The sequence below is a fragment of the Tamandua tetradactyla genome, chromosome 6 (assembly GCF_023851605.1).
Source record: "Tamandua tetradactyla isolate mTamTet1 chromosome 6, mTamTet1.pri, whole genome shotgun sequence".
Taxonomy (NCBI): Eukaryota; Metazoa; Chordata; class Mammalia; order Pilosa; family Myrmecophagidae; genus Tamandua; species Tamandua tetradactyla.
In genome coordinates, this window is record NC_135332.1 from 69356580 (window position 1) to 69428668 (window position 72089).

At 41.9% G+C, this 72089-nt stretch overlaps 2 protein-coding genes across 5 annotated transcripts in view; both read right to left on the reverse strand.

The window, feature by feature from the left end:
• Positions 1 to 4321, reverse strand: part of FBXW10B (F-box and WD repeat domain containing 10B) — a 36806-nt gene extending 32485 nt beyond the window's left edge. For both annotated transcript variants that reach the window (XM_077166067.1, XM_077166068.1), the window contains exons 1-2: positions 3596 to 4321; positions 1642 to 1818 (exon numbers count right to left, since the gene is read on the reverse strand). In XM_077166067.1, the coding sequence (XP_077022182.1) occupies positions 1642 to 1818; positions 3596 to 4100 (682 nt within the window). In that variant the 5' untranslated portion in view covers positions 4101 to 4321. The remainder of the gene's footprint in view (positions 1 to 1641; positions 1819 to 3595) is intronic.
• Positions 4322 to 13659: 9338 nt separating this feature from the next.
• On the reverse strand, positions 13660 to 45347 carry TRIM16 (tripartite motif containing 16). Of its 3 annotated transcripts, none has more exons than XM_077166069.1 (6): positions 44561 to 45346; positions 38820 to 38915; positions 30343 to 30576; positions 20232 to 20397; positions 19662 to 19757; positions 13660 to 16058 (listed from the first exon to the last, which is right to left on the reverse strand). In XM_077166069.1, exons 1-6 carry the CDS (start codon positions 45056 to 45058, stop codon positions 15487 to 15489), a joined length of 1662 nt encoding a protein of 553 aa, XP_077022184.1. In that variant the 5' UTR covers positions 45059 to 45346; the 3' UTR covers positions 13660 to 15486. The 3 variants fall into 3 exon arrangements, with proteins under 3 accessions (XP_077022184.1, XP_077022186.1, XP_077022185.1); XM_077166071.1 differs by lacking the exon at positions 44561 to 45346 and adding an exon at positions 40036 to 44535; XM_077166070.1 differs by lacking the exon at positions 30343 to 30576 and having other exon boundaries at positions 44561 to 45347.
• Between the last annotated feature and the right edge of the window lie 26742 nt (positions 45348 to 72089).

Consider the following 72089-nt stretch of genomic DNA (forward strand, 5'->3'; position numbering starts at 1 on the left):
TAGGACTAAGGTAAATCAGAATTCAGGGTAAAGGATGATATGGTCCATATTTTAAAACTTCTATGTGAGACCAAAGGGAGAAAGATTTATTTGGTGCAAAGTTTGTATTTCGGGTAGCACATTATCTAGTTTAACTTGTATGATCAGTTTATTTGAATACCATAATTACTTGGAATCTTGAATAGGGTGTGAGATCTTGTTGGTTTATACAGGTTAGGGTGATACCCTGATATATTCCAGAGTACTTTGGGCAGAGAATGAAAAAGTATTTGCAAAGTCCCCTTAGGGGACTGGGGAGAGAGGAGGAAATACTCAATTCCCCCATCTGGGGAATTCCTGATATTCTTGCAAGCACTAGGGACAACCATATCAATAGACCAAGCCCTCGATCTTGGGGTTTGCCCCTATAAAATGTATTCCTGCAAAGGATAGGCTAAGCCTATCTAAAATTAGGCCCAAGAATCACCCCCAAAGGATCTCTTTTGTTGCGCAGATATAGCCTCTCTCTCTAAGCCAACTCAGCAGGTGAACTCACTGCCCACCCCCACTCTACATAGGACATGACTCCTAGGGGTATAAATCTCCCTGGCAATGTGGGACAGAACACCTGGTATGAGCCAGGACCTGGTATCATGGGACTGACTGAGAAACCCATCTTGACCAAAAGGAGGAAGAGAGAAATGAGACAAAATAAACTTTCAGTGGCTGAGAGATTTCAAACAGAATGGCAAGGTTATCCTGAAGGTTATTCTTATGCAAAAGGTTTATCGTATAAAAGATTAGTTTACAGTGCATTGGAGTGGCTAGAGGGAAGTACTTGAAACTGTTGAACTGTGTTCCAGTAGACTTGATTCTTAAAGAAGATAATTATATAACTTTTACAGTGTGATCATGTGATTGTGAAACCTTGTGTCTTGATACTACTTTTATCCAGACAGATGAGTAAAAAAAAAGGAAAAATGAATAGATAAATATTAGTGGAGGGAGAAGGTAAAAAAATTGAGTAGACTGAAATACTAGTGGTCAATGAGAGGGAGGGTAAGTATGGAATGTATGACTTTTTTTTTCTTTTCATTTCTTTTTCTGGAGTGATGCAAATGTTTTAAAAATGATCACGGCAAAGAATACACAACTAAGTGATGATATTGTGAGCCATTGATTGTATACTGTGGGTGGACTGAATCTGTGGGAAGATTTCTCAATAAAAACATTAAAAAAAAAAAAAACTACTTAGGAAGGCCATGAGGACAGGGACTGAATTTTCCACCACTTTCATTTCTTTCTTGACACTGAATCCAATGCTGCAAAAATGGCCAACAGTGGATTGAATTCTAGAGGTACCTATGGTGACAGAAGTTGGAGATAGAAGGCAGATTGTGGCCTGTGGCAGAGGGAGACTCCAATGGAAACTCTTGAATTTCCTTTCTGATCTTTATCTCCATGTATCTTGTACAGGCAACATGGTGAAGAGGTAAAAACATGGGTTTTTGGGCCAACATCCCCAACATGTTGTAAGGGTTCTATGTATGTTAGTTCCCCAAACTTTCCATCTTCAGATGCTAGTTCTCTGCCAGCTTATCTAACACCACGGGGACTTCCCAGTCTCGGATAGCTTGGCTTTCTTGCCAACAGCTTACTTACCAGTAGCAGATACTCTTCCTCTCACATTTTCAGGAAAGCTTTCTTTTCCTGGGGCTTTAGATAAAGGGAAGGATGTTTGCCTGGTTCTAGCTGCCCAATAAACATGTGAGGTCGCAGACTTGGGGTTGTATTCTTTCTTGGGGAAGAAAAAGACATCTGTGAAGTCCTGGGTGAGCCCTGAAAAGCAAAAGACCAAAGGAAGTTTCCTCATTAAGCAGGCAGGCAAGGGAAACAGATATGGACAGAAATAATTTTATTTTCGCTTGCTTCATTTTACTTGCTTCTACATATACACACACACTGAACTGGACCAAATCAGTTACATCTGCTTTTATTTGGGGGCCTTTCATTATCTCTGTAAAAACCTCAGAAAGTCCTCTGGTAGATTTCAGAAGCATGTTCACAATTTAAAACTTATTAGAGCTTTAAATACAAGGAGAAAGAGAAAGTTATGGGTGGGTGTTGGCAGAGGGGCTCCTTTTTGGTAGCTTTTGATTTTCTTCAATGTTATAACTGTCCTTGATTTGAATCAGAAATTTTGACTTTTTTAAGAGAGACTCTCCCCTCAGAAAAGGGGAGGGTTGCCACAACCTGTAACTGGACTTATGTAACTCTAAAATTAGAAGTAGCCGATTCCTACAGTGGGTGATGAGAGCCTTTGAGTGCTGCATTTAATCTGCCTTCCCTGTTGGGAAAGGGGCACTGCAGTGGATGGTGCTCTCAGGAGTAGGGGCTGGAAAGGGGGGTGGGCAGGTCGTGGTTCTCAGCCACCTCCTGGGTGACCCAGTCTCTGTCTCCCAGATTCCCTGGATTTCCATTTCCTTACCTATAAAATTAAGGAGCTGGTCTGGTTGATCACTCTCTAATCTAATTTATAGTTCTGACACTGTAGGGTACTCTACCTTTTTTCACCACTTCCTCATTCCAAAATATCCTTTCACATCCTCAATGCACCAAATGAATCAAGTGACATATATGGAGATCTAATTGCCCTCTACATTGTTTAGCTTTAAAATTCTTTCCAAGCCCATTAGTCTACAAACATGACCCCTAACAGGGCAATGGGAACTTCCCACCATCAAGTGCTAAACTCGGAAACTCTTCCACCTGATTGCCTCCCTCCCAGAATCCCTCCACCCCACCCCAGACTCCTACTAAACTTGTATTCCCACACTGCACCTTCCACTCCTGGCCACCTCCTTAATCTCTAAATCTCTCGCCTCCCTTCTGGTTTCTTTGGCCACTGTGATCCAGTGACCCAAATACTTCCCAGATACTCTCACTGACAGCTTAGACCAGAGGTTCTCAAAGGATGGATTCCAGATCATCTCTGCACCCACCCACAACTTGCTAGAAATGCAAATTCTCAGCTCCCACCTCACACTTACCAAGCCAGAAGCTCTGAGTGTGGAATCCAGCAATCCATGTTTTAATAAGCCCTCCAGGTGATTCAGACACAAGCTAAAGTCTGAGAACTGCAGCCCTAGACTCACTAGATCTGTTAGCTATTTCCAGCCTTGGGTAAAATCCACTTTGAACTTTGAATTTGTGGGTAAGCAAGAGATATGACAGAATGAATGAATAAAGCCCTACCTTTTGACCTCCTCACCTGATTTCTGTGCAGTGTAGCTGAAGGGCCAAACTAGCTTCCCCTTTCATCCCTCCCAATCCCTACTGCAGGAACCACAAAGAAGGGGTCCAGGCTAAGGGAGGCAGAGATTCATTTTATGTGCGTGACAGTTAAAACCAACTTCCTTCTGCACTTGTGATTTTACAGTCTTTCTAGAAGGAAGTCACATTCAGCAATTCCTCCTTAGACGAACAGGATCAGGTGTCAGCACAAGAACCTTATCCTGCACCGTGGAAAATCCCCCTCTACCTAACTTGTCCACACCTCCCGTTCCTTTACTGGTTCCTGAAGTCTTGCTTCCTGGTCTTTGGGGGCCCTGTTTACCTGAGACACTGTTCTGCTCTCTCAGAAACAGGACTCTGATGACGTTGGCAGCAGTGAGCAGTAACTTGGGCTCGCACATCTGCAGCAGCAGGAGGGTGTAATTTGCCTTCGTCCGGTGGGTGCTGTTCCCAAACCAACACAAGATGTCCTTCATCTTCGGTTCTACTGTTTTGTCCAACATCTGGTTCAAAGAGGACTTCATGATTTTTCCTTCCTTCTGGCTGAGGTTGATTCGGGACCTGTTGTAGACTAAATCCTTCCCCTGTGTGGTCTGCAGGATATTCTGGAAATAGTGTAACAAATATAGGCTATTTAACTGCTTCAGAATGCTCACCAGAAACCTCCTCTGCGAAATCTCACTGATCCTCTGGAACCATTCTTTGGTCGTGAAGATTTTCCAAGCTAGGATACACGTCTCACACTTCTGGCACGCAGGGATAGAATCGTTTCTCTTCTCACAACAAAAATATGGGGCACCCTTGAGCCTCAATTCCAGGTTTTCCATGATCCCGAGATGACAAGCTCATTTTATCCTTGTCCGTTAAGCAATCCATCAAATACCAGAGGGACAGGAGAGCCTGATAAATACCCCGATGGAGACCTTTCTGTTATAAACATCTCCCAGAGAAAAAATGAAATGCTGAAATAGATGGAAAGCTCATCTCTCCCAGAAACTGCCGGTAGAAGTCTGGCTTTTTGTACTGACCTCCTTGGAAACATGGCTTTACCGTAAATCTCCTAAACTTGGTACTACTTACGGGAGGCTGTTACTGTATATTCTGTAAGAGCTGGCCATCCCATTTCTAGAACAAGAAAAGCATTAGTCATACTTATGCAATATATGGAACCCTTTTTTTTTTGGCATGGGTGAACACTGGGAATCGAACCCGGGTCTCCAGAATGGCAGACAGGAACTCTGCCTGCCGAGCCACCGTGGTCTGCCCTATATGGAACCCTTTAGAAGGGAAAAAATATATAGTGGACCCTGGTGTCAAACTTTGATAGTTTTTATTGTTATGGCCTTTAAATATTTACAAATATTAAATTAGATGTAAACTTCTCATGTTTATAGTTGTTAGGTTAAAAAGTGCTTTCCAGATGATCCTGTATGTGTGTGTGTGTGTATATGTATAGAGAATGTGTATATATGTACACGCATGTGTGTATATGTAGGGAGAGTGTACATGTATAAATGTGTGTATGTCTATATGCAATGTTCATATTCATTTTCTTAGATCATTATCAAAGTAAAACCATAGGTATTTAATTAAACTCCAGCTATTTAACTGCTGTAGAATGCACAGAAACCTCTGCAGGGAACCACTTCTTGATGGAAAAAATGTCACTGGGTCTGAGAGTATATTTGGGGCCTTCTAGCCTCAATTGCATGGCCACCCACGAGTCCAGGATGCACCACATCTTAGCGGGTGAGAGTGTGGGGTCTGGAGCCTGATTCGTGGGTTCGAGCTCCAGCCCAGTTACTTACCAGCTTATCTGGATATGGGCAGGCTACTTAATCCTGGTTGGTTTCATTTCCTCATTTAGGAGATGGTTCTGACTTCATAGGATGTCTGTGAAGATCACATGAAGACAGCAGGTAAAGCCTGTAGAAGATGGTCCGGCATGTGACACCTTCAGTAAATGACTGCCAGTCTGTTTTCATCACCATCATCATTGTCTTCGGAACCATTGTTCTGGGCAGTGACATGAGTCCTGTCTGTGACCGTGTTTGTCTGTGTCTGGGTACTTGCACAGATAGACAGGTGAAGAAACAGTGTGCGTGGTTTGTGGGTGGGTGGGTGGGTGTGTTTTTTAAAATTAAAATTATAGGAAAATGTAAGTCTGACTTAACATATGAGACCTTTACCTAAGGCCTGAGCTTTTGATACACTTAGGAGTAAAATCGTGGTCCTCCAGAGCTAAACCCCCCATGGCCCCCATGGCTAGGGTAGTTCCTAGCAGAAGGCACACTGTGCAGTCAATTATGAACCAGAAAGAGACTTTAGTCCTCCTTGGTTCTCCCAGAAAGGGGATTTTGGAGGATTTCAAACATATTAAGTAGTAGGACCCTGTTTCCAGTCACATCTTCTATAAAGTTCAACATGTAATGCAAACAAAAGTGAGATTTTATTAGTACAAATTTGTAAGTTCAAAAGTTTACTCAATAGCAAGTTATTATTATTGAGAGCAATGGAGTTATTCCAATAAAGATACAACTCTTAAACCTGGTGTTCTAGTTTGTTAGCTGCCAGAATGCAATATACCAGAAATGGAATGGCTTTTCAAAAGGGGAATTTAATAAGTTGCTCGTTTACAGTTCTAAGGCTGAGAAAATGTCCCAATTAAAACAAGTCTATAGAAATGTCTAATCAAAGGCATCCAGGGAAAGATACCTTGGTTCAAGAAGGCCAATGAAGTTCAGGGTTTCTCTCTCAAGTGAGAAGGCACATGGCGAACACAGTCAGGGCTTCTCTCTCAGCTGGACAGGCACATGGCGAATACGGTGTCATCTGCTAGCTTGGTCTCCTGGCTTCCTGTTTCATGAAGCTCCCCGGGAGGCGTTTTCCTTCTTCATCTCCAAAGGTCACTGGCTGGTGGACTCTCTGCTTCATGGTGCTGCAGCATTCTCTGCTCTCTCTCTGAGTCTCTCTGAATCTCCAAAATGTTTCCTCTTTTATAGGACTTCAGAAACTAATCAAGACCCACTCAAATGGGTGGAGACATGTCATCCCCTAATCCAGTTTAACAACCATTCTTAACTAAATCACATCAACCAGGGAGATGATCTCATTACAGTTTCAAATATACAGTACTGAATAGAGATTATTCTACCTTTAAGAAATGAGATTTATATTAAAACATGGCTTTTCTTAGGGGGCATATTTCCTTTCAAACCAGCACGCCTGGTAAAGATGACAGATATTGTCTCATACCAGCTTCAAAATCCACAAAATTTAAATTAGCAGCTGTCCAGGGAACCTAGAGTCCACAGAAAATGATTTAAAAATCACTGTCAAGTGTTGCCGTGTTTCAGGGTGCAGCATCTGCAAGCAATTCTCAAAAGGTTGTACACAAAACACACACACAAATATGCACCCACAGACACAGAGTATATATATGAATATGTATTAGTGTATATATAATATGAGTGCAAGAGAGTGCAAATGTAACAAAAATGTTAATACTTAGAGAGCGTAGGTGAAGAATACACAAATGTATGAATATGCACTGTTCTATTTTCTCAACTTTCTGTAGGTATGAAAAATTTTTAAATAACCCAAAAAGATAGACTGCTAAATTGGAAAAAAATACTGGAATGGACTTCTACCTAATAATAGCAAGCCAGATTGTCCCTGAGACCAAAATGCCCATGAGAATGCTGAGTAGCCTGGAAGAAAGTTTTGATGAAACATACTGAAACTGTACTCCTACTTCAGAGGAGACGAGGTTCAAACATTCATTGATTCCCATACTTAGGAGTTATACCATCTTCAACAAGCCACTTGCCCTCCCTGAGCCTCAGTTTCTCCATCTACCGTTTTGGGTGGCTGTAAGGATTGAATATAATGGACAAGATTAGCCGTAGCTGCTATCCTTATTGCCATTACTTCTGTCATCACCTCCCTCAATAAAACCCAAGTGTGTGCAAGACTGTGTGCGTGTTGAGTGCCCTCATTTTGAGACCAGGTGATGGAAACAGATGACACAGGTGCTTGGAAGGGGCAGTTGGGCTTGGGGTGGGGATGAGAATCATGGTTGGGAATAGATTGATTCTAGCAATGCAACCTCTTCAATCCGAAGAGCTGTCTGGAGAAGAGCAAGGCAGAATTAACATCTAAATTCAGCAAGACAGTGAAAGGAACCCGATGATGAGTAGGGAGGCCAGTGGAGCGTTTGAATAGAGAGAGGTGCGTTACCCCCAGCAGGGCAACAGACTAATGTTGTTTTAAAGATTTGGCTAAATGAGGATGTTAATCTGTGAGGCTGACGTCCATCAAGGAAGCAGCTTAATCCAGCTAGCCCAGTCTTTATTCCAGGCTGGCCCAGGGGAGAAGAAGACACTAGAGGCAAGAGACAGGAGCTCTGATCCCATCCTACTTCTGTGAGGTTTGGGACAAACTAATCAAACCCCTTGGAGAGCCCATTTCTTTATCTATAGAAGGCCCCTGAGCACCCCAACCCTGCATTAATTAATTATATTAATGAATCCCTGCCTTGCTCACCACCGTTTCACTTGCACAGATGTGTGTGTTTACACATGGCACCTCACCTGGGCTTTTCAAATAGTCTGGATTGCCACGCCACCTGTGGTTCACTTTCTACCACCACCTGTGTGCACACACACAAGTACACACATGCACACGTGATTCTCATCGAATGGTAGGGAATGGTTATGTCGTCACCACATTTATCTCCCCTTCTTTTCCGCAGCTGTTGGGAGAAGCTGAGGAAGGGCTGCCTCGTGGGAGGACTTGGGTGGGGGTCTCCCAAGCACCCCAAAGGAGGAGTAGTGGCTGTCTGGCCTCCTGTGCCCATGCCCTCCCCCCCACCTCTGGAACTGTGACTTGTGGAGAGTGGGGCTTTGTGTAGGGCTTAGGCTGGGAACTTGGAGCCAATTGGGATTTGCGAATGGGGCCTAGAAGGTGGGCAGGACAGGTGCTCAGAGGGTGAAGTGACCACATGGGGTAGACCAATGGGGGAAGGGGAGAGGCACTGGGGACATCCAAAGAGGGAGGCAGGCAAATAGGTCCAGTGCGACCAAGAAGAACGTCAAATATCCCTCAAATATCCAAGCTACGGCAGCCTGGTTTACCCGGAGCATTCCTGCCAGGCCCCTGGGTTTTCTTTTGGCCCCTCCCTATGTTTTTATTCATGATCCTAACTATAGCCCTTCCCCAAACCACCCCAAATCTCTTCTTCCCTTTCCCACCTCCCCCATGGTATGGAGAAACCCAAAGTGTGCCGACTGGGTAGAGGTCCTACATGACCCCACCCATCTCTGCTGTCTTGCTGGGTCCTGCACCAGAGCTACTGGGGCCTCTCCTGGTTCCTGCTCCAGCTCACTGCCCCACCCCCACCCCCAGCACAGCCACCCACCCTGCACCAGTGGGAAGTCTGGAAGGGACACTGGTATCAGAGGAGGAGGAGGTGGGAGGAAGTTGGCATCCACTGTGGCGCTGTGATAGTCCCTCCAGATAATTAATTCACTTGCTACTCTTGGCCTGTTTCATTCCATCTGGCTCATAGGCTGGGGTGAGGGTCAGGTGGAGATGTGAAGAGCTATCCAAGTATTAGTATGGTCATCAGGGGAAGTGGGAAAGCTGTTATGTTTCATCCATCCCCTTTCCATCCTGTAGTATTATACTTGTTGGTGAAGTAAATTAGAAAAGCTTTTGAATCAGTGAGTTTCCAGGTGGCCAGCTGGCCCTTTGGCTTACAAAGAAGCAGGTGGCTAAACTAACCAATTAAACATTACCCAGAGGAGGAAAATCAAGCCAACAAAGAAAAATTCTAAACTGGTCTGAAAATAAGAGGTACATAAAACGGGGATGGCAATATCTAGCTCCCAGGGCTGCAGAGATTTGGTGAGATAAGGAATGGAACTCTGAAGGCTCAAGTCCTTTCTCCTTCTCATTAGTCACCAAGGATCTAAGCTTGTTTCAGGGCAGCTGAGAACCTCTGCCAGACTTCAGAAGAATGTGGACCCAGGGATGCTCTGACAAATCTGAGCAGCTGCATCTCCCATCACAAGATCTTACTTGTACTTAGGAGATACCAGAATAGTTAAGGCTTCCGTGTGACAGTTGTGTGGTTTATATTTAGATGGTCTCTTAAAGTTATGCTATGGTAGCTTTTCATAGGCTTGAGCCATTCATTTATTAATAATGAACAATTTGATCTGCTGGTTAAAGGTGCCAGTGTGATCAGCCTGAATCACACTGAATATGGAAAGGAGCCTGGTTTTAGAGCTGAGCGTGTCCTAAGGGACTATTCCCCCCATTTTATAGACGTAAGAGCACAATCCCCCCATTTTAAAGATGGGAAACAAAGCCCAGCATGATTGAGGCAGCCAAATACCACCATTGGAACTAGGATAAGAACTCTTGAGTTGAAGGCTGCAATAACGAAAAATAGTGACAAATGAGACATTCCAGGGGGAGAAGGAATTGACCCTCAGGGGGAGAAGGAATTGACCCTCAGGGGCAGAAGGGGATATTTGCTTCCCCGAGTCTGGGACCAAGAAAACCTAAAGCCATAGGTCAAGAACAGCGACGTGACTAATACTCAGGCCCCAAACTTTTGGGGTTATCATTCAGTAGTTATCAAATAACTACTATTTCACACAAGCCAATTGCACAGAACCAGGCATACCACACTTCCCCCAAACAAATCTGGATAAAACAGAGCAGGTGACTTTGCAGTCCCAGCAGACCTCCGTGAGTGGCCTCTGAGCCCATCTCCATCTGCCCACCCCCCCGCCCCCGCCAGCCCCCTCTTCCCCGGACCCTCTAGCACATAGCAAAGATGTGTGCAGGCAGCAATTAGCTGACACACAAATCCAATCAGGCTGCCTTAACCTCACCACGTAAAGCCTGCAACTCTCTGTGAAGAAATACATTTTAATTCCAAAATTAAACTCTAAACTTAATTAGGGATTAAAGGGAAGATGGAAAAGCAGAGGAAGAGAGGAGAGGTTGAGGGCTGAGGCTACAATAGAAGAAAGGACACTGGAAATTTTTATGCACATTATCATTTGAAAAGCCTACAAACACTGAGTTCCTACAGCTCCTAAGCTGCTGAGATGCATAAGGGGTTAGTTGCACTTTAGCTACCACAGTAGGGTAGGCTTTTTAAAAATTATTATTTTTTTCTATGTAAGACATTAAAACATACATATATTGATAAAATTATATAGGGAAGGTCCTGAGATAGGGCCAAAAATATAGTGCCTTATTTCCTTCCCTCTTCACATCTTTTGAAACTTGAAATCCACCAAGGCAGCCGATCCAGGTAGACAATCAAACCCCAAGTTCATTGTGATTGACCCAAAACAACATAAAGCCTGCCTGCCCTAAACCTGCCCCTAAAGGTGGACAAACCCTCATCCAATCAACAGAGGTCAAGTTAACTTCCTTTTTATGTCTATAAAAGCCATTTGCCATCCCTAGAAGCCTAAAGCTGTTTCTATTTTTGCAAGTGATCTGGCTTCCTTGCTGCAGCAAAACTTCAGTGTCCCAAATAAAATGCTTTAATCTGCAAACTCTACTTCTACTTGTCTATCAGTAATATACATATACACATGTAAATACACACACATGTACACATAAATATATAATTCCTCTTTTCAGAGAGTCACCAGGGCCACTACTTAAATTATTAATTTGGGGGAAAGAATCCTTATCAGATGAGTCATTCTCCATCTTTGTTTGCGGCACCTGGGCTCCTTCCTTTGGGGAGAAGGTGAGATTTGCTCAACAAGACTACAGAGCAACCAGAAATACAGATGAAAACTGGGAGCATCCCAGCAAAGCCTGGCTGGCCAGGTGCTCTATCTGAGCCATCCACAGATCACGCCCAACCTGTGCACCAGGTATGAAGGGAGCATGGCTGAACCTCCCTGCAAAGGCTCTTGCCCCTTCTGCCCCCAAGACTTACCAAAAGTTTAACCATTTGTTTGGATGGAAGAAGGTAGTAATAATGGGAAGCAGAGTCAGTGTTGAAATCCAAGGGAGCTAGGGTCTTTGGGGCCATTGAGACAGGAGTGGTGGCCTCTGGGATACAGGCATTTGGCTGGAGAGATGGGGAGCGACCAGTGAGTGGGTCAGCCAGTGACACAATGTGGAAGTCAGTCACTAAAGCTGACTTGAAAAAAAGTTAAGTTAGAAATAGTGCACCAGGACACGGAAGGGAGGAACCCACATCATATGTCAGTCATCTTGTCTTGAATAGCAGACATTGGAGTACTGCCTGTTGGGGACTGAATCCTGTCCCCAACAAAAAAACATGTTCAAGTCTTACTCTGAATTCTTGTAGGTGTAAAAGCATTTGTAACTAGGAGCTTTGAGAATGTTATCATTCGTTAAAGTGTGGAATCATTTGTAAAGAGGCTCTTCAGCGATCATTTAGATGAGGCCAAATCAGATCAGGGTGGGCCTTAGTTCATATAACTGAGCAAAGGAAATTGGAAATTGGGCAGGGTAGTAGATGCCATAAGTCAAGGGACACCAGAGGAGCAGACACAAAGAAAGAGAGATGGCCATGATATGGAGGATGGCTGCAGACTCAAGAGAGGAAACAAGCCCAGCCAATACCATGATGTCGGACGTCCAGCCTCCAAACCATGAGTTAATGAATTCCTGTTGTTTAAGTCAATGAGTGGGTAGTATTTAGCACAGTAGCCTTGGGAAACGAAGACACCATTTAAATCTATTTTTCCTATTTAGTTCTTTCACTCAAATTTAAATAAACTCTGCTATCAAAGGACACAGTGACTTAGTTACCTTCTGGACCACCTAGCACAGAGGCTGAATTGATGTTGAATTGATTCAATTTGAGGGCAGTCATTGCAAAAACATGCAGAGCCAGGATGGAAAGAGAAAAGCTCTGGGGTTGAGCCAGTGCTGATATCTTGTCATTTCCTCATGACCCCTGGAATTTACTCAGAATTTATAAGACCCTTGGAAGAGAATGCTGTATAGACTTGGGGTTTTTCCAAGAGTAGAGACAAGAATTGATTATATAATGACTGAAAATATATTCTGACTCTGCAATTGCACATGGTCTAGTAGTGGAATCAAAAAATCTGGCACCAAAGTTCAGATGTTTATTCAAAAGGAGTCTTCACAATGGAAGAAGAGATAAAGAGGGTAAATACAGGAGAATGGCACAACTTACAAGGCCTGGGGGAAATGCCAGGGAATATAAAATGGGCCTTTGTTCATGTTTTTGTTTTCCTTATTTAAAAAAAATTAAGTTTGTTTTAGGCTATTTTCAGACCAAGAAAAAGGAAAAAAAAAGGCCCACTCATTGGGCCTTTGCTTGAGGTAATAACCGAGGGAGAGCAAATGTACCCAACTCTTTTTATTTTGCCTCTATCTTTTATATCAAGAAGAAAAGCCTTGAAACTGAAGACTTATGGACAAAGAAAGCTAACAGGGAAATGAAGTTCAAAATAAGTAAGGAGACACCTAAAGGGCCCCTTTTCTATGAGTTCAAGTATTCTGACATCTCAGGACACTGATACAATCTGCCAGTGTGAATATAAACCAGACAGTACTCTTTAAGAAATTAGGGGACAGGCAAAATTGTCTTGATTTTCAAAAATAAAAAATTGTCTTGTTTTCATTCTGGAAACAGCAGGCTTAGCGAACTTGATGATAACCCATATCAGAAATCTAAAATACTGTAACAAATAGTTTGTGAGAAAAAAACATGGCCATTACCAACAACCCACAAGGGTCCAAGAAAACAAGGCAGGCCAAGCTGGCCTCATTTTCTCTGTTGAGACCATTATTGGACAGGTAATCAAGGAAATGCAGACATGACCTATCTTGATTTCTGCCAAACATTAAAAAAGTCTTTCATCATCTCCTATGGATAGAGACAAAAGGTAGGCTACATGATTGCCAGTTTTACCAGTGGGAAACTTATTGATGAGCTAAACCCAAAAAGTATTGATTGAGTACTTCAGGACTCTCTACACCTACCTTATCCAATATTTTTATCAACAAGACTAAGGCTGAAGAAGAAAAATTTACCAATTCTGCAGGTGACACAAGGCTAAGAAGGGGAGCTAAGAGATTAGATGCAGAATTATGAATCAAAATGATCTCAGCAAGGGCCATGCACTAGTGGCTCAGTGGCAGAATTCTCGCCTGCTGTGCAGGAGACCCGGGTTCGATTCCCGGAGCCTGCCCATGCCAAAAAAAAAAGTCTCAGCAAGCAGCAGGGATGTGATGAAATTAAGGTTAAAAAAATGTTTAAATCTACACTGTGACCATCCTCAGCTACACATGTTTTAGTTTGTAAACTTCCAGAATGCAATATACCAGAACTGGAACAGCTTTTATAAAAGGGAATTTATTAAGTTGTAAATTTACAGTTCTAAGGCCACGAAAATGTCCAAATTAAGGCAAGCCTATAAAAAATGCCAAAATTAAGGCATCCAGGGAAAGATATGTTGGTTCAAGGCCAATGATGTTCGGGGTTTCTCTCTCGGCTGGAAAGACACATGGCGACATCTGCTAGCTTTCTCTCCAGGCTTCTTCAATTGTCTCCCCAAGGCTCTGTCCATTCTGTTGGCTCCATTGGTTCTGGTGGCTCTGAAGCTTTTCCCAAAATTGTTCCCTTTTAAAAGGCTCCAGTAAGCAACCCCACCTTGAATGGGTGGAGACACATCTCCATGGAAACCATCTAATCAAAAGTTACCACCCACAACTGTGTGGGTCACATCTCCATGGAAACAATCAGAAAGGTACCACCCAGCAATATCGAATGAGGATAAAAAGGACATATAATAATTTCAAATTGGCACAACATAGAAGATGAGATCTCTGGAAATAAGTCAACTGATGCTAAAGTCATATACTCTTGAACTAGGGATTTCTCACTGGTAGCAAAGGAAAAGATGTAGCTTGACACAAGTCACTGGAAAAGGCCCAGAATTTCTGTTTGAGTGAGCCCTGCCAGGAGTTTCAGATTATTTGTCCTCAAAATCCATTTAAAGACTGTTTGTAATTAGACTAAATACTTGATGAACATTAGCTATTAATTTTAGGAAGTCCATCTATTGAAAGGAAGATGAAATGGTCAGTGGAATGAGAGATCTGGAAAACATGAGAAAAAGTGGAAACTTGGCCATGAAAATACAAACACTTCCAGGGAGGACATGGTTATAGTGATTAAAAGCTCAAAACTGAATACAAGCTCTGCCATTCACTCCTCATGCTATTTTAGTTCCCTTAATCAATTGGGCCATGTCCTCCTTGATAGTATCACTTGAAGGACTGCCCATTGAATGAAAAATCAGGCAAGTCTACCTAGTCCATGCGTCATCAAAAGAGAAAACCAAGACCCCTTCCCAAAAGTCACAGGAAAAAAGATTTGGGCTCATTCAGAATTTTCTCATAATCCTTACTGCTGAAAACCAGAATGAGCTGCTTTGTGAGGTAGCGAACTTGCTGCCCCTACATAGCTGAATGGTCTAGTCTGACTCTACTCTGAGAGATGGGTTTAGGATGCTCTAGTTTCATGATATATATATATTCATCAGGTAGTTGTTTCCTTTATATGCAATATCCATAATCTAATGAGGAAGGCAATATGGTGTAGTGGTTAGAGATAGAACTTGAATCCAAGCTCTGCCACTCACTTATGAGGTGACCTTGTGACCTTGAGCAACTGGAACACAGTTTTACCATGTGCAAAATGGGAGGATAGAAGCAATGACGCCATCATGAGGATTCTATGAGTCAATACACAAGAAGAATGCAGAACAGCATCTGGCATATAAGAAATGCCCAGTAACGTTAGCAATTTATTATAACCACGATGCAAGCTTTTTAGTCACTCTGAATTTTCTTGGTTGCCAATTCTGAGTACAGTGTGGCATTTTCCTGGACAGACAGGAAGAGGACAAGGACGCCTGAGGCCCTTTGTGGAGGAGGTGATGGAGGATTACTACTCACATATAGAAAACAGTGCTGCATGGAGCACAGGGGAGCAGACCAAGACAAGCCTTCTCAGCCATGGACCCTCATGATTTCAAAAACCAGCTATCACTGCTGGCCAGCTGAAGCCTCCAGTTATTTCTACCCACAAGTCACCCTTCAAATGCAAGCTGCTATCCCATTTCTGTGGTTGGCCAAGGTCTGGGCTATAGATTGGGGCATCTAAGGAGCAGGCTCAGAGTTCTTCTCTGGTTCCTCCCCCAGGTCCACAATGCGGATGGCATTCTCCTTCTTGGAAAGCCAGAAGGCCGGGTAGACAGGCTCCAAAAATTTGCAATCAAACTTGTGAATCAGAGTCATGATGTCAGGCTCTACACCAAAGAAGGAGAGGGTCCCTCCCGGGAAGTCGATATAGATCCCGAGCCTCCGGAAAGGGCTGGCTTTGAGCGGGGTCTCCGTGTCACTGTGCCAGGCCGTGAACTCCTTCCCATTCCAATAGAGGCTCCAGGAGAAGTTGTTTCCAGAAATGCAGCTGTTGCGCTCCTCCCCTTTCCGGTCGATGCCCTTGTAGGTCAGTCCAACATAGATGCCCGGGCCGGAGAGCTCTACCTCAAAGTAATACCTGTGCAGGTACAGGCTCTGTTGGGATAGCACCTGCCGCCAGTGCACAAACCTGCTGGGGAGGTCAGGGTAAGGGTGCTCCCAGGGCGTGGTGTTGGTGACCTTGCGGTTGTCCTCCTGGAGCCGGAGATACCTGTGTGCCGTGTCTGGGTCCAACGTGATGTCACATGCATCTGAGGAGGTACAAAAGGCAGGGGGCGAGGTTCAAAAACTGACAGCTGATTCAGACAGAAAACTTCTAACCCAGTTGGCTTCTAAAACATGAGGAAACATCAACCTCCATGATCTCTATTTTCTCTTCCCCTAGTAAAAAAGTAGGTGGGTGAAAACCAGAAAACAGAGACAAAAGTCACTCCACTTGCTCCTTTTCTGAAGCTCAAACTTCTTGGCATTCACTGGATTATTTGTTGACATGAATCAAGGGATAATCACCCATTCCCTCACTCACTCATTCAACAAATATATACAGAACTCCAGGCACTGTTCAACCCAGAGTCAGCAAGGGTTTGAGGAAAGCACTCATAAACCTACATTTGATTAATTCATTCATTTTTTAGAAAATGTGTGACCACCATTTAGCATGGTGAATTCTTGAACATTGCCCCAAATATATATATATTCCAAATGCCCTCATCCCAGTGAATAGCACCTCCACGTACCCAGTTGTTCAAGTGAAAATCAGAAAGTTATTTTTGACATCTCTTTTGCCCTCATTCTCTTCTCTCATCTCTTTCCACGCGTAAAAGCAGTGGCAAGTCCTGAAAATTCTACCTACTTCTCTCCAGTCCTACCTAAACCAACACCAAATCTCCCCTGGTCTAGAACAATGGGCTTCTGAGTGCTGGTGGTGCTCTCTCTCCCTTCTGTCCCTTCAATACATTCTCCCCACAGAGCCACAGTGCTTGTTTAAAGGGATAGGCTAAGGTGAATCACATTGCCCTAGCTTAAGACCATTTGATGGCACCTGCTTGCTCTTAAGATAAAACCGGGACCCTGCACCCTGGCCTGCAAGGTCCTTCATGATGGGCCCTTGCCTGTACTCCAGCTTCATCATCTGCTCTCTCCCCCTTGATAATCACATCCAGCCACCCTGGCCTCAGACCACCCCATGCTGAGCCCACTTGGGGCTTTAGCACCCACAGACCATCCCCCTACAATGGGGTCTTTGCTTTGCTCTATGTCTGGGTGTTTCCTTTCAGACTGCAGCTGAGAGTTCATGTCCTCCAAATGGTCCTCTATGACTGCCTGATCTAAATCCCATCCCTCCCCACTATTTTCTCTCAGAGCATCTGGCTTTTTGAACTTCATTGTATTCCTGACAATTTGTAACAATACATTTCTTCGTGAATTTTAAGACTTGTCTCTCCACCTAATCTATAAACTCTACATTTTTAGGGGACACTATCTATCCAGAGGTCCTAGCACAGAGAAGATGCTCAATAAATACTTGCCAAGTGAACTAGCATATTAAATGCTATAAAATCTCCTGTGATTTTAAAAATATGCTATCTTAGTTTAACCCAGAGTGTTTCAAATTTCTTTGTGTCTATGTAAGAGAAATAATTATTTCTTCTGGGAGTCTTAGTGGGATTTACTCCTTGAGACAAAAGCCAGTCCCACAAATCTATTTGAGATAAGCTCCTCTCCACCTTGGACTTCTGCTGAGACAGCTGAACGACAGCACCCTAAGCTTCCACAAAGCCCTATTTTGGACTGGACAGCTCTCGGAGCCACTGCCTTTTAAAGCAAATTCAGACATCTTTTCTCTAGGTCTAGTTTAGCCCTATTTTTTTTAGGCAGGACACTTTTGGGGTCTCTAGTGAAAATCCCATGTATTTAATCAGGTAAAAGAAATTCTTAGTGGTCAGTGGGACCACATCCTGGAAGAAAAGAAGGAGATACAATATAATAGGTTAAAAAGGAAAAGTGAGTGTGAACTCATTGCCTTAAAAAGGCGTATATTCCGTGGCCCTATGTTACTAAAAATGGCCCAAGAACAACAGTGGCAGCACTTTTTCCCACTACCAGTTTTGACAGCCCCTAGCATTCAGATTTTTTTTCCTTTTTTTTTTTTCGACATGGGCAGGCACCAGGAATCGAACCCAGATCTCCGGCATGGCAGGCGAGAACTCTGCCACTGAGCCACCACAGCCCACCCTAGCATTCAGATTTTGAGCAATAATATTTTTCTCCTCTAATTGGATCCTGGTCTCTTTGGATGATTCTAAGTCTTGGCGCAAGAAAAGAATCAGGATGGTTCTGGATCACTCTTTCATGCCAGAAAGCAACGATGCTTTTGAGAACATCAAGGGTAGTGCTTGAAGGAGATCGAAACCAGCTGGAATGTGGCACCCACTGGCCAAGGTGGTAATTTGGCCAACAGAGCTTTGACAATTGGAATGATCTGAATCTATAAACAGTTATGAGTTCATAAGCATACTCAGAAGAGGTAAGCCCTTTTTTCATGTGTGAAAAAAAGACATTTGTAAAACAGAAAGGAGGCTAATAATAGGATAAGTGTCCTATTTATTTTAATGCTAAGATTAAAGAATTTTTTAAATGTCTGTTGTTTTAAGTCATTGAGTTTGTGGTAATTAGTCACAGCAACTTAATAATTTCAATAGCATGCATAAACTATCTTCCTTTGCCCCTCCATCCCCTTACCTTTATGTAGTTCTTGTCAAAAATTGACTATTTATATATTAGGAGATCAAAACCATTGATTTCTCATTATATTCTATGCATTTGCCTTTTAGAAGCTGTAGTAAAGTAAAGAGTGGAATTACAAATAAAAAATACAATAGTACTAGCATTTAAAAAAAAAGATTAAAGAGAATTTGGTTTCCTGTATTCATCATGCCTGTTTGTAAAATATAGATGTGCTTCTGCTTGGAAGCAGGAAAAAATTGCATAGAGGAAGCCAAGAAGTCCTGGGGAGAGAAACAGGAGACAGTCATCAGAACCTGAAGCCCATGTGAATGAGCAGGAAAAGGGGGTCCAGGAATTACACAGCCAATGGCCACCTCCAGAAACCAAGCAGAAACAAAAATCAACAGCATGTTCAAAAAAGATAGATTAGCCAAATATCCTAAAAAATTAGCTGTCTGCACAGATGCAGTCCCTCCTCTCCTAGGAAATAACACCTTGTGGATGTGTCCATTTTAATGCACTAATTAAGAATATGGTGTTTTAAATAATGCTAACAGACCACCTCGATACGACATACTGACAAGGCAGGGGGTTGTGCAATTCTGACCAAACCAGACTCAAAAAAATATCACTCATCAACTATCCAGTATTCTTCAAAAATGTCAAGGTCATAAAAGACAGTGAAAGTCTGAGGGAGTGTTCCAAATTTGAGGAGACTGAGGAGATGCAAAAACATCTGTGATCCTAGGTTGACTCCAGGTCAAAAAAGGGAATTGGTAGAACAGTCGATGAAATTTGAATACATTCTGTGGATGAGTTAGAAGCATTGTTTCAGTGTTAATGTGCTGGCTTTGGTCACTGCACTGTGGCTGTGTAAGGTGTTAACGTATGGAAGAGCTGGGCGAAAGGTATATGGGAAACCTCTGTCCTATTTTTGCAACTTTCCATAAGTCTGAAATTATTTCAAAATTAGAAGTTAAATTTTAAATAAAATGTTTCATTTGGCGAAAAACACAAGATTATGAGAACCTGAAACCTATATCAAAGATGACAGTTATTGCTTCAGTCAAGCATCAATATACTGGTATAAATGACCAGACAAGGCAAAGCTCTTAACCATAACTTACACTGGAGGAATTCTTTTCTGCTGCTGGGCTCAGGTTTTGAGGTCCAATATTTACGTTGAACGACGGCAGACACTTGAGTTCTGATGTCATACTCCTCTAGAAAATCAGAGAGTTGTGAATACACACCTATCCAGGTAATCAGGAAAATATAATGAGAAGCAGAACTTCCCAGGCACCCTTCCTGGGAGAAGAATACGCTGGAGCCAAGCAATGTCTCAGAGACTCATATTCCATGGATCACATTTCTCTCACTGATGAAGCAAAATACGCCTCAAAAGATCCAAGACTGACTTGGATTTCACTTAAAGATAAAGGCATCAGAGATCTGAGAAGCTAGTCTTAGAAATGCCAACCAATTGCATGGATGGTATCCAACTCACCTTCTCAATTATAAAATAAAACCATCAAGATAAATGTTCACTGGTAACATGGTCCAGCTGAAGGATGGCTTTGACAAATGAGACATTCCTCCTGATTCCACCCTCCCTCCCTGTGCTCTCTCTCCCCTATCCCCATCACCCACTTCAAAAGACACATGTTGCACAGCCAATGGTTCAGAAAACTTCTCACCTTCCTTGGAAAACTCTTGGAGCTTTTCCTTATAGTTCTGCAGCAACTGTATTATGTGCACAGTGGAGTCTGTGATGACCTTCCGGATACCTGAGAGTTTGTCCTTGAGTCCAATGTAAATGCTAGGGAAGGTACCATCCTCCATGTTCTTAAATTTGCAGTATTCCTGCAGAACAAGAAACTGGATTGGTTTCTCCATTTCTTAAATTGGGTTGTATGGTGGCTTGGAGCTATGGACCCCAGAAAAACATGTTCTTAATATTAATTCATTCCTGTGGGTGTGAACCCATTGTAAATAGGACCTTTTGATGAGGTTACTTCAGTTAAGGTGCAACCCAATGTAATCAGGATAGGTCTTAATCTTATTACTGAAGGCCTTAAAGGAAAGGCCACAAAGAAAGGGAAAGACAGGAAACAGCCAAAAATGGGAAGTTTATGGAACCCAGAAGAGAAAGAAAAGTCAGGAGAGACCATCATACACATTGCCAAGTGACAAAAAAGTCAATCACCCAGGATTGCTGGCAGCCAACCTCAGAATGCCAGTCTTCTGTGAGAAAGTATTATCTTGATGACATCTTCGTTTTGGATTGTCCTGACCTCAAAATCTTGAGCCAATGAATTACTGTTGTTTAAACCAACCCATTCCATGATGTTTTAGTTTGTAAGCTGCCAGCATGCGATATACCAGAAACAAAGCAGCTTCTAAAAAAGGAATTTAATAAGTTAAAATTTATAGTTCTAAGGAAGTGAAAGTTTCTAAATTAAGGCACCAACAAGAGGTTACTTTCACTCAAGAAAGGCCAATGTGCTAAAATACCTGTGTCAGCTGCGAAGTCACGTGGCTGGCATATACTGTTCATTTGCCGCTGGGCTCCATTGCTTTTTTTTTTTTTTAATTAAAAAAAATTAACTAACACAACATTTAGAAATCATTCCATTCTACATGTGCAATCAGTAATTCTTAATATCATCACATAGATGTATGATCATCATTTCTTAGTACATTTGCATCGATTTAGAAAAAGAAATAGCAAGACAACAGAAAAAGAAATAAAATGATAATATAGAGAAAAAAATAAAGAATACAAAAAATACATATAAAAAACAAACAAACAAAAAAACTATAGCTCAGACGCAGCTTCATTCAGTGTTTTAACACAATTACATTAAAATTAGGTAGTATTGTGCTGTCCTTTTTTGAGTTGTTGTATCTAGTCCTGTTGCACAGTCTGTATCCCTTCAGCTCCAATTACCCATTATCTTACCCTGTTCTAACTCCTGATGGTCTCTGTTACCAATGACATATTCCAAGTTTATTCTCTAATGTCAGTTCACATCAGTGGGACCATACAGTATTTGTCCTTTAGTTTTTGGCTAGTCTCACTCAGCATAATGTTCTCTGGGTCCATCCATGTTATTACATGCTTCATAAGTTTATTCTGTCTTAAAGCTGCATAATATTCCATCGTATGTATATACCACAGTTTGTTTAGCCACTTGTCTGTTGATGGACATTTTGACTGTTTCCATCTCTTTGCAATTGTAAATAACACTGCTATAAACATTGGTGTGCAAATGTCCGTTTGTGTCTTTGCCCTTAAGTCCTTTGAGTAGATACCTAGCAATGGTATTGCTAGGTCGTATGGCAATTCTATATTCAGTTTTTTGAGGAACCGCCAAACTGCCTTCCACAGTGGTTGCACCATTTGACATTCCCACCAACAGTGGATAAGTGTGCCTCTTTCTCCACATCCTCTCCAGCACTTGTCATTTTCTGTTTTGTTGATAATGGCCATTCTGGTGGGTGTGAGATGATATCTCATTGTGGTTTTGATTTGCATTTCTTTAACGGCCAGGGACATTGAGCATCTCTTCATGTGCCTTTTGGCCATTTGTATTTCCTCTTCTGAGAGGTGTCTGTTCAAGTCTTTTTCCCATTTTGTAATTGGGTTGGCTGTCTTTTTGTTGTTGAGTTGAGCAATCTCTTTATAAATTCTGGAAACTAGACCTTTATCTGATATGTCGTTTCCAAATATTGTCTCCCATTATGTAGGCTGTCTTTCTACTTTCTTGATGAAGTTCTTTGATGCACAAAAGTGTTTAATTTTGAGGAGCTCCCATTTATTTACTTCTTTCTTCAGTGCTCTTCCTTTAGGTTTAAGGTCCATAAAACCACCTCCAATTCTAAGTTTCATAAGATGTCTCCCTACATTTTCCTCTAACTGTTTTATGGTCTTAGGCCTAATGTTTAGATCTTTGATCCATTTTGAGTTAACTTTTGTATAGGGTGTGAGATACGGGTCTTCTTTCATTCTTTTGCATATGGATATCCAGTTCTCTAGGCACCATTTATTGAAGAGACTGTTCTGTCCCAAGTGAATTGGTTTGACTGCCTTATCAAAGATCAAATGTCCATAGATGAGAGGGTCTATATCTGAGCACTCTATTCGATTCCATTGGTCGATATATCTATCTTTATGCCAATACCATGCTGTTTTGACCACTGTGGCTTCATAATATGCCTTAAAGTCCAGCAGCTTGAGACCTCCAGCTTCGTTTTTTTTCCTCAAGATACTTTTAGCAATTCGGGGCACCCTGCCCTCCCAGATAAATTTGCTTATTGGTTTTTCTATTTCCGAAAAATATGTTGTTGGGATTTTTTTTTTTTTTTTTTTAACATGGGCAGGCACCGGGAATCGAACCTGGGTCCTCGGGCTTGGCAGGCAAGCATTCTTACCTGCTGAGCCACCGTGGCCCGCCCTGTTGTTGGGATTTTGATTGGTATTGCATTGAATCTGTAAATCAATTTAGGTAGGATTGACATCTTAACTATATTTAGTCTTCCAATCCATGAACACGGTATGCCCTTCCATCTATTTAGGTCTTCTGTGATTTCTTTTAACAGTTTTTTGTAGTTTTCTTTGTACAGGTCTTTTGTCTCTTTAGTTAAATTTATTCCTAAGTACTTTATTCTTTTAGTTGCAATTGTAAATGGAATTCGTTTCTTGATTTCCCCCTCAGCTTGTTCATTGCTAGTGTATAGAAACGCTACAGATTTTTGAACGTTGATCTTGTAACCTGCTACTTTGCTGTACACATTTATTAGCTATAGTAGTTTTGTTGTGGATTTTTCCAGGTTTTCAATGTATAGTATCATATCGTCTGCAAACAGTGATAGTTTTACTTCTTCCTTTCCAATTTTGATGCCTTGTATTTCTTTTTCTTGTCTAATTGCTCTGGCTAGAACCTCCAACACGATGTTGAATAATAGTGGTGATAATGGACATCCTTGTCTTGTTCCTGATCTTAGGGGGAAAGTTTTCAATTTTTCCCCATTGAGGATGATGTTAGCTGTGGGTTTTTCATATATTCCCTCTATCATTTTAAGGAAGTTCCCTTGTATTCATATCCTTTGAAGTGTTTTCAACAGGAAAGGATGTTGAATCTTGTCAAATGCCTTCTCTGCATCAATTGAGATGATCATGTGATTTTTCTGCTTTGATTTGTTGATATGGTATATTACATTAATTGATTTTCTTATGTTGAACCATCCTTGCATACCTGGGATGAATCCTACTTGGTCATGATGTATAATTCTTTTAATGTGTTGCTGGATTTGATTTGCTAGAATTTTGTGGAGGATTTTTGCATCTATATTCATTAGAGAGATTGGTCTGTAGTTTTCTTTTTTTGTAATATCTTTGCCTGGTTTTGGTATGAGGGTGATGTTGGCTTCATAGAATGAATTAGGTAGCTTTCCTTCCACTTCGATTTTTTTGAAGAGTTTGAGCAGAGTTGGTACTAATTCTTTCTGGAATGTTTGGTAGAATTCACATGTGAAGCCGTCTGGTCCTGGACTTTTCTTTTTGGGAAGCTTTTGAATGACTGATTCAATTTCTTTACTTGTGATTGGTTTGTTGAGGTCATCTATTTCTTCTTGAGTCAAAGTAGGTTGTTCATGCCTTTCTAGGAACTTGTCCATTTCATCTACATTGTTGTATTTATTAGTGTAAAGTTGTTCATAGTATCCTGTTATTACCTCCTTTATTTCTGTGAGGTCAGTGGTTATGTCTCCTCTTCCATTTCTGATTTTATTTATTTGCATCCTCTCTCTTCTTCTTTTTGTCAATCTTGCTAAGGGCCCATCAATCTTATTGATTTTCTCATAGAACCAACTTCTGGCCTTATTGATTTTCTCTATTGTTTTCATGTTCTCAATTTCATTTATTTCTGCTCTAATCTTTGTTATTTCTTTCCTTTTGCTTGCTTTGGGGTCAGTTTGCTGTTCTTTCTCCAGTTCTTCCAAGTGGACAGTTAATTCCTGAATTTTTGCCTTTTCTTCTTTTCTGATATAGGCATTTAGGGCAATAAATTTCCCTCTTAGCACTGCCTTTGCTGTGTCCCATAGGTTTTGATATGTTGTGTTTTCATTTTCATTCGCCTCGAGATATTTACTAATTTCTCTTGTAATTTCTTCCTTGACCCACTCATTGTTTAAGAGTGTGTTGTTGAGCCTCCACATATTTGTGGATTTTCTGGCACTCCGCCTATTATTGATTTCCAACTTCATTCCTTTATGATCCAAGAAAGTGTTGTGTATGATTTCAATCTTTTTAAATTTGTTGAGACTTGCTTTGTGACCCAGCATATCGTCTATCTTTGAGAATGATCCATGAGCACTTGAGAAAAAGGTGTATCCTGCTGTTGTGGGGTGTAATGTCCTATAAATGTCTGTTAAGTCTAGCTCATTTATTGTAATATTCAAGTTCTCTGTTTCTTTCTTGATCCTCTGTCTAGATGTTCTGTCCATTGATGAGAGTGGCAAATTGAAGTCTCCAACTATTATGGTAGATGTGTCTATTTCCCTTTTCAGTGATTGCAGTGTATTCCTCACGTATTTTGGGACATTTTGATTCAGTGCATAAATATTTATGGTTGTTATGTCTTCTTGTGGAATTGTTCCTTTTATTAGTAGATAGTATCCTTCTTTGTCTCTTTTAACTGTTTTACATTTGAAGTCTAATTTGTTGGATATTAGTATAGCTACTCCTGCTCTTTTCTGGTTGTTATTTGCATGAAATCTCTTTTCCCAACCTTTCGCTTTCAACCTATGTTTATCTTTGGGTCTAAGATGTGTTTCCTGTAGACAGCATATAGAAGGATCCTGTTTTTTAATCCATTCTGCCAGTCTATGTCTTTTGATTGGGGAATTCAGTCCATTAACATTTAGTGTTATTACTGTTTGGATAATACTTTCCTCTACCATTTTGCCTTTTGTATTATATATATCATATCTGATTTTCCTTCTTTCTACACTCTTCTCCATACCTCTGTCTTCTGTCTTTTCATATCTGACTCTAGTGCTCCCTTTAGTATTTCTTGCAGAGCTGGTCTCTTGGTCACAAATTCACTCAGTGACTTTTTGTCTGAGAATGTTTTAATTTCTCCCTCATTTTTGAAGGACAATTTTGCTGGATATAGAAGTCTTGGTTGACAGTTTTTCTCTTTTAGCAATTTAAATATATCATCCCACTGTCTTCTAGCTTCCATGGTTTCTGTTGAGAAATCTACACATAGTTTTATTGGGTTTCCCTTGTATGTGGTGGATTGTTTTTCTCTTGCTGCTTTCAAGATCCTCTCTTTCTCTTTGACCTCTGACATTCTAACTAGTAAGTGTCTTGGAGAACGCCTATTTGGATCTATTCTCTTTGGGGTGCGCTGCCCTTCTTGGATCTGTAATTTTAGGTCTTTCATAAGAGTTGGGAAATTTTCAGTTATAATTTCTTCCATTAGTTTTTCTCCTCCTTTTCCCTTCTCTTCTCCTCTGGGACACCCACAACACGTATATTTGTGTGCTTCATATTATCATTCAATTCCCTGAGCCCCTGCTCAAATTTTTCCATTCTTTTCCCTATAGTTTCTGTTTCTTTTTGGCTTTCAGATGTTCCATCCTCCAGTTCACAAATTCTATCCTCTGTCTCTTTAAGTCTACCATTGTAGGTTTCCATTGTTTTTTTTATCTCTTCTACTGTGTTTTTCAATCCCATAAGTTCTGTGATTTGTTTTTTCAGACTTTCCATTTCTTCTTTTTGTTGATTCCATGCCTTCTTCATGTCCTCCCTCAATTTATCAATTTCGTTTTTGAAGAGGTTTTCCATTTCTGTTCGTATACTCAGAATTAGTTGTCTCAGCTCCTGTATCTCATTTGAGCTATTGGTTTGTTCCTTTGACTGGGCCATATCTTCAATTTTCCTGGTGTGATTTGTTATTTTTTGCTCGCGTCTGGGCATTTAATCAGATTTCCCTGAGTGTGGGACCCAGCAGGTTGAAAGACTTTCCTGTGAAGTCTCTGGGCTCTGTTTTTCTTATCCTGCCCAGTACGTGGTGCTTTTCTGTCTGTGGGTCCCACCAGCAAAAGATGTTGTGGCTCCTTTAACTTTGGAAGACTCTTGCTGCTGGGTGTGTGATGGAGACAGAGGAAAGGTTGTAGGTTGGTTTTAATGGCTTCAAATTCTGAAGTCCTGGGATCTGAATTCCTTGAGAGAGGGATTCTACCTGAGTTGCATTTCACCCCTCCCACAGGGAAGGTTCAGGTGGTAGAGAGCCCTAAAAGCAGCCTGTTTCTGCGTTTGGGGCAGTTGTAACCTATGTAATCCCAGCGCTGTGGGCTCCATTGCTTTTGGCCTCTGTTCCTGGGGGGTTCCTCATTTTGTTTCTCTGGAGCTGACTTTCATCTCTTGATTTTCCTTGGCTCTCTCCAGGTTCTGGCTTGCTTAACATCTCATGGTGATATCTGCTGTGCTCTAAGCACCTCCAAACATCCATGTCTCTGTTCTCTAAAGCAACTGTTCTCCCAGTGTCCACATCTGCTCTCTCTGTTGGTTCTGAGGCTTCTGTCACTTCTGCGGTTTCTCCAAAGTGATTCCCGTTTTAAAGACTTTAGTAAACTAATCAAGACCCACCTGGAATGGGTAGGGTCACATCTCCATCTAATCAAAAGGTCACACATCTCTATGGAGATAATCTAATCAAAAGTTTCCAACCTGCTGTATTGGATCAGGATTAAAAGAAATGGCTGCCCCCACAAGATTGGGTCAGGATTAAAATATGGCTTTCGTGGTGTATATAATACTGGTACATATGGTATTTGTTTTAGTAGCCACAAAACTAAAATGATTTTCTTTCCTCTTTATGTTGGTTTCTGTTTCTGTAAAATGGTATCAACAGTAATGTAGTTACCAAAGAAAGTGTATGTAGAGTTCCAAGTTTGGGGTCTAACAACATAGAAAGCCCTAATCATTTAAGCTGGGAAAGTGGGCTGGTAGAAATCAGGAGATACCAGAAGTTCAAAAACAGCTCCAATACACAGCCCTGACTGAGGACCAAAGAAAAGGATGAGATTTTATACCAACACCCCTAATGGAGGTGTCTTAGTTGGCCAAGACTGCTATGAAAAATACCACAAAATCGGTAGCATAAACAACAGGAATTTGTTGTCTCATGGTTCAGGAGGCTAGAAGCCCAAAATCAGCATCACAACAGACCATTCTTTCTCCCAGAGTCTGCAGCATTTTTGAAACTGGCTGGCCACAACTTGGGGTTCCTTGACTTGTATCTCTGCCTCTGTCACATGGTCATTTGACTGCCTCGTTCTCTGGCTTCTGATTTCTGCCTTCTACTAACCGACTGTGTCCAAAATTTCCTTTGCTTATACGGACTCCAGTCATGTTGACCAAGGCCCACCCTAATTCAATTTGGCCTCATCTAAATAGGATTTCCCAAAGATCCTATTCACAAATGAGTCCACAACTTAACTAACTTAACAGCTACAAAGGTCCTATTTACAAGTGGGTTCCCACTGACAGGAATGCAGACTGAGATGTGAACATGTCTTTTGTGAGGGGCATGATTCAAACACTAACAGAAGGTAACATTCTTGTTCTGTTCTTTTCCTCAGTGCTTTTCTTTGATATTTTAAATCACCATAGGGAAAGGAGGAGCTGGTTGCAGCATTCCAGAAGGCTGCTCCATATGGTGTTTTTTCTTTGTCAATTCAATTCAATAAATAATGTATACTATGCATTAGGGTTTGAAATACGTTTTCACATAGTCACATTAAATCATTTAAATTTCAAAACAGGATCAGGTGATCAGGAAAGATTGTTTTCGGATGTAAAATATTGTTGAAATTCAAATATCATTGAAGCTTTGAAGAGCAGACTGGATGGGGCAGAAAATTATGTTATGAAAACAATTGTACCAAAACAGTTAGCTAGATCATTGGAAAAGGAGAAAAAGTCCCAAATCAGAAAGTTGATTGGGAGAAAGATGGATTATCATTTTGATATTGTATCCAGATTTAGTACCATACATGATAAAATTAGCAATTTAAATAAGTGGGGGGAAACAAAGACTTATTTAATAAATGGTGTAGGTTCAACTTGCTAACAATTTGGGGAAAACATGTTATCTTTCACCAAAATAGACAAATAAGCAATCTTATCCTAAAATACATTTTATATATATTAAAGTTTTTTCATGTTAAAATGAAAGCTATAAAAGGAGAAAAGAAAATAACGTGGAATATTTATATACTCTTAGAGGAGGTTTTGATGAAACCCATAATCTAGGAAGCCTAATTACTATTCATATTTTCTTTGTGTTTTGATCTTGAAAAGCTAAGGAAATGACAGAGAGACATTCTGTCAGTACTTTTGTCTTCTTCTCTTTCTCTTACTCATTCAAATGTTAACCCTGGTTAACTCTTTGAGTGCAGGGATTATTGGAAATTTTCTTTAATATTTTTCTGTAATTTTCCAAATTTTTCTTAAGAAATATTTATGTTCATTGCAACTACAAAGGATTTTTTAATGCTATCAAGAAAGATTATTTTTGTTTATAAGTATTAAAGCTGGAAGAAGCCTTGAAAATTACTTACTCCAACTGCTCATTTGGGGAGTGAGGAATTTGAGCCTCAGAGAGGTTAAGCAACTTGCCAAAACCCACACAGCTAGTCACAGAAGCAGTATGGCAGAATTTATGCCCAGTATAGTTGCTCCTGCCTGGCAAGATTATTCCTTCTTGAGATCTCACACTAAAGGTATATCTCTTAGTGTGTAATGATGCAGTGCAATGAAAAGTCCCATCTCCTCTGAGAAGACTTCCTTAACTCCCCCAGCACACATGGTTCTCTCTGAAAAGCAGCAGATCTCTCATCTCATCCCTGTCAGGTAAGCTCCCATATTCCTGGGATTTATAAAACGTTCTGATCTGATCAGTTCACTCCTTCTCTTAAAATCCTTCACAGTAGTCTGTGACTTCAGGATATTGAGCAAAGGCATCTCATAGGCAGATGCCTGTCTCGCCCTGGAAGGGTCATCCCCCATTACCATGCACCCAGCATCCTGGGCTCCATCCTTATGAGGGTCATTAGTTTCCAAAATCAGTTGTGCCTTCTCAAATCTCTCTACCTTCTCCATGCTGTTCCCTCTATCTGGAACAAACTTTAGTTTTCTCATCAATAAGGTTTTATTTAGAAAATAGAAGTCTGTCCTTTCATTGGAATATTTCCAAAGAGTCAGGCCCACTCTGGACAGCCCACATGGTGGCTATTTCAAGAGACTGATAAGAAAGGCACTTGGACACCCTCATTCAGGAATAATCTCTCTAAAGATTTAGGATCTATGTATTTCCTGCTGCCCTTGATCAATCAGTGACTGTGATTTGGGTCCAGAAGCCATACAAGAAAGGCAAGCTTTGAACCATCCTTGATTCATACCCAGATGGCACAACTACTGCAGAAAGGCTAGTCCTCCCCAGTAACCCCTTAGCATCACATCTGAAAAAGTGCAGGTAAGACCTGGTTCCAGCCTGCCCCTATGGGAAGTCTTCCCCATTCCTCCTTCATTCTGCCAAGTCAAGACCTGTTTCTCTCTGTTCCCACAGCTCCCCAGTGCACCGTTTAGCAAAGAGAGGTTCCATTGTTGATTGCAGATCTGTCACCCCATCAGGCTGTCTTCTGAGGATAGGGACAGTGTCTTACTGACTTTTATACCCCAATTTCTAATGCAGGCCTAAGTGAGCAGAGGTTCCTACTCCTCCCACCTCCTACCTCCAGGAACAGGACGGTGTTGCTGATGGCAGCCACCCTCTCCAGCTCCTGCTTACTCTTCTCCATCTCTGCACTCCTGTGCTCCAGGTGGCTCTTGATGCCGTTGGCCTGGCTCAGAGCAGCCTGCTCCTTCTCCTCCAGGAAGAGCGTCACGTCTGCCTGGGCTTTCCTCACGGCGCCAAGGAGTTCCCCAAACTGCTCCTCAGCCACCAACTTCACCTCTGAGACCGACGCCTGGGGGCGGGGTGAGCACACAGTTAAAGACCCATTAGGAAGGCATCCAATTTTATCAAAGTTCAATGGGCAAAAATGATACGCAAAGTGAGGTCTGTGCACACCACAAGATGTTATTTGGCCTTAGAAAAGAATGAGGTTCTGATGCGGTAACTCCATGGATGAATCTTAAAGGACATCATATTGAGTGAAATAAGCCAGATGCAAAGGAATGGATATTATAGGATCCCACTTACAAGCCAATTCATAGAGACAGAACATATCATTACAGGTTTCCAGGGCCAGGGGATGGAATTATTCCTAATGGGTGCAGAGTTTCTGCTTGAGGTGGTGAAAAACCTGGGATAATGCATAGCAGTGACGGGAGCACAATATTGGGAATATGACTGTACACTTGAAAGTGGTTAAAATGGGAAACTTCGAGTACATATGTTACTAAAATAAAAAGTTTTTAAAATATTAATGAGAAATACGAAAATTAGAAAGCAATTTTCTATTGTAAAAGGAAGCTTTTATTCTGATACGACTTCTAGGTTCCTGGAAAAAGCATTTATTCTCCAAGGTGTAAGTCCTTAGTGACCCATCATAAAAACTAGTCTCCATTTGATGAGAAAATAGATAATGTGATCTTCAGGATCTCTTCCAGCTCTGACAGTCTGGGGCTGGGATTCAGGCTCCTGAAATAGCAGTGAATGTATTCACTTTACCTAATAGTTCTATTTCTCATAATAAATTAATGATCCGGATTTTTAAAAACAAATTGGCAGCCTGAATTACCTTTTTCTAACGTTCCTTAGTGCCCAAAGTGACCACTGAGTCTATCAGAGCCAAAAGCAGATGTCAAATGATGGTATCTCTACTAGGCATAAGTCCCACAAATTACTGAGGGTGAATGTGGATAAGCACAGCCCTCAACCATTAGCAGGATGAGCAGACCTGTGTGGAGTGGAATGCTACATTCAAATAAACTAGACAACAAAAGCAATGCAAAAAATATTAACGATTTGTACAATGAGGCACACACCTGTGGGATGCTTTCACCTGGTGAACACCTTTTATAAATGCCTCCAATCAATACTGTATTCCCAAAGCCAATCTGAGTTTTAAATGTGTTCTTCTCTTTGGTAGTTCTTAAGTATCGGTGCTGACAGCTTTCTCTGATATGTACAGTTTCATCCTCATTGTGCATGTACTAATGACCTTGTCAAACTTAATACAAAGGTCTCAGGTACAATTTCCTTTGCTCATGCCCTCTTTACCTCCACCCCATAGTTCCAGAGCCCATTCTCTGCCTGATTCAGTCCTTTTATTCCCACCCAGGCCCATCCCATCTGAGAGTGCTCTGAGCAGCCTATCCAGGTACGATCGGTTTTCTGTTTCTCATTCCAAGATTAAGGCTCAGGCCCAGACATCCAGAGCTCCAAAGGGAGCCAAAGCAGCAGATATTCTTAGGCTGCGTGTTGCTTTCCTGGTAGGGAACATGGATGGGGAGAGAGAGAGAATAAGACCCAGGTGAAAGAGGAGTCCCCAGAAAGCATGGGCCTCTGGGCCCAGGGCATGTGGGAGCCTTATGGTTTGAAGGGAGATGGGGAGAAGTGAAGACACGAATAGAAAGACCCACACTTGGCTGGGGACCATGGTAGTCCAGGGCCCCAGAATGCAATCACACAGGGATACCAAGTATCTGACCAGTCTTTTATCTGATGAAGGAGAGAGGAATAAACAGAGGACAGAAAAATAAGGCATCTCTCCTGGAGGGGGATGAGGTTGAGAGAAAGAAATGTAGGACCTTCCTACACGCTCACATTTATGCCAACTGTTCCATCACTTCCTTGAGGCTGGGGCAGCCATACAGAGCCAGAAGCAAACAAACTGTGGACTTAAGGAAGAGGGTAAATGGGAGGTTTTCTCCAAATTCCTTGAGCCCAAATCGTGATGAGCCTAAAGACCGATGGTGGTGTTGAGCTGCAAGAGAGACCATTTGGGCAGCCCCTTTAATGATGCTTTGGAGTCAGTAATGTTTCCTGGGACTGCTTGCCACCTGTCACTTTTCCTACCTAGAACTCAATGATCCCTAAGCTTGAGCAGCAAAGCCCACCATCCCAACCCTTCACACCTCAGACCCTTGGCTCAAGCACCATGTGGAGAATGAAGACCTGAGATCCATGGAAGATATCAGGGCCCCACGTGGGCCACCAGAGCAACACAACTCCTGTCAGGGACTCTGCAGCTTAGCCATCTCAGTAGCCACCAGACCCTCACCTGTCTCTCTTCTCTCAATCAACTGGGAATAGAGACCTTCTGCTGCCTTTCTGGTAATTTTTGAAAATTTATTTATTAATAGATTTTACTTTTTAGAAAAAAATGTACCAGAAGTACAGAGACATCCCCTATACCACTCCCCATCTCACTCCCCACATTTCCCCTATTATTAGCCTCTTGCTTTAGTGTATTGCATTTGTACAATTGATGAACCACAATTGATCCATCATTAATAACTAAAGCCCACAGTTTACATTAGGGCTCACTCAGTGTTCTACAGTTCTTTGGGATTCTGACAAATGCATAATGTCATTTATCTACCATTACGGTATCATACAGAATAGTTTCATTGCCCTAAAAATGCTGTGAGCTCCACCTGTTTGTCCTTTCCTTCCTACCTCCAAACCCCTAAAAATCACTGTCCTTTTTACTGTCTTTATTGTTTTGTCTTTACCAGAACGTCATATAGTTGGAATCAAGCAGCATGTAGCCTGTTTAGGCTGGCTTCTTTCACTTAATAATGTATGTTAAGATACCTCCATAATCTTTTTGTGGCTTGAGAGTTCATTTTTATTACTGAATAATACTCCATTGTTTTGATGTGCCACAATTTGTTCATCCATTCATCTATGGAAAGACAACCTGGTTACTTCCTATTTTTGGCAATTATAAGTAAAGTTCTTAGAAACATTTGTGGGCAGGTTTTTGCATGGACACTGGGTTTCGGCTCATTAAATTCCAAGGAGTGTAACTGCTAGATTAGTTAGTGAGACTATGTTTAACTTTGCTAGAAACTGCTAGAGTGTCTTCCAAAGTGGCTGTGCTATTTTGTATTGATTTTCACTTTCAAAATTACATAAAATGATAATATAATCGCAACCAATATTGTTGAAGTGCTTCTATGTGCCTGGCACTGTTCCAAGTGCTTTGCACATATCGTCTCATATGTGCATCCTAAGAGATAGGTATGAGACTTTGGCACCATTTCTTAGAAAGAAAATTAAGGTACTGAAAAATTAATTTGCCCAAAATCACAGAGTTCAGGTTTGAACTCGGACAGTCTGTTCTTTACCCCCTCCCACATACCACACTGCCTTTCAGGCATCACAGAGGTAAGGGATCCTGGATGGCAGTAAGGTCAGCAGCTTAGCAAGTACAGCCTGACCCTCACCCCATGGACATGGGCGCCCCCCTGAGAATGATGAGGGGAGGTGAGTGGATAGTTGAGGTGAGCTCTCAGTTCACAGCCTTGTAAGAGATGTGAGGAAGGAGCCATCAAGTTCACCCTTTTAAACTGAAACCCTTAAGCACTATTCCAAGCATCTTAGAATGGACGGGACTTAGCCCCAAGGGGTGCCACCAATGTCCAGAATGTACAGGATGCTGCTGAGCTGGTGACCAAGAGAAAGATGGAGCGCCTCCCCAGCAACTCCTGAGTCAACTGTTTATAAGAGTTGCCTCCCTGTCATTGTAAACATCAAGTTCTGAAATAATCAATCATAACTGTATTTAAATTTAAATGTCAAATTATATTTCAATAATGCAAAGTAAAGACTGAAGGAACGTAGCTCAGAAAACAGGCCAGTTTTGCTTATAACTTGTTTCAGAGAGAAGTGCTGTTATCAGAGTTTTGGGCAGGCTCAACATTAGGTAATGCATTCTAGCTCCCTTTCCCACTCACCCTTCCACACCCATTCAGGATCCAGGTGACCAGGCTCCTTGAGCAGTAGCAGCCACTTTTGATCACCACCACAGATGCAGGACAAAGCACAGAAACCAACATAGCAGATGTCAAATGAAAGGAGCAGAGCCCATTTAATCTCCACTATGATGACATTTGGGTTCCTTGTGGAAGCACCATGCCAAGAGATGGAGAGACATGAGCCTAAAGACAGAATTCTCAATCCCCCCACCCCGAGGCCACCTGGAGGAAGGATGATGGGAATGGAGGGGCCTTGGGAATGCTGGTGGATTGACTCTTCTGTCTATCATATGTGGCTTCTCATTCCTCAACCTTCCTGTTGAGAAGTATCTAGGTCTTGCATATTAATAGAATGCTCAAAGGATATCATTTACTGCCCAAAGTGTTTACAAGTAAATGCTACAGAGGGAAGGAGCCATAGATATATAAAATTAGCCAACTGGTTTTTAAAAATATTTAAAGAGTTCCGGAGAAGATGGCGGCTTAGTAAGACGCGCGGGTCTTAGTTCCTCCTCCAGAAAAGCAACTAAAGAAACAGAAACAATACGAAACAGCTCCCGGAGCCACGACAGAGACCAAAAAGACAGCGTACCTATTCTGGAATGGCTGAACGGGCAGGGAGAATCCGCAGCGGTGAGATACCCGAGGGGCGCGCGTTTTTCCGGCCGGGGTGGCTGGCGACTGGGGTCCCCTCCATGCACGTGGCTCCCCAGTCTGACTGGGAACGTTGGATAGCAGGGCCCTCCCGCCAGGCTTGGCGTCTCGGGCCAGCTGGGCAATTTGGACCGGCACTCCCCCAAGCCGTGGTGGCCAGCGAACACCCTCCACGCGCGGTTTCCCGGGCTGACTGCGAGATTCGGATTGGCAAGTTAAAGGAGCCACAGCATCTTTTACTGGTGGGCCCCGCAGACAGATGAGTGCCATGAGCGCCACCTACTGGGCAGGAAAAGAAAAACAGAGCCCAGAGATTTCACAGATAAACCTTCCAACCAGCCGGGTCCCACACCCAGGGAAATCTGATCAAATGCCCAGACACCAGCAGAAAATAATGGATGACGCTCAGAAAATTTAAGATATGGCCCAGTCAAAGGAACAAACCAATAGTTCAAATGAGATACAGGAGCTGAGACAACTAATGCTGAATATACGAACAGAAATGGAAAAACTTTTCAAAAACCAAATCAATAAATTGAAGGAGGACATGAAGAAGACATGGGCTGAACAAAAAGAAGAAATAGAAAATCTGAGAAAACAAATCACAGAACTTATGGGAGTGAAGGACAAAGAAGAAAAAATGGAAAAAACAATGGATACCTACAATGGTAGATCTAAAGAGATAGAAGCTACAATTAGTGAACTGGAGGATGGAACATCTGAATTTCAAAAAGAAACAGAAACTATAGGGAAAAGAATGGAAAAACTTGAGCAGGGGATCAGGGAACTGAATGACAATATGAAGCGCACAAATATACGTGTTGTGGGTGTCCCAGAAGGAGAAGAGAAGGGAAAAGGAGGAGAAAAACTAATGGAAGAAATTATCACTGAAAATTTCCCAACTCTTATGAAAGACCTAAATTTACAGATCCAAGAAGTGCAGCGCACCCCAAAGAGAATAGACCCAAATAGGCGTTCTCCAAGACACTTACTAGTTAGAATGTCAGAGGTCAAAGAGAAAGAGAGGATCTTGAAAGCAGCAAGAGAAAAACAATCTGTCACATACAAGGGAAACCCAATAAGACTATGTGTAGATTTCTCAGCAGAAACCATGGAAGCTAGAAGACAGTGGGATGATATATTTAAATTACTAAAAGAGAAAAACTGCCAACCAAGACTTCTATATCCAGCAAAATTGTTCTTCAAAAATGAAGGAGAAATTAAAACATTTATAGACAAAAAGTCACTGAGAGAATTTGTGACCAAAAGACCAGCTCTGCAAAAAATACTAAAGGGAGCACTAGAATCAGATACGAAAAGACAGAAGAGAGAGGTATGGAGTAAAGTGTAGAAAGAAGGAAAATCAGATATGATATATATAATACAAAAGCCAAAATGGTAGAGGAAAATATTATCCACACAGTAATAACACTAAAAGTTAATGGACTGAATTTCCCAATCAAAAGACATGGAATGGCAGAATGGATTACAACCCAGCAATACCACTACTAGGTATCTACTCAAAGGACTTAAGGGCAAAGACACAGACGGACATTTGTACACCAGTGTTTATAGCAGCATTATCTACAATTGCAAAGAGATGGAAACAGCCAAAATGTCTATCAACAGACGAGTGGCTAAACAAACTGTGGCGTATACCTATGATGGAATATTATGCAGCTTTAAGACAGACTAAACTTATGAAGCATGTAATAACATGGATGGACCTAGAGAACATTATGCTGAGTGAGTCTAGCCAAAAACTAAAGGACAAATACTGTATGGTCTCACTGATGTGAACCGACATTCGAGAATCAGCTTGGAATATATCATTGGTAACAGAGACCAGCAGGAGTTAGAAACAGGGTAAGATAATGGGTAATTGGAGCTGAAGAGATACAGACTGTGCAACAGGACTAGATACAAAAACTCAAAAATGGACAGCACAATAATACCTAAGTGTAATGTAACTATGTTGGAACACTGAATGAAGCTGCACCTGAAATATCGTTTTTTGTTTGTTTGTTTGTTTGTTTGTATCTTTTGTTTTTTTTTCTTTTTCCTTTTTATATATATATATATATATATTTTATTAGTATTATTATCTTAATTCTCTTCTCTGTATTAACATTCTATATCTTTTTTCTGCTGTTTTGCTAGTTCTTTTCCTAAATCGATGCAAATGTACTAAGAAATGATGATCATACATCTATGTGATGATACTAAGAATTACTGAGTGCATGTGTAGAATGGAATGATTTCTAAATGTTGTGTTAATTTCTTTTCTTTTTTTTGATTAATAAAAAAATTAAAAAAAAATATTTAAAGATGCTGAGGACGGTGTACATGTCTGTCAATCTAGGTCAAAAGAGCAACAACCCCATGTCTTCCTGCCCATCAAGCACGGAGAGGCCCTTAACAGGTCTTGTCATCTCTCTGTGTCATCAGATCCCTTGTACAGGGTGGCCATTGTCATAAATACCTTCTCTAGACATTGTGCATAGATATGAGACCAACTGAGTACAGACCAAAATGTCTGGAAATTAAAGAGCTAGAAAAAGGCAAGATGCTCTGGGAAGGTCTTCCAATTATCTTGAGCTTGGGAAACAATCTCTGAAGGTTTATAAAGCCTTAAAGTGGCATTTATTTTTCTTCCCTTCCTAAGATTATGTGGGAAAGAAGGTGTTGTTCATTCTTAGCAGCTAGTTAGTAGTAAACACCCAGGAGGAAGAAATTAGGCTTAAATAAATTCATGTATTACAGATGGATAGATGGATGGATTCTTGGATGGATGGATGGACAGATGGATAGATGAATGGGATGATGGATGGATAGAAGGATGGATTTATAGATAGGTGGGAAGGTGAATGGATAGATGGTTGAAAAAGATAGAAGGGAGGGAGGGACAGAGGGAGGGAGGAAGGGAGGGAGGAAAGAAGGAAGGAAGGGAGGAATATATCTTGATATACATAGATGATAATGCTGACTCACTTCCAGAGGGTGTTTTGCATTCTCTTCCACTGATGGTCATTGGCTTACCATTGATAAGAGGCATTTGTGGAACTGCCTCAGATCTACTTAGAGTTTACATGGGAAATGCCATAATCAGAGAATGAAACCAAGTGGCCAGGCAAACCATTGGCCTTATCAAATGCCATCCATCAATCCAGTAGTTTTCAACCCTTTTCCTGCTGCCATGACATAGTACTGGTAAAACTTACCTGCAGAACACCCTTCCATAATGGAAGAAACCAAGATTATGTACAATTCCTGGATCTCTAGTTAAACACCCCCAATACACATACACATCCTTTTCTCCTTGTCAAGAAAGCACATGCCAATGTTAAAAAATAAGAATGCTGTATTACAAGACTAGTTTTGGTTCTACTTTATATTAATAAAAAGTAAATCACTTGCCAGTTTTGGAACTTAAACTATGTTTATAACAAATCATGACAAAAGGGAAGTAAGATCCTTACCCTTACCCCTACCCCCTTACCCTTGGTGTAGTGGACTGTATCCATAATTCTCATTTGCTAAGAAATCCCTGTAGTCTGCAGCCCCATGCCCGCAAACCCCCAGCCAGGTGTGGTGAAGACTGACAAGTCACCCAGACCAGCCTTACCAGGACAGATTTATGGTTGGCCTGGAGCCTGGCAATGGCATTTTCATTCAACTTGAGTTTCCGCTCCAGGTCTAATTGGATGTGCCGAAGTTCAGCCTGAGAAGAGGAAAGTAGAGTGTTCAGGGGAAGCAGCAAAGCCCACACAGACGCTATCCAAGGACAACAGCACTATCTACCTCTGAGGTCCCAGGCCTTCTTCCATGAAAAGGAGAGTCTGCCCTGGAGCTGCCCTCAGGAATCAGCCTATAGTACCCCTGCAGAGGGCAAAGGGTCAGCTGAGCACCAACATCCTTCTAAGGCAGAACTCAGCAAGCTTCAGCTGAAAACACACTGAACATATATACTGTGCCTGTCAGCATTTTAAGCACTATATATTGACCTCGCATCATCCTCACAACAACCATATAAGTAGATATAACTATGATGGCCATTTTCTAGGTTACAAAATTGAGGCATTTATTCATAAGGCCACACAGGGCAATCAATGGGTTTGAGTTGGACTCCAGAGTCCATGAATCAAATAGCATGGCGATGAGAGTGGGCTTTGGAGGCAGGAGATTCCCAAAAAGTGGGGATCCCAATTTTTCTACCTAGCAGCTGAGTTGGACAAGTTGGCTTAATTTCTCTAAACTTCCTTTTTCATACTTGTGAAATGAAGATAAAGTGCCTGCTTTATAGGGTTATTGTATGTTAAGTAAGAACTTACTATAGTGCCTGGCATATTGTAAAGACTCTATAAATGCCAGTGATTGTCATTATTATGATCATGAACATAATTTGTTATCACTATCATCACCATCCTCCGTATTCTGTCCTCTCCTGGAGGCAGGCACAGAGAGCCCATCCAGCCTACCAAGTGCTTGCCCAAGAAGCTCAGGTTTGCCTGCTTTGACCCCACTGCCAAGCACCGCTCTCGCCTCCCAGACTCACTCAGCACTTTCTGCCAAGAACTGTGCCAAGACCCAAAACTAGAACTTTCCAAATTTTAAAGGCCTTGTCACTTTCCTGCTTCGTCAAGGGCAGGAGACAGCTACACAGAAAATACAAGAATAGCTAGAAGTGCTTTCAGTAGCTAATGCCTGCATTAGAAACTGTGAGTCATGCTGGCCCAACAAAACTCAGAGAGTAAAAATTAAGTATCTCTCCCTTTGGGCATTGAAGTCTGGGGGGAATTCCAGCCCTCTCAGCAAAGGATGCAGCAGACAGGGAGACTTACCTCATAAGGACACTCTCCATAGGGCATTTGCTGAGGCTCTGGGTGGCTGATGTGGACTAGAACATTCTCCAGGAAAGCCCACCCCTGAGAGGGATCCCTGAGATATGGGGCCCAGGAGTGGGGTCAGGGAGCGAGAGGTCCGGTCTGCTTGGGGGCAATTGTGCCCAACTGTGGCCCATTCCAGGGAAGCAGGAAACATGAACTTCTTGCTTAAAGGTGACAAAAGAACACACAAAACGCAACCTAGCAACAGGCTCATGGCATGGTATCTACACAGCCTAGACCAGAATGTGTGCTAATCTTAACTCAAGATGACCCAAAGCCCTGGGGACACATCCAGAGAGTATCCAGTGAGGGGGCTTCAGAGAGGAAGCTCCCCTTCACTGTCTCCAGACTGCCATAAAAGGAGAAAAGGATTCCTAACTACCTAATCAGGCCTCTCTGAGTGAGTCAACCCCAGGGCAGGAGCTCCCAATTACAACAAAAGGTGGAGCTATTTGGGAGACCAGTTATTCCTGTTCCAAGAAAATGATGGAGTGCTTCAGACCATGGCTTCAGGGTTCCATATACACATCTCAGGCCAGGGTGGCTCCTGAGTAAAAGCAGGACATTTTACAATGTCCCACATTTCTAAGGGCACAAAGCAATCTGCCTCTTTCAGCAAGGTACTGACAAATGTTGTGCGAGTCACAACATCTGGGGGCAGAAGACCTGCCCCCTGCTGGTTATTCAAACCAGGACAAATAATTCAGCTTCCTCTCCTCTGGAACATAAACACACTCCTTCTTCATCTCCAGGGCGAAGGTTGTACCTAGAGCTTGGTGGCTGGGGGTGGGATAGAGATGTAAATTGGAAGAGCAAAAGGAGTGAGAAGAGAGAAGAAAATCCCAGATGGTGTCAGTTCCTTCTTGTTTCCAACCACATCGTGCTGGCTCATCTGGGGAGTTTGCAGTTATAGTCCCAGAGTCCCACCCTGGATCTTGACTTCATTCCTGGGCCATTTGGTCAGAACCTCCCACATGCCAGCCCAGTCAAATAACATATGCTCCCTAGTCTTGAAAGTCTTCACAGCCTGATAGGCTAGTTAAGAATAAACAGGTTGCATAATACTGAATGCAAGCATTCTTCAGAATTTCTAGAAGAAATTCTTTTCCTGAGTGGCCTCGAATCATCTGTCTTTTGGCTACCAGACATGCATGAATATGCTCTACTCTTGGACACTAGGACTCCTGTTGTGCAAAAATTGTGTCCTAGGTTAGCATTCAATCCAGAACTTTCTGGAACATAATGAATCTGAGGTTGAATGTTTTGGCCTGGCATTCGTAGACCTCAAAGATCCAAGACACGGCCCAGCTTAGATCTTTCCTCTTCCAAGAATCCTGCCCTGACATCTCTCTGGCTGCTGACCTCCTTTGAACATGCAGCAGCTGCACTGAACCAACTCTTTGGCATTCCACCCAGCAGTGGTGTGTGCCTTGACTTCTTGATTAAAGCTCAAGCTCCCTGAGCCTAGCACTTAGCCCCTAGTAAGCACACAGAAAGGGTAGCCTAGCACTTAGCCCCTAGTAAGCACACGGAAAGGGTAGCCTAGCATTTAGCCCCGAGTAAGCACACCAAAATATTTAAGAAGTGTGAGGAAAAATTGGAAAGAACCACTTGAAAGAACAAACAAGAAAAGTGAGTCACAGAAGGAGTATAAATTTTACCACACACAAACATACACACACATATGAGGCTCTGGAATTCTAGTAGGGTAGAACAGATAATTAGAGAATGCTCTCCTCTCACAATCCAAACAGTTCTTGTCCACTGACATAGCTAGGAACCCCAGGAGTTTCAGAAAGGGCTCACTTGGCTAACCAAGAACTAAGTGGAGCCTCATCTGCCTTGCTTCCTCCAGGCTTTCCCTGCCATTTGCATTTTCCTATAGCAACATACCTGCCTGAATAATTATTAGCCTTTAACTTGTTCCAAGGTGAACTTCAGCAAGTAATTCTGGCAGGCAGGGGCTTACTCAAGGGAATACTGGCTGATAACCCTTACCAAATAATCCTGGCAGAGGTGCAGTCTCATCAATGTACCATGTCTTCTGAGTTGGTCTCTTGGGCCCCTGGCAAGAAACATTTTGGCTGCTAAGATTTGGAGGAACCGCCCCCCCACCTGAGGTATAAATCAACTTAAAGAATAAACTTGTTCTCTGAGCTGAAATCAGGGTGGAAAGGCAAGAGCTCTCCTGCATATCAGGAAGCAGAAGACTGTGAATTGGGGCCATCACCAAGAAACTGTACTGTGGGGCTGAAGGGCTCACCTGTAACCCTGATCACTTTTTGACACACACACAAAAAAAACTGCCTTTGTGCCACCTAACTTGGGTGTCCTTATTTTACCTTATACAGCTCAGTTCAAGGATATCTGAATTTGGATCCTGGACATGCTCTGTAAGACTCTTCCTGGCTTGGAATTCTAACCCTAAGGCTTTTTTATATGCACCAGGTGGCCTACATTTAAAACTCATGTTATCTCTATTCTGGTATAGACATAGAAAATATCTAAAAAGAAATAGAGTATAGTAGATAGCGTTTGCCTCTGAGGAGGGAGACCTACTTTTCATGGTGTAGTCTATTGCAATATTTGGTGGAGATTGTTTTTAATATGTGCATACATTACTTTTCCAGATAAAAATAATAAAATTCAGATAGCACACCCAAGGGGAGAAGTTTTGTTTTAACATCTCTTCGGGCATACATGTGGCAGGTTTGGGGGCCAAAAAATAAAAGTAAGGTTATAATACTGTTCTCTTGGAATCCTTTGCTCATACTCCTTTAGTAGGATGGCTTTCCAGAAGCTTCCATTCCTTATTCCATGACTTAGCTAACTATATGAGCTTGAACAAATGTGACAAAGATCATGAGTCCATGCCTCATGGAGCTCTGTGAAGATTCCAGGAGAAAATCCACGTACAGCATTTAGCACATAATAAGGACAAGTACTGTCTTCCTCAGTTATCTGGAGTTTTTTTTCTTTTATCTATCTGTTGATATGAAGCCACTGTCTTTTTTTTTTTTTCTTTACTTGTAAACAGTTTTGTTCACACATCATTCAATCCAACTTAAGTAAAAAATTGATGGTTCCCGGTATAATCACATAGCCATGCCTTCACCAGCACAATCTATATGAGGACATTTCCTTTTCTCCTGCAAAGAATCCCACACCCATCCCCCATATCCCCTGCTTATTGGCATTTAGTTTTGGCATAACGCCGTTGTTACATTCAGCGGAAGCACATTACAATGTTACTGTGGACTATAGACCCTAGTTTGCATTGATTGCATTTTTTTCCTGTATACTCTCCCATTTGATAAGAAGTCTCTTAATGGTTACAAAAGTCAGGAAATTAGATGGCAGTTACCCACTGTCCTGACAGGACATTGCCTGACCCTGGAGAAGCCAGACACCGTTGGAATTGGCCTCACAAGCCGGAAACGGTGACTCACTGGAATATAGAGCTTTCCAGAACAATTCCCACAAACACTAGATAGACTGGATTATCTAGGAATGGGAGGTGAGGTGAGGAGGGGTGCTGGAGAGCAAACCAGACAAAATAATCCCCCTTCCCAGGGATCCTTTTCCTTTGTTACCCAGGGATTGTGGGCTAAGGAGTTACTGTGGTCCAGGGACGTGTTCTTTGCAAATAGTGAGGTGCCACGTAAGTGTGGGAATGTGGGACAAAAGTCAACTATACTTCTTGATCGGAGAAAAGTGTTCCCGGAAAGTCAAGGTATGAGAAAGCACATAAAGTTGTTCTTATCTGTCTCCAAGAACTCCTCCTGTTCTCAGCTGGAGGGCAAAGAAACGTTGGTTATTCTACAAATAGTCCCCTTATTTGATGGGAATAAAATTAGTTACAGACATGGTATTCTCTCAGCCTCTCCTGATTCCTCTATCTGATGAGGAACTTCTATGTTTTCCCTACATTAAGCCACTCTTGACATTACACCTGGCTATAAGTATCAAATCTAGTGTTTTCAAACTCTTGGATTTCCTATCAGTATCTCTAGAGGGGCACTTTCTACAAATCCTTTGTTTGGGGTACAGTGAAAAAGAAAAAGTAGGGGAAAGGCTGAATTTTCTCTTGAAATTCTGCCAAAGCTGTGTTTTGTTCATTGCGGGTGGAAATGCCGTGCACAGGCAGCCAGAGAGCGATACCTCCGTGCTAAGCCCCAAACACACACCACCAAAAGCTAGAAGGAAACTAACAAGCATGGGGAGACAAGGAGACAGACAGATAGAGGGACAGCAGGACAGGTGGGACTGAGATGGGGACACAGTGGCCCACTCACAGTTTCCAAAGCGCAACAGATATTCACACTGGAGTAACAGCCAGGCAAAAAGACAAAATTTCTTTCTTGAAGTGAGCTGGGAGCACAGCAGTGGAGCGGGACAGACCCGGGAAGTGACATGGTTGCCCCAGCCTCTCCCTGGATGCAGCATCTCCGGGCCCTCCTCGGGGACCCCAGGCACTCACCTCCAGGTCCCTGCGGGCTGCGTCCAGGGGGACAGCAGCATGATCCCTGTGCTCGCCCTGGCCACACTCCTCGCAGGTGCACTGGTTGTCGGTCCGGCAGAAGGCCACCAGTGGGCTGCGGTGGGCACGGCAGGTGCGCAGGTGGCAGTCCCTCATGGGCTCGGTCAGCTGGTGGCTGTGCAGCTTGCTGTTCTCCTGGTGCGGCCGCAGGTGGTCCTCGCAGTAATTCACCATGCACGTCAGGCAGGACTTCACCGCCCTCACCCTGCTGGCCCCGAGGCAGAAGTCACAGAGGATCTCTTCCTCACCCCCTTCACTGGGAGCCCCCTGCTCTGCAGAGTCTCTCTCCTGCATCCCTGTGTGACCCTCGGGTCTCTGTAGGGGCCCCCGCTCCTCTTTCGCCAGGCTGGCCTGCCCAGAGTCTGGAGCGAGGGGGCCCAAGGGGTGCGTGGTGACCTGGGGCGGTGGCCCTGGGAACAGCAGATCCAGCTCAGCCATCTGGAAGGCTCTGCTTCTAAGCTGTCTTTCTTCTGTCCCTTCAGCCCAGGAACTGTGCAGCCCAAGTCACACAAAAGAACCACGCCTAGACGAATTGCAGAGCTGCAAGATGTTAACTGTTTCCTCCCTCCCGCAGGAAGCGAGCGCGGTTACTCATTCCTCTGGCTCTCGGCTTGGCTTGGAACGGCAGCTAGCTGCAGTGATGACAAGGAGCCTGGGCTCAGGATGTCTCCTCATAGGCTCAGGCCCTCCCTTGGATCTGGCCCTGCAACTTGTATTCTTATTTGGATCACTGGACCCCACTGGCTCTGCTGAAGATCATGTGGGTCTGCAGCTGCTCTGGAAACGCAAGCTGTTCTTGCCTTAAGTGGTTTGACAAGCTAAATCCTCCCCTCAAACACCCCTCCCTGCTTTTTTTTTTTTTTTAAGGGAACTGAATTGTGAGGACCTCCAAGAGAAGGCAGTCTGTTGGCGCATCCTGCCCCATAGAACTAGATGTGAAGCACCTAGGGAAAAAACACAGTTTTCTGACCCTGATCTTTTCTATATCCCCTTGTAGCACATTCCTGAGATGGGTATACAGCGGGGAAGGGAAAGGGAGGGGAAGACCCCATCTTCTCTACATAGAACTCCCTCCAGTTATCCCTTCCAGGCTACATACCTTGCCCTGTGGTCCCCAGAAGGTGATGGGTGCTGAGAAAAAGCCCCTTTGCCCACTTAATAAAATGTTCATGCACATGGCCAAGGGATGAGAAAGGACTTCTAGGCATGACTGCTGAATGGGGCTGCCCAGTGTGCTCAGAACTTGCCCAATGGGTACAAGAGAACCCAGGGTATCTGGACCCCAACTTCTTTAACCTGGAGAGTCTCCAAATTTCCCTCACAATTTCTTCAGATAGAAATTTGGACTCAAATGGATTTGGAAAGCGAATGGAATGCAGAAGGGTGGGGTGGTGGGAGAAGGTGGGTCCAGAGATCAGGTGTGGGGGGCATTCCAAGCTGACACAGGCCAGGGGGCTCTGCACCTCAGGAAGGCTCCTCACCCTCTCTTGGGTCCTGCAAGACCTGAATTAAGCTAGATAAACTCAGGGACATTTCTTATCATTGACCAGGACATTTCAGAAATCTAAGAATTCCATGGGCTACCCAGAGGACACGGAAGACTAAAAATCTTCTTTTGCATAAAAATCGTATGCAGCCCCGGTTATCTTCAATCATGCAAGAAACATTCATAATGCCGTTGCCCAATAGCAATCCCTTTTAGCAGTGTAAAGGCTCCTAAGCATCCGTCTCGACCATCTTCTCTCATGGCAGAGGACCCCACAGAAGAGGTTTCCTTGCCCTTAATCCCAAGGACTTTATGTCTCGGGCCCAGAGTAAAAGGAGCTGGTTCCTACCCATCCAGACTATTTCTAGCACTTTCTCCCCAACTGTTCTAATATCAATGGACAGATTTGTTTTCTTTTTCTTCCCTTTCACAGAATGACCTGGTGCTAATCAAGCTGGTCTACCTATGTCATGGAGTATTTGATCCTTCTGGGGAGGGGGAAGGGAAGGTGTTTGCCCTGCCTGGCAGGTCACCCAGCCTCTAGGGCAAATGAGACAGGGTTGAACCTGCCTAGATTTCCTCATGACCTCAACTTTTCTCTTTCTCTCCCTCACCCATCTCATTCCCAGCCTTTCTTCTTCCTATGCCCTTTCTCCACTTCTAACTCCTGCAGGCAGCTCAGGGCAATGCTCAGCTCCTGATTAAAACTCCACTGAAGCCCTTGGGTAAAAACAAAGCAATGGAGTAGAACACAGGGGACCTCAACTTTGGTCCCCGCCTGGCCTGGGCAAACCATTTGCCCTCCCTTAACCTCAGTTTCCTCATCCATAAATGAGTGTGTTGCCCTAAACCAAGGCAGGTAAATAAATTTCTGGTTTGGGGAATTGTGGTGAGAATGTGTGTCTGGGGCCAGGAAAATGTCCAAGGCAAGGTATCACCATCAAGGGTATGCTTTCTTCTCCAAGACCGGCTACCAGTGATCCTTGGCTCTTCTGCCACATGACAAGGCACTTGGTGGTGTCTCCTACTTTCTTCCATTTTGGGTTCCATCTCAGCTTCTTACTTCCTGTGACTTTTTCTGTCTCTGTCTGAATTTCACTCTCTTATAAAGGACTCCAGTAATAGGGTTAAGACCCATCCTGATTGAGGTGGGTACACTTTAACTGAAGTAAATTCATCAAAATGGGTTCACACCCACAGAAATCAATTAGGTTTAAGAATATATTTTCTGGGATACATACAGCTTCAAACCACCATACTCTCCATCCCTCAGGCAATCCTCTCCTTTGATGCTTATGCCATCCACCATCCCACCCTTTGCTCTCTTTCTTGTTCTCTTCTACCATCCTCTTAGGCCTATCCCTGGTTCATGAAAGACTTACAGTCCTAGGCCACAGCTTTCCTCTCCACCTTATCCTGCCATCACTCTCAGAATTTCCACATCTAAATGCTTCCCTGGGGTGGGCCACGGTGGCTCAGCAGGTAAGAGTGCTTGCCTGCCATGCCTGAGGACCCGGGTTCGATTTCCGATGCCTGCCCATGTAAAAAAAAAAAAAATGCTTCCCTGGTCACCTCACCTCCAGGGGTCTTTTCCTCAGTCTCTAACTCTACGGTCCTGCTCTGGATTTTGCATTCACCAGAAACCTCAACCTCCAAAGTTATGGAATGATAATCCTACTCTCTAACTATACCTACAGCTCATGTGTTTAAATGCCCCATGGGGAAAAAAACATTCTTCAGTTTCATCAAGCCTCATCAATCCCCACCATTTCCTCCTTTCATCATCTTCTTCCTGTCTCTATTTCTTCCTTAGCTTCTTTTAGATCCCATGATCCACCCAAATCATCTCTTACTTGCAACTCCCCTCAAGAAACTCACCCTTTTGAGCCTCCATCACACTCTCCTGGCAAACCCACAACCTTAAATGACTTTACTATCCATCTTCCTTGAAGCTGCATCCAAAAACAAGGATTAGTGGAGAAAAGTCAAAAACACAGAGGAGTGCCACTATAAACTCAAGATCATTACCCTTTGAGGGGATCTCAAGACTGCACAGCCACATATGTTTCATTTCTCTGGGAAGCACTCTTTTCTCTCCCAACCTTCTTACTTCTTCTCACATTCAGTCTTTGTAGAGGATCTTGATGCATTTTTTACTGGAAAAGCAGAAGCCATGTAGGAACACTCTCATCTTCCCATTACCAGAACTACAGAGGCACAACGCCTGCAGTCTCTCTTTCCCCTTCCTTTTTTCCTGCTGCAAAAGAATCAGTATCCATTCCTCCATCTACTCAGGTCTAGTCCTCCTCACGTGTGTTGGACATCCTCCCTCTTACCTTATAGGGGACCCTCCCTTCAGCTATGGTCCCTCCTGCACCATTACTTAGCCCCTGCTTGCAGATAGCTCCCATCATCATGCAAATATGTTCTAGTATCTTCCATCAAAAGAAATTTCCTGGACCCCATACGCCTGTCCAGATCTGCATGAATTTCAGTGTCCCTCCCCAGAAAAACCTTCCCTGACCACTCCTCCTGTGGTCCATGTTCCACTGTTTATCCCACACCTATCATTTGAGCTATACACCTGCTGAGTGAATGAGTGAATGATGAGCTGTTCCTATAAGTTCATCTGATCTAAGTGGGCCCTTAGCAAGGCCAGCTGCCTTCACTGTCTCTTAGGGGTGTCTTCCTCGGAGGTCTGGCTATCATTCTCCCCCCATTCCCAGCCCTGGTCAGTCCTGCTCTGACTCCACATGCTGTAAGGCAGTCTCCAGCCTACTGGCTACTCTCCATGGCAGCAAATTATAGTGTTCAAACAATCCACTGAAATAGAGTCAGGCAAACAATGTCATCTGGGCCCCATCTGGGTGAAGGTTTGGCCAATGTCATTAACTGGACACCCTTGACTTCATCCTAGTCCCAAGCACTTAGCCTTGTATAAAATGATCTACCTCTCTCTTCCTCACAAAACAAATGTAATTTCCCCCAGTTGTCCTTCTTTTCTGAGTCAGATCTGCCACCATGAACGTTAGGGCCATGTTGTGGTTTGGTCTTCCTTTCCAGAATTGAGGTAGGTTCCCTACCCAGAATTTCAAGGACTTGAATTCTGCCGAATTGCATTATTCTTTCATCCAGTTGCATTTGTGGCAAATAATCCCAACAACTGATAAATGGCCTATGGGTACATAAACAATGAATGCTGACAGATCCTTTCCTGATTTAGGGATTTATGGCCATCATCCATAGAATTCAGGAAGAATTCAGGTAAGAAGAGCCTTCTTGACCCAAAGACTCTCTAGCAGTGCCTGGATAGGGAAGCTCCCTCCAATTTTTTCTACTATGCAAAGAGCCTTCATATGGTCTCTTTGAAAATCTCCCTGGGTATTTTCATTTGTGTCTCTGTTGAGCCATATAGAGCTATGATTCACAACTGTAGGTAATATTTACCCATCAGATTGCAAAAAATAGGAGTCTTGGCCCATCAGATGGAGAAAAAGATAAATATCATAAATTAGTCAGAAGCTGAATTTGAATGACTTATGGCACTGTACTTTATTGAGAATTTGTCCTTTCCATTATTTTTAAAATTAAAAGTCTTATCTCTTATGAAATAATGGTGAAAATGGTGGAAGTGGGGTTGCCTGGAAGAACTACATTCAAAGTTTGCTAGGATGGGAACACAAGATGAGATGACAAGTTCTGCTCTAGTTTGCTAGCTGCTGGAATGCAATATACCAGAATCAGAATGGCTTTTAAAAGGGGGAATTTAATAAATTGCTAGATTACAGTTCTAAGGCCGAGAAAATGTCCCAATTAAAGCAAGTCTAAAGAAATGTCCAATCAAAGGCATCCAGGGAAAGATACCTTGGTTCAAGAAGGCCGATGAAGTTCAAGGTTTCTCTCTCAAGTGAGAAGGCACATGGCGAACACAGTCAGGGTTTCTCTCTCAGCTGGAAGGGTACATGGCGGACGCAGTGTCATCTGCTAGCTTTCTCTCCTGGCTTCTGGTTTCATGAAGGTCCCCGGGAGACATTTTCCTTCTTCATCTTCAAAGGTTGCTGGCTCATAGACTCTCTGCTTCATGGTGCTGCAGCATTCTCTGCTCTCTCCGAATAACCTTCATTCTCCAAAATGTTTCCTCTTTTATAGGACTTCAGAAACTTATCAAGACCCACCCAAATGGGTGGAGACATGTTGTCACCTAATCCAGTTTAACAACAACTCTTGATTAAATCACATCTCCAGGGAGATGATGTGATTACAGTTTTGAATAGGGATTATTCTGCCTTTACGAAGTGGGATTTTGATTAAAACGTGGCTTTTCTAGGGTCCATACATTCTTTCAAACCAGCACAAGCTCCATGAGAGGAGGGGCAGGCTCTGTTTTTCTCACCACCCCTCTGCCCAGCACCTAGCACACTGTGCCTGAAGAACACCGGCCAAAACCACCTTCAGTTGTGCCTTTAATTACAAACATCCTCCAATGAAAGAAGTGCATTGGGGTCATCTCCTCCCTAAGCCACCAAGGTCTAGAGCTGGGCTGGGCCCAGGGTCCTTTTTGTTTGCCAACGAAGTGTGGTCCCAGTGTACTGGCCCGCTCTAGTCAGCATTTTCAAGCCTCCAGAGCTTACATGGCCAGAATCAGCAGCTCGACCACCGTGGAAGTTAGTGGGGTGGGTTGGGGAGGGGGAGTCTGTGATGCCCAGGAAATGGAGACCTCAGGAATTTGACCATGCCCCCAATTATTCTTAATAAATCCCATACACAATGGCAGGCTGTACATCTGTTGAACTACGTTTTGTTAAACATTCATACCAATCTCCAAAACAACTCTAAGACTTATGGTAGAACAAACCCCAAATAATTGACAAGTCATCTAATTATCTTTATGGGTTGTGGCTAAAATGGCAAAAGGAACCTAAATATATAACATTATGAAATAAATATTTTTAAGCATGTAGCCAAAGCTCTCTCTGTTGGGTATGGAAGATGCTTTCCAGGTTTGGTTCACCACAGAAGTCTTAAGCCAACTGTTTCAGAACTGCTGGTTTTCTTGGCAGCTGCCCAGCCCCCAGTACAAACAGGTGCCTTGAATCTTGCCATTTGCTGGGATACCACACATTCCAGGGAGCAGTACTCACCTTGATAAGGGCAGAGCGACTTCAGCCCAGTCCAAGCCAGCCAAGGTGTGACAAGCACCAGGAACCTGCTGAGAAATTAGACAGCTTAGGAACTTTGGCAAGGCTGATAGGTGGGTGGGGTGGTCTTGCTGGGGGTGGGGCGGAAGGGGGCGGAGCAAATGGGAGCATGCCAACACATTCCTTTTGGGAGCACCAGGTTACAGAACCACGGTGAGAAGCCTCTTGCTTTTGTTAGGAGGCACAGTCCTTTAAAGTTGGAAGAAACCTGAGAAAATCATCCCCTCCACCCTCCTCCTCCTCTACATTTACAATGGAGGAAAGTCAGACTCAGAGTGTACGTGTGTGACATCAGATAAATGAGAAAGGAAGGAGGACTGATAACATAAGGCAAGAGTGATTACAGCACCTGTGCATTACCTAGGACCAGGATCTGAGTTTGGATGGCACTGCACAGGCCACTGCTGAGCCAAAGGATGACTGCAGGATGCGGAAAGATGGACTGAAAGCATTACCCACCCCTTCCCCTTCCCATGTGCACACATCTATGTACATGTGCACCCATGTGTGTGTCACCGAAGTGGGTGGCTCTGATCAAAGAGGGACATGAAAATAACCAAAGCTCAGCAGCTCCTTGGAGCCCTGCCAGACACTCCAAAAGTGGGCACAAATTTACCTGGAGATGAAGAGGCCAGAAATGGACTCCCCCAAGAGGGAGTGGGGGATGCAGTGGCCGCCTAGGCAGCCCAGGAGCCAGTGTGCAGTCTGCAAAGAGCGAGGAGGCTCCAGGCCATTAGGAAATGCAGCCAGGCACTACGGTAAAAGGGAAGAAGGGTCCTCCTGAAAAGAGATAAAGAATGGGGGGAAACGGGCCCTCCGCAAGAAGCTGATGCTGCCCAAACCTCCAGAACCTCCCCACATCTGCGTGTGCATGATCGAACCATGTGCTGGCCCAGACAGCACAAACAAAATCCAAAACCATCTGGAAGAGGTCGGATCCAGAGCTGGCAGGCCTGTCTCTGCAAGTCTAGTTTGAGAAAGCTCGAACTAGTCATCCATGAGGATAGCAACAGCAATATTGGTTCTGAGGACTAGATTGTATCAGTTCATCTAAACAACAACCCCAGGTACCATCAGGACAACCCTTTAGTAGATGAAGGAGCTCGGGCTTATTGGGTGACTCAATCTGTGTCACTAAGACACATCTTTTCTAGAATGTGTATTACAACATTGCATTGTATCAAAGCTTCCTGCCTCAATCTGGGAATGGGTCTTCTTTTATTTACTTATTTATTTTTAAACGATGGGTAGGAACAACTGACCCAGATCACTGATCAAAAATAGGGAAAAACACTCCTCCCTCCAGGAACTGTTCGTGGCTGGGTGGTCAGAAGATAACAGATACTTTTTTCTATAAACGACACAAGCACATGCTCTCTGCTTCGCCAAGTTCCCTCTCTGTGGGTAGAACGTTTACTTCTCAGGACAACTGAAGTTCCTTAGCTTCACTTAGAACCACTTAGCTCCACTTTCCCCAGAGACATCTATTTGCTCAAATGGTTTCAATTCTGCTTGATGGTATTTCTGTACCTCGACTGCCTGGGTGGAGGTAGCAAGACATTCAGGCATGGTTTTCCTGGGATGAGGGGGCAGCCATTCTCCAAGCGTGGTGCAGAGACCCAGGAATTAAATAATCCAAACAGCAAGAGTGCTCAAATGAGGATGTAGGGGCCATTACCTTCATGAAAGGAACATAATTGCTGTCTTGCCTAGAGCATTTTAGTTGAAGGAGAAGTCAGGCTTATTAAACTTTATGTATATGTTATGGGAGGAACCCAGAGTTAGTAGGAAGAAGAATCTGGAGTTGGAAATGTCAGATCAGAGACCTGGCACTGGCGCCTACCAGCTGTGTAAGGTTAGCTTAACCTCTCTGAGCCTCAGTTTTCACATCTGTCAAATGGGGATGCAGTATCTGTTTCAACTACCTCACAGTGTGGCTCCTGAGGAAAGAGAAGTAAAGGCATCATACAAATGCAAGTGACTTTGTACTGGTCAGGTTTTGCTAGAGAAACAGAACCAGTGGGACACACATATCCACAAACACACACAAAGAGAGATTTATTTAAAAGAATTGGTTTATGCCACTGTGGGGCTGGCAAGTCTCGAGATCTGTAAAACAGGCAGACAGGCTGTAAATTGTCTGTGGCAGGAGTTGAAGCTGTCAGGCTTGAAGCAGACTTTCTTCTTACTCAGGGAAAGCTCAGTTTTGCTTTTAGGACTTTGCAATTGATTCAAATGAGGCTCACCCATATCATCAAGAATAATCTTTATTTCAAGTCAACTGATTGTAAATGTTAATTGATCATGTCTACCAAATATCTTCACAGCAACACCTCCAGCACCAGAGCCAGGCTACGTGGACATATAAAAGTAAGTGGCACAGAGACTGAAACACCATGGCCATAAACACTATTACATCGGGATTTGCTGGGGTGAAGGCTCCTCAGGTGGGTTCTCTTAATCTGTGAAATAAGAGCTGACCAAAAATCCTCCTCCTCTCCCCAAAATGGATGAAACCCAAATTTCCTCAGGTCCGGGAGACTGCAAATATCAGCAGGATCATATTTATTCTCATTATTCACATTTCCTTTATCCTTCCCCTAGTTAACCTCTCTTCCCAGTAATTCTTGAAGTCCCTGGGGGTACCACATCATCCACTGGACACTAGTGCCACCCCCCAACCCCCGCCGCCAACACACACACACATACCATGGATGCACTGGAGCCTACAAGGGAAGGGAAGGGGAGCTGCAAGAAGCAAACTGTAGCATGCTTTGTTAGAGGAGCCCTGAAGCAAGGCTTACCCAGTAGACCAGGGTCCTCCAGAATTTACTGAAACTGTTCGTTACATTTTTACTCCCAGCCTTTTTTTTCCCTAAGACTCTATGACTCCATGGAAGTTGACTGTTTTATTTTCTTTAGTTGTTCAGGCAAATACCATGCAACAGGTTGGCTTAAACAATGGGATTTTGTTGGCTCATGGTTTTGAAGCCAGGAGAAGTCCAAATCAAGACATCATCAAGGTGATGTCTTTCCATCCGAAGTTTGGCATTCTAGGGCTGGTTGACAGTGATCCTTGGTCCTTGGCTCTTTTGTCACATTGCAGTGCACATGGCAGCCTCTCCTGGCCCCTCTTTCCTTTCTCTTTTAGGTTCTCTTGGCCTTCAGCTTTTTGCTTCCCGTTGCTTTCACTCCATATATCTGAATTTCATTCTGCTTATAAAGGACTCCAGTAGTAGGATTAAGACCCATTCTGATTGAGTGGGACATTTCTCAACTGAAATAACCAACTTACAATGGGTTCACACCCACAGGAATGAATTAAGTTTTAAGAACATGCTTTTCTGGGGTCCATAGCTCTAAGCCACCACACAGGCTCTAGGGCAGATCCTAGAGACAGATTCTGCCTGGCTCAGAACCACTACCCTATGTCACCCCTGAGATTTTGATGCCCAGTCAAACTCTTCAAGCTTACATCCTTCCCAAGATGTTATCTATCAGCAGACTCCTCAGTCTCTCCTGCAGTGACATTCCTGATGGGCTGCCCTGTGAGTTCCTGAGATATGCCCAGACTTTTCTGAAACCCAAATCAACATTCACTCTAAACTGCCAATGGCAGGACATGATTTTTTCTCTTTTTTCCTGACAGAACATTAAGAATAGAGGCCCCATCTAATAAATCCCCATATGTATTTTTTTTCCAGGAAATTTTGATGAAAGATCACACAATAACAAATATGTGAGATTGTAAAGTGCCCTCCTTGGCAGAAGTTGGCCCGTCCATTCACAACTATTATTCTTTTTCTTCTCATTTCCCAAGTTCAACAACAAAAAATAGACACTGCTTAATTTATGCAGTTTTTTTTTTAATGAGCAGGCACCGGGAATCGAATCCAGGTCTCCGGCATGACAGGCGAGAACTCTGCCAGCTGAGCCACGGGGGCCCGCCCAATTTACACAGAATTTTTAATAAAGTTGATTGTAAATGTTTGGAAATGGATAGAGGTGATGGTAGCACATTATTGTTGAGTGTAATTAACAGTGCTGAATCGTGTATGGGATTGTGGTTGAAAGGGGAAATTTAGGGCCGTGTATTTCAGTAGAAGGAAAGCTAGAGGTTAAGATATGAGACTGTATAACACAGTGAATCTTGTGATGGACAATGACTGTGATTAACAGTATAAATATTACAAAGTTCTTTCATGAACTAGAACAAATTGTATGTCACTATTACAAGGAGTTATAATAGGGTGGTATATGGGAAATACATACCTAATGCAAACTATGGACTATTGTTAACAGTAATATAATGTTCTTCCACCAGTTGTAATAAAGATACCACACCAATGTTAAGCGTCGACAACAGGAGGGTATTGCTCTTTTTGAACAATGAAAATCTTCTAAAATTGACTGTGGTGATGAAAGCACAACTCTATGATTATACTGAAAGCCACTAACTGTACGTGCTGGATGGATTGTATGGTATGTCAATAAAACTGCTTAAAAGAAATGAATACAAAAGCTAAAAAAAAAAAAAAAGTAGACTCTGCCTACTCCTGCAGGTTGAAAAATGTGACATCCAATATCTGCTCCACCCCAGCTCCAGAGATGGGCTTTCTAAGCCAGACTTGGTCATTTCAGTCCATTGGTTGGTGGTGACTCTTTCAGAAATAGGCAAGTCTATGTAAAGTTAGATCAACGCTGTATGAGAAGTTTGCTGGAGTTGTTGTAGCTCTTAGGAGAGATTTGGGAAACCAGGCTCTCTCCCCTCTGGACATGGACAAGGAAGCTTTGCTGGTGGCAACCATCCCATGACATGAGGAGAACCAGCCTTAGGATAAAGCCTCCTGGAGGACAGCAACACAGAAAGACTGAGAGAGCCTGGTCCTTGATGACATCACTGAGCTGCAGAAGTCCACTTCCGGATTTTCTATACAGTTCTTTATTGTTTGAAGATATTTGGGTTGGCTTTGCTATTATTTGCCAACCCAGTCCAACCTAAAACCTCCTAACTTTTTTTCCCAAAAGCCCAAACTCTGAAATTGGCCTGAATTCTTTCCCAGAAGGTCTTTAAGTTAAGATGCATATATAATCTACTATTTGACTTATTTCAGAGAGGAATGGAAATTACCAGGAAACCTGTATCATGAAACTCATCATAATACTCTAGAAATTGTGTCAGCTGGCTTCCTCAGTATTCAGAAGTTCTTTGCACTTAAAGGCATAATTTCTGCCAGCCACATCATTTGACCTTCCTCTAATCCAGTAATTTAAATGACTCCATCTCTTGTCCTAGCCTGGCTTTCAAAGTTCTCAACATTCCTTACTCCCCAATAATTCTTACTACTCCTTTTGGGAAAAATAGAAGGTTCATGCTGTCTGCCTCTGATGAGACCATCCAAAGGGGTTCTGGCTTTGGAAATGAGCTTCACTTCACTTTTGCTTCCCTTTATCTTCTTCTCAGTAGTGAAACTGGCAATTTCTACACAGATATACAATGAATACTCTGGAATCAAGCTATCAGGGTTCAAAACTCCAGAGGTGACCTTAGACAAGTTATTTAACTTCTCTAAGTTTCCCCAAATGGAGATAATAATGGCTTTGATTTCACAGGATTGTTGCAAGGGTTAAATTACCTAATATATGATCACATATAGTCTTCGTTTTCTACAGGCTAGCTGTTGTCATGAACTGTTATTACTATGTGAAGATCTACCAGGTTGCAAACAGTGTCTTAGCAGGTGCTTCCTCCTCCAGGCTGGCTCCATCTTCCTCATGCTCAGTCTAACAGACTCTTGAGAAACCCATTATCCTAGATGTGAAGTTCAAGTTAAAGGGCCATTTCTGCCTCAATTTCCCATTCTCTTTCCACCAAGCATATACCCTGCACACACCAGTTCAAATTATGTCACCCTCTTTCACTAATCATTTCATAATTCATGATTTTCCTCTTTCACAATGCCCCTATTATTTATCACCCATGTCAATAATATGGCATTTGGTAAGTTCCATAAAGTACACAGTAATACATCTCATTCATACAAAACCTACTGAGACCTGTTGTGAGGGGCTATGCCCACAAATGTAAGCCCACATGTGGTTGCCTCAAAATAAATCTCTGTTTTTACCAATCCCTAATTTTCACAAGAGTTCCAAATTCTTTAATATGACCTTTTAAGGGTTTCTTTGAACATCATAGTAAATATCCACTTCCCTCTTTACTGTTACATAATGTTCTCTTTTGAATCCTTCAATCCACAGTTCTCAAATTCCAGTTTGATACATGGTTGGGCCCTCAGAACACTTCATGGTGTCCTCCCAGTCACAAAGCATTTCTAGCATAAGGCCATAATTTTCCTGCTCAGGTCTTCCCTAGGTTGAGGGCAGACCTGTCTTTGAATCTTGCACTGCTGCTTCCACCATCACCATCACCACCAGCTTCATCACCAATACCATCATCACCACTACCATCACCAAAATTATCACCACCATTACCACTTCCACCTTCATAACCACCACCACCATCACTACCATCACCATCACCACCACCACCACCACCATCATCACAGTAGCTAATTATTCACTCTGTGCCAAGGACTGTGATAAGCAATGAATACTTCTTATCTCTATGAGGTAGGGTTTTACAGATGAGAAACTGAAATTTAATGAGATTGTGTAACTTGCTCCAAAACATACTTTGATATATGGTAGAGTCAGGATTTGTATGCATATTTGTGACTTCAAGGCCAGCCAAGGTTCTTGGTAGACTGTGCAGGGTCCTTGATCCTAGGATAGAACAGAGCTAATACTAGTTAAATTCTGATCTTTCAGTAGAGAGTGAGGTGGCTATTAGATAGGAAATTTATGAGTTTCTTTTTACTTCACTGGCAGTGTCAAAACAAGACTGTTGCTCCCACCTGCACTTGTACTATGTCTCCCCAGGATCCTTCCTCTCAAGACAGGAGAAAATGAGCCAAATACCTCCCAATGAACTTCCATTTCCCCTCTCAATGACATCCTTCTACCTCACTTTAAATATTTCCTAACCAAGCATGTAACTTCCTGTAAGAAGTGTCTTCATTTGTCTGCCCCAGAGCCAGGCATATCCTGATAGAGGACTAGGAAAATATTTCCAGGTGCCTGTCTCCTCTCCACCAGGCCTGGCTCATTCATTAATCAAGCATTTATCCTACATCCATGCCATGCTTAGTCCTAGATACTATGGAGGTCACAAAATAAATAGCAGGATATGACACAGATCCTGGATTCAAAGAGGACAACTGCCAATCCCATATGTACAATATCTTTGGAACTCACTTTCCTTTCTAACTTGACTGATTGTTCTGCTTTTCAAACTGGATCAGCCATTTGGGATCATGAAGACCAACCCAAGAGCCATGTCAGTAAACTGAGGATGACAGAATTGAAAAATGGAAAAAGCATTAGCAACATTGTTGAGTTGCCAACTCTAAAACGGCTTATCATCAGGCTTCCAATTATATGAGATAGCAAGCACCCTTATTGTTCAATCTGGAGGCATCCTAAGTGATACACTCTTTCGTTTGGCAAGAAAGATGATAATTGGTGGGTCCAAGTTAAACCCTTACAGCTCCAGATCCAAACAGGAAAGTGACCCTCTCCCTATCAATCTCCAAACAACAAATATTATGAAAGGATGCTAATTGATGCTGTTTAGTCTGCTTGCCCACACTTGGGTAAATCACTGTGTCTGGAGGAATGAAGTGAGGCCATCAGCCCAGGATGCCATACTGGATATGAATCTTCTGATGGCCCGAAAGGAGGACACTATGTTCAACTAAAACTACACATAGTGGGTTCTCCTAGGGTAACTATAGGCTGACCAAGGCAACAGGTCCACTAAAATGAAGGTTGAGAAGGAAGAAGGTGAACACCTGGTTCTGAAATCATCTATGAAAGCAAAAATGGATTCTAGGGAGCCCTACATGGTGGCTGCTATAATTAGGAAATGTTCTGGTTTGCTAGCTGCCAGAATGCAATATACCAGAAATGGAATGGCCTTTAAAAAGGGGAATTTAATAAGTTGCTAGTTTACAGTTCTAAGGCCAAGAAAATGTCCCAGTTAAAACAAAAGTCTATAGAAATGTCCAATCTGAGGCATCCAGAGAAAGATATCTTGGTTCAAGAAAGCCAATGAAGTTCAGGGTTTCTCTTTCAAGTGAGAAGGCACATGGCGAACATGGTCAGGGTTTCTTTCTCACCTGGAAAGGCACATGGCAAACACAGAGTCATCTGCTAGCTTTCTCTCCTGGCCTCTTGTTTCATGAAGTTCCCCAGGAGGCATTTTCCTTCTCGTCTCCAAAGGTTGCTGGCTAGTGGACTCTGCTTTTCGATGCTACGCTGTTCTCTCTCTCAGAATCTCCTCCTTTCTCCAAAATGTTTCCTCTTTTATAGGACTCCAGTAAAGTAATCAAACCCACCTGGAATGGGTGGAGACATGTCTCCACTTAATCCAGCTTACCAACCACTCTTTATTGAGTCACATCTCCAGGGAGGTGATCTAATTAAACTTTCAAACATACAGCACTGAATAGGGATTAGAGGAAATGGCTGCCTTTACAAAATGGGATTAGGATTAAAACATGGCTTCTCTAGGGTACATACAACCTTTCAAACTGGCACAGGAAAGGATGGATGTTACAGGTAAATTTCACACATTGTTACTTAAAAAGTGGGGAAACTAAGACACTTACCAATTGATGTCTCCAGTCCACACTTCTCTGACTTTCTTACCTATATATCCGACTAATTTATTAATATAAAAGTTTGACTTTCTCACAGTACCTTGGTTGCAACATGTCCAAAATTAAATCTACGACCTTACCTGATCTTATCACAACAAGCCTGGCCCCTGTTATGGATATTTTCTAAGGGATTGGTGTCAGCACCCGGCCAGATGTACAAATCAGAAACCCAGGGAGCATCCCAGCTCCTCTCTTTTCCTCTTCTTCTGTATCCCCACATGTTTTGGTTTGCTAAAGCTGTTGGAATGCAATATACTGGAAATGGAGCCACTTTTATAAAGGGAATTTAAGTTGTAGTTTACAGTTCTAAGGCTATAAAGATGTCAAAACTAAGGCATCCAGAAAAACATACCTTGACTCAAGAAAAGGCTGATGGGTTCAGAACACCTTTGTGAGCTGGAAAAGCACATGGTGACCTCTGCTAGCTTTCTCTCCCAGGTCTCTCATTTCAAAAGGCTTCCCAGGGTGGGGGTGGGGGATTCTTTGTGCATCTCCAAAGGTCTTGTCTGTGTCAGCTCTGAAGCTTTTTCCAAAATGGTTCCCTCTTAAAGGACTCCAGTAAGCAACCTCACCTTAAATGGTTGGAGACGCATCTCCATGGAAATCACCTAATCAAAATGTCCCACTCACAACTGGATGGGTCACATCTCCATGGAAACAACTTAATCAAAAGATCCCACCCAACAATACTGAATCAGGATCAAAGAACACTGGCTCAAACTGACACACCAGAACACCATTTTATATCGCAATGATCTCCAAAACCTTTCCCCTCTATACTTTTACTGCCATTACATCACTGTCAGTACCTGAATTATGCCAACAGCCTCCAGATTAGAATATCTGTATCCACTCTCTGCTCCCTCCAATCTATTCTCTGTATTGCAACCAGAGAAAGCTTTTAAATAAAATCAACTTTATTGAGGTATAATTTACATGCAATAAAATTCACAAATTTGAAGTGTTCATATCAATGAGTTTTGACAAATGCATACATTCATGTAACCACCGTACTATCAAGGTATAGAATATTTCCAGTGTGGTCTGAAGACCTCTGTGATTCGCTGAAACCATTTTGCAGGGCCTGTGAGGTCATACTACTTTCATAATAATACTCAGATATTATTTGCCTTTTTTACTGTATTGACATTGTACCGATGATGCTAAAGCAATGGAGGATAAAACTGTTGGGGCCTTAACAGGAATCCAAGCAGTGACGCTAAGCTGTACTAGAAAGCTCCCTTGTACCCTTTTATAGTCAATCTCTCTCTTACCTTTGATTCTAGGTAACCACTGACCTGGGTTTTTTAAATCTGACTTTTATCACTGTAGATTAGTTTTGTTTGTTCTAAATGTTTCATATAAATTAAAACATACAGTATATACTCTTTTGTGCCTGGTTTCTTTCACTCAGCATAATATCTATGAAAGTAATCCATATTATAGTATATATCAGCAATTGTCCATTTTTGTTGCTGAGTAGCATCCTACCGCACAATGTGTTGACCATTTGTTTACAGTTATTGGCTTTTTTGAATCTTATATGCACATAGATGTACCAAATTTCTTATGCTTACTATTTGTGTAGTTTTATCTTTTGCTCATCTTTTTCCCAACCTACCTAGGTCTTGATGTTGAAAATTCATCTTTTGTAAGCATCACATAGGTGAGCTTTGCTTTCCCTTTGGGAAGGGGTGGGGGGAGAACAAATAGATTTTATTAATGGGATAATTGAAACAAGCAGAAAATACGTGTGGAGACCTGCCTTCATCTCCCCAAAACTCTAGAGACCAAACACTCTGGTTCTAAAAATGTGATCTGCAGACCCCCGGGATTCACTGTGAAGTCAAAATCACTTTCATAATAATATTCAGATATTATTTGCCTTTTTCATGGTATTGACATTTGTGCTGATCATGAAGAAACAACTGTGGGTAAAATACTGGGGCCTTGGCATGAAGCAGTGGCACCAACCTGCACTAGTAACAACTTCACATGTTTTAAAAAAAAAAACAACAGGGTTTTTAAGAGTATAAGTATTTTGTAACTGACACAAAGGGAACTGGCAGAAGGCACTTCTGATGGTTTTCTAGAGAAAATGTACTTGTGCAATGGAAGAGATGCAAGCTAAAGTAGCTGCTTTTTCTTCCTGAAAAAAAAAACCAATATTCTTATTAATTCATTTCCTGACACACCTCTACAATACTTTCTCCTATATTTTTGGTTCCTTCTTTTTGAGTGTCTCTTCAGATGATAATTCTATATCTATATAGGATGAATACATTTCTCTACCATGGTAGATGAATTTTTTTTCACCCTACACCCCCTGTTATTAATATCTGATATTACCATGATACATTTATCAGAATTAATGAACCCAAATTGCTACATCATTAACTAAAGTCCACATTTATTCAGATTTCCTTATTTTTTTTTTTGCTGGTCAGGCACCGGAAATCGAACCCGGATCTTCAGTATGGCAGGCAAGAACTCTGCCTGCTGAGCCACCGTGGCCCACCCTTCTCAGTTTTTACCCAACGTCCTTTTTCTGTCCCACGATCCCACATTACAATTAGTTCTTATGGTGCCTTTTGGCTGTGACAGTTTCTTAAGACTTTCCTTGTTTTTAATGACTTTGACAGTTTTGAGGACTGGTCAGGGATTGTGTGGAATGCTCAATTTGGACTTGTCTGATTTGTTTTCTCATGATTAGACTGGGGTTATAGGTTTTTGGTAGGATGACCATATAAGTTTATTTTCCATAATGGCTGGAATCGAAAGTCCAGAGGAAGCTTTATAAACTAACCAGATGATCACCTGGTTAAAACCATTCCGTGGCTCAAAGGAAAACTGTCCAAATTTTACCATGGTCTTCAGGGCCCTGTGAGATCTGAGGGTGACAGCACCTAGTGCTGGGGAGAGTGTGGGGAAGTGGGCGCTCTTCTACAGTTAGAGCATAAATTGTACAGTCAGCTCATCAAGATTTTAAATGTACAGACATTCAGACTCAGTGATCACATTTCCAGGAAACAGTTCTACAGAAATAACATGGCAGGTTATGTTTTATGCTAAAACATAAAATAAAATAAAAAAGAATCTAAATTCCCACCAATAGGAATTCATATAACTAAATAATTAAGGTTCTATGTATCTGTTTAAAAAAAGAGAGAGTTCTAAACTACTTTACAAAATGTCCACAGTATAATATTGAGAACTAAAAACAAGTCACAGGACAGGCAACTGTGGCTCAAGGGGCAGAATTCTTGCCCACCATGCTGGAGACCTGGGTTCGATTCCTGATGTCTGCCCACGCGAAAAAAAAAAATGTAAAATACTAATTATGTGTGTACATACACCCATGCAAGTGCACACACACACACACACAACACACGAAGAGTCTGGACTGAAACATGAAACTTAAACCCAAAGGATAGGAATTTGAAGGGGGAAAGAGAGGAACTCTTATCACTGTTACTATTTTTTACTTTATACACTGCTATAATATATGAATTTGTCATAAAAACCATTTCACTTTGGTAATTTCAAAGCCATTTAGTTATGTTAGTGCTTTTGCTTAGCTTTACGTAAATAGTGATTAACTCTGTATAATCAACTCCACCCGTGAAGCTGTAATGTAATTCACTATTAGTAACGTGGCGGTGGGCATGACTGCCATCTAGTGGTAGCATACTGCCTTTGTAAATTGCTTCTCTAAAGCTCTCTCAACCTCAACACCATTTGATATTTGGGGCCACAGACTTTTTTTGTTGTGGACTGCTGTCCTCTATATTGCAGGGTTTTGACCAATATCCCTTGTTCCTACCCACCAGATGCCAGTAACACTCTTTCCCCAAGTTACAACAGTCAAAAATGTTCCCAAACATTGCTTCCTGTTTGGCAAAACTGCCACCACTCTATACCCCTATCCCCCACTGAGAACCTCTGATTTAAGCACATGAGTCTTATGAGTGCAAGGCATGCAAACAAAATATGTTCATTCATTCACTTGCAAAACATCATACTAGGGCAAATATCAGTGGGAATGAGAGCTCTCCAGTTCATGGGTGTTCTCACACAATCATTTTCCCAGCTCTGGGATATTCTGAATTTTAAATTCTGTAAGAAGAAAATCCAATCTTGTTTAGTGAATCCCTCACTGCCTCAGGCAGAGGCAACGGGAGGGCAAGTCCTGGTACACGTACCCCACATGCCATGCCTACTGCAGTAATTCATAGCACTCTAGGCAGTGACTTCACCCAGAATTCCAGTCTATAACCACTACTAAATAGTAAGCCAGTCCCCTCTTACCCCTCATTCAGCCCACTAGGTTCCTCATTCAGAAGCACCCCCATGTCCACTGCACCCCCAGTATCACTCTTCTAACATATTGCTGCTAGGTATTTGGGGGGAAACAAAATATCTGTTGAAGGCAGTTCTGCTTTGAGCTATGAACTGGCTTGGGCATATCATTTAACCTCTCCAGACCTCTGTCTCCTCTTAAGGACTGCGGGGATGCTGCCCAAAATGCTGGCCTCTCTAAAAGGGACTGCGAGATAAATTTGGGTTGTTCTACTCAAATAAAACCACTGACTTTACAGAATGTTATTTAAAACCACAGGTTACATTTTTCACCATGCCCCTTGCTTATTTAAAAGTGTTTTTCTTTGTTGTGAAATATAACAATATATATTTGTTATATAAAAGCAAGGAAAGAAAAAAACAATAATTTTCAAAGCACAACTTCAACAAATAGTAACAGAACAGATCCCAAAGTTTGTCATGGGCTACCTATTCCATCATCTCAGATTTTTCCTTCTAGCTGCTCCAAAACACTGGAGGCTGGAAGGAATATTAATATAGTGATTCAGCAGCCATCCTCGTTTGTTAAACCCCATTTTCTCTATTATACCTCCTCCTTCTCTTTTTAATTCTTCTCCCAATCTATAGGAATCTTTGAATAATGGACTGTTCTGAGTTTTTCATGTTGAAAAGCGGTGTCCACACTAAAGGATAGAGGGAGGTAATTAACTGATAATCCTGGAGAAGCTAATCCCTCTGAGTTTCAGAATTTATATGACATAGGAACCCTCTAGGAATTATATGTTCCAGGAAGGCAAGCCTAACATATGAAACTTTTATAGGGTCTCAGTTCAAGCCCTAGATGTTCATAAGGGTCAATAGGAGTGACGTTGATTGGGGTTTAGCAAACCACGGCAATTAGCACTATCTAACTGAAGCTTGCATAAGCACAGCCTCCAGAATAGCCTGCTGACTCCATTTCATCTTTCTTGGCCACGGATGCCTTGTTTCATTATACTTCTTTCCCCGTATTAGTCAGAAAAGCATTGTCCATCCCACGGTACCAGGGCCAGACTCATCCCCGGGAGTCACACCTCACACTGTCAGGGAGATCTTCACCCCTGGATGTCACGTTCCACGTAGCAGGGAGGGGAATGATTTTCCTTGCAGAGTTGGGCTTAGAGAGAAAGGTCACATCTGAGCAATAAAGAGGCTTCTTGGAACCAACTCTTAGGCTTCATTATGGGTAGTCTTAGCTTCTTCCCAACAGAAATAAGTTGCATATGGACAAGCCTAAAAATCCAGGGATTGGTCTATTTTCTTGAGAGTCCTCAATGGTTGAGAAACTCCCAGGGTTTACCGAATGGGAGAGTTTATCAGTTCCATATATATATATATACACTACCCGCCCCTCCTCCTTTCAGACCCTCAAGGGACTCTACCAATACTTTTACACATTTTTTTTTAACATGGGCAGGCACCGGAAATCGAACCCAGGTCTCTGGCATGACAGGTAAGAACTTTACCTGCTGAGCCACCATGGCCCGCCCTCTACCAATATTTTTTAATTATCAGCTCACCGTAGTCTTAGATGCATCCTGGTATTACATTAAGCTATTCAGAATTACAAGGCCTCGTTCCCGTTCTGGACTCCAGGAGTTTGGGCTGTTTAAATGAGCTATTCAGAGAGGGTGATTTAGATTATATGCTACAGAAAATTTAGGTTCTAGACATAATAAACCTCTCTGCCTTTGGTATCATATAGTAGGTGAAGGACTTGAGTCCATACACTAACAACTTTTACCCTGCATTCGGATTTACTTTAGATTCAGCCAGATTGGCTTTGTTTTAAACTCTAATTGAGACCTGATCTCTTTTTCAGTTATTCTGTTATTATTTATAGCTATGCTAACTTTCAGGGCTGCAGCACTCCATTTCTGGGTCTTAGGTGTCACAGAGTTACTAAAAGTTCCAGGGACATATGAGCTGATACACATGTAGCTCAGTGTCTCAGAATCTAGAAATATATTTGCAATTTAAGACTAAATGTGGCTGCTGTAAGGGCTTACAATCTAGCCTCCTATTTTCTTACGATTTTTTTTTTTTTGAGAGAGAGACCTCAGCATTTTTTATCTTTTGTTTCTGGCTTATTTTGCACAACACATTGTCCCCAAGGTTTATTCAGTTTGCTGTATGCCTCACAACGCCCTTTCTTTTTGTAGCTGTACCATATTTCATCAGATAAATGTATCATTCACCATTGTGCTTCTCAGTCATTGTATCCTTCTGCTCCGCCCATCTATTAGGCATCATAGATAATGTCCAAAATAAACCATGTCTTACAGTATCCTCGCTCGGTTGTGCTATCCTGAATAGTGCTCTCAATTTTAGACAATTTTCATTGGCCCACAATGACAAAGAACCAGCAAACACAGCATCACCAACTATCAAATCAAAACTACACCCTTATCACTCGTTCCTCCCCCTAATTAGTTGTCCCTGGTAGTGCTGTGGTACCAATGATGCTTTCCTGTTAACTATTGGCCATCATATGCATTTTTAGTTTTCTCCCTATATCCCTCTACTATTAACTCTTTGTCCACTATCGACCCATTGAAATAGTTCATGTAAGAACTCATTTATAATTACAGAGTTAATCAGTAGGATACATGGCACTATACATCCTCTTTCAATCATATTCACCTTCAAAGTGGCAATGTTACTTATAAACCCGCTAATTAGTTACCATTACTTCTATCTGTTCCCTTGCATTTAGATTCAACCTCTTTGGGTAGCCTTTCTCCCATCTCTAGCTTTAGTGTACCTCGAGGTCTGCTATATTCTACAGTGTAACCTCTGAGATTACTTTTCCAGAATCATAATAGCAAGATCATATAGTATCTGTCCTTTTCTGTCTGACTTATTTCACTAAGCATTGCATCCTCAGGGTTCATCCACATCGTCATATACTTCGGAATCTTATTTTGTCTTACTGATGCATAATATTCCATTATATACCATACTTTGTTTATACAATGTTTGTTGATGGGCTCTTGGATTGTTTCCATCTTTTGGTAATTGTGAATAGCACCACTATGGATATCGGTATGCATGCAAATGTCTATTTATGTCACTACTTCTAACTCTTCTGGGTATATACCAAGTATTGGGTCATAGGGCAACTCAATATTTAGTTTTCTGAGGAATTGCCAAATTTTCTTCCATAGCAACTGCATCATTATACATTCCCACCAACATGAATGTGTTCCAATTTCTCTACATCCTAATATTTGTAGTTTTCTTTTTCTTTAATAGCAGCCATTCTTATTAATGTGAGGTGATATCTTGTTGTCTTGTTTTGCATTTCCCTTAAAGCTAATGCAAATGAGCATCTCTTCATGTGCTTTATAGCCATCTGCATTGGCTTTTCAGGAAAGTATCTATTCATATCCTCTGCCCATTTTATAATTGGGATGTTTGCTCTTTTGCTGCTGAGCTGTATAATCTCTTTATGTACACAGGATATCAAGCTTTTATCCGATACGTGGTTTCTAGATATTTTCTCCCATTGAGTCAGCTGCCTCTTCACCTTTTTGACAAAGTCCTTTAAAGCAAAGAAGCTCTTAATCTGAAGGAGTTCCCATTTGTCTATTTTTTCTTTTGCTGCTTGTGCCTTAGGTATAAAGTTTAAAAAGCTACTTCCTATTACTAGATCTTGAGATGTTTCCCTACATTTTCTTCTAGAAGTCTTATGGTAATGGCCCTTACATTTAGGTCTTTAATCCATTTTGAATTAATTTTGGCTATTGATATCCAATTCTCCCATACCCATTTATTGAAAAGATGATTCTGTCCCAGTTCAGTGGATTTAGGGCCCTTATCAAAGATCAGTTGTCCATAGATTTAATGGTCTATCTCTGCACTCTTTTTTTTTTATTTCTCATTCTTGATTTGAGTCCCTTGGTTGTACTTCTCTCTTTGTGCCAGTATCAAGCTGTTTGGACCACTGTGGCTTTATAGTAAGCTTTAAAGTCAGGAAGTGATAGTCCTCCCACTTTGCTCTTCTTTTTTAGGATATCTTTAGCTATTTGGGGTCTCTTTCCCTTCCAAATAAATTTGATAACCAGCTTTTCCAAGTCTTCAGAGTAGGCTGTTGGAATTTTGATAGGCATTGCATTGAATCTATAGATCAGTTTGGATAGAATTGACATCTTAACAATATTCAACTTTCCTATCCATGAGCATGGACTATCTTCCCATTTACTTAGGTCATTTTAAAATTTCTTTTAGCATTTTTTTTGTAATTTGTGTGTACAAATCCTTGACATGCCTGGTGGGCTTATTCCTAGATATCTGATTCTTTTGGTGGCTATTTTGAATGGAATTTTTTCCTTAATTGTCACCTCAGATAGGTCATTGCTTCTGTAGAGAAACATTACTGATTTTTGTACATTATTCTTTTGTACAAAATTTTGTACAAAAAAATGTACAAAATTGTTTATTAGCTCAGGTAGCTTTGTCATAGACTTCTCAGGGGTTTCTAGGTATAGGATAATATCATCTGCAAATAATGAAAGTTTTATTTCTTCCTTTCCTATTTGGATGCCTTGTATTTCCTTTTCCTGTCTAATTGCTCCAGCTAGGACTTCTAGTACAATGTTGAATAACAGTAGTGACAATGGGCATCCTTATCTCATTCCTGATCTTAGGGGGAATGCTTTTAGTCTCTCACATTCAGTATGATGCTGGCTATGGGTTTTTCATATATGCCCTTTATGATATTGAGAAAGTTTCCTGCAATTCCTACCTTTTGAAGTGCTTTTATCTGGAAGGGATACTGAATTTTGTCTAATGGTTTTTCAGGATCAATCAATATGACCATGTTTCTTTTCCCTTTCTATTTGTCAATGTGCTGTATTATATTGATTGATTTTCTTGTGTTGAACCACAGTTGCATTCCTTGTATAAACACCACTTGATCATGATGTATGATTCTGTTAATGTGTCATTGGATTCGATTTGCTAGTATTTTGTTAAGAATTTCTGCATCTGGGTTCATTAGGGAGTTTGGCCTGTAATTTTCCTTTTTGTGGTGTCTTTATCCAGTTTTGGTATTAGTGTGAAGTTAGCTTCATAAAATGAGTTAGGTAGTATTCCTTTTTCCTCAGTTTATTGGAAGAGTTTAAGCAGGATTCATGTTAGTCCTGTTTGGAATGATTGATAAGAAGTGAAGCCATCTGGTCCCAGGCTTTTCTTTGTGGTAAGATCTTTGATGACTGGTTGAATCTCTTTACTTGTGATGGTTTATTCAGATCTTCTATTTCTTCTTGAGTCAGTATAGGTAGTTCATGTGTTTCTGAGAATTTGTCCAGTTCATCTAAGTTGTCTAGCTTGTTGGCATATAGTTCATAATATTCTCTTATGATTTTAAAAATGTTGTCAGGATCCATGATAACATCACCCCTCTCATTTTTTATTTTGTTTATTTGCATCCTCTCTCTTTTTCTCTTTGTTAGTCTAGCAAGGGGTCCATCAATTTTATTGATTTTCTCAAAAGAACCAAATTTTGGTTTTGTTGATTTTATTGTTTTATTGTTCCCCAGTTTGTTTTTTTCTGCTTCAATCTCTGTTATTTCTGTTCTTTGGCTTACTTTGGAGTTAATTTGCTGTTCTTTCTTTAAATTCTCCAGGTAAGCAGTTAAGTCCTCACGTTTTGCTCATTCTTGTTTTTTAATACAAGCATTTAGTGCAATAATTTTCCCTTTCAGCACTGCCTTTGCTGCATTCCATAAGTTTTGATATGTTGTATTTTCATTATCATTTGTCTCCAGATATTTATCAATTTCTCTACCAATTTCTTTCTGGACCTACTAATTATTTAACAGTGTTGTTTAATTTCCATATATTTGTGAAAGTTCTGATTCTTTGGTGATTATTAATTTCCAGCTTCATTCTGTTGTGGCCAGAGAATGTACTTTGGATAATTTCAATCTTATTAAATTCATAAGGACTCAGTTTGTGTCCCAGCACATGTTCTATCCTGGATAACATTCCATGAGCACTACAGGAGAATGTATATCCTGGTATTTTGGGGTGTACTAATCTATATATATATATATATATAGTAGTTCTAATTCATTTATCCCATTGTTTAGGTTTTCTATTTCCTTGTTGATCCTTTGCTGCTTGTCTATCTATAGTAAAGAGTGGTGTATTCAAGTCTCCCATTATTACTTTCGAAACATCTATAGCTCCCTTCAGCTTGCCAATGTTTGCCTAATGTACTTTGGAGTGCCTTGATTGGGAGTATAAGCATTTATGATTGTTATCTCTTCTTAGTGAATTGTCCCTTTTATTAATACGCAGTGTCCTTCTTTATCTCTAATGGCGTCTTTACATTTAAGGTCTATTTTATCTAATATTACTATAGCTACTTCTGTTTTCTTTTGGTTACAACTTTCATGCAAGTTGTTATTTCACAACCTAATTTTCTTTTGGGCCTAAGATGTATCTCTTGTAACAGCATATAATGGATTATATATTTTTAATCCTTTCTGCCAGTTTTTATCTTTTAATTGGTGAGTTTAGTCCATTAATTTTCAAAGTAATTACTCTTAAAGCAGTTATTGAAACTACCAGCATATCCTTTAGTTTTTATTTGTCATATCTATATACTCTTTTTCTTCTCTCTCTCTCTTTCGCCTTTAAATTACCATTACCAGAGTTCTTCAATTCTGTGCCCTCCTCCAGATCTCTCCTGTCTGAAGTTCAGCTGATAGGACTCCCTTGAGTATTTCTTGTAAGGCAGGTCTCTTGTTGATTAGTTCTCTCAATCTTTGTTTGTCTTTGAAGATTCTAATCTATTCCTCAACTTTGAAGGATAACTTGGCTGGAAAAATAATTCTTGGCTGAAAGCCTTTCTCATTCAGGATCTTAAATACATCATACCACTGCCTTCTTGCTTCCCTGGTGCTTGTTGAGTAGTCTGAAGTCAGTCTTATGTGTTTTCCCTTATACGTAGACGATCACTTGTCTCATGCTGCTTTCAGGACTTTCTGTTTCTCTTGAACATTTGACGGTTTGATTACTATGAGTATTGGAGTAAGCCTATTTGGATTTATTCCACCTGGAGTTCTTTGGGCCTCTTTGATTTGTGTATTTATGTCTTTTATGAGGGTTGGGAAGTTTTCCCCAGTTACATCTTCAACTAACTTTCCCAGTCCTTTATTCTCCTTCTGGGACACCAATGGTTCTACATTTGCATGCTTCTTGTTGTCTACCATTTCCCTAAGATCCGCTTCCATTTTTTCCATCTTTCTTGTGATTTTATCTTTTGTGCCCTCTAGTTCAAATGCTCTGTCTTCTAGCTCACTTATTCGTCCTCCTACTTCTTTGAGTCTGCTGTTGTGTGTCTCTGGTATATTTCTAATTTGGTCTACTGTATCTTTCATTTCTGTGAGATCTGTCATTTTTATACTTAATCTTTTGAATTCTTCTTTATGCTCTTCTAGTGTCTTCCTGATATCCTTTATCTCTTTATGAATATCTTTGAGTAGTTGTTTCATATTCCATGTCCACTCTGAAATTTGTGTTTGGTTGTTTGGCTGTGCCATTTCTGCTTGGATTTTCACATGCTCTGTGATATCCTGTTATGTTTGGGGCATTTGATTATCTTAATAAGATTATTTTGAAAGTTGGTTTCC

Bases quoted from the DNA above. Each gene is read 5' to 3' on its own strand.
- TRIM16 (XM_077166069.1), bottom strand. From the start codon at position 45,058: ATGGCTGAGCTGGATCTGCTGTTCCCAGGGCCACCGCCCCAGGTCACC. The intron at 20,398-30,342 runs GTAGGAGGTGGG...CTTGTTCTGCAG, and splicing joins ACACCGTCCTGTTCCTGGAG to GAATACTGCAAATTTAAGAA. The intron at 19,758-20,231 runs GTGAGAAGTTTT...CTGATTTTCTAG, and splicing joins CCAAGAGTTTTCCAAGGAAG to AGGAGTATGACATCAGAACT.